Source organism: Rhododendron vialii, chromosome 9a (genome assembly GCF_030253575.1).
Source record: "Rhododendron vialii isolate Sample 1 chromosome 9a, ASM3025357v1".
NCBI classification, from domain to species: domain Eukaryota; kingdom Viridiplantae; phylum Streptophyta; class Magnoliopsida; order Ericales; family Ericaceae; genus Rhododendron; species Rhododendron vialii.
The window spans coordinates 22,567,614-22,639,702 of record NC_080565.1 but is presented as its reverse complement, the minus strand read 5'-3'; the positions used below and the strand labels follow the sequence as shown (position 1 = coordinate 22,639,702).

Here is a 72,089-nt window from a genome sequence, read left to right as displayed (position 1 = left end):
TGTAACCCAAACCAAAGTGGCCTTCGGTGAAGGGAAAGACAGGGAACTCAGCGATCCCTTGTTGGTTGATCCCGAGCCCTAGGCCAGGATGAATGACATTTTCCTCATCATCTCGAGAACAGCTGAACTTATGGTAAAATCATCATCCATGGCAATAGCGAGGACTGAGCCCGACGTGTCAAAAGAGAAGCCTCCAAAGTCTGAGTCTTCTTCTCCGTGCATGATCCCTAAAACAGGCGTTCCATCATCCGTGAGCGGGCAGATCCCAGAATCCCTGCAAATTGTTAAAGTTCCAGTAGGGAGTGCCAGCATAACCTTTTGGTGCAAAGTTGAAGGTATTGCCATGATATCAGCCCTATGAAGCCATGGCCTACCCAACACCAGATTGAAGGTAGCCGGGACATCGACTACATGGAATTCTACGTCCATTTCAAAACCCTCAGCATTGAGTTTCAGAATCAAAGTCCCTTCCACCACACGATGAGTGCTGTCATATGCTTTGACAGCTAGATTGGAAGGAGTTAGTAGGCAACCCTCATTGGGTAAACATTAATGGCAGAACCATTGTCGATTAGCACAGTCGGCACCCAATGTCCCCGGCACTTGACAGTGATGTGCAGCGAACGGTTATGAGCAGTTCCTCCGACAGGCAGGTCCTTCTCAGTAAACGTGACGGAGTGTTTAGAGAGAAGCGGTAGTACAAGAGCGATCATGGCTATGGGGGTAATGTTGGTTGGTACCGTGAGCCGGGCCAATGCTGAGGACAACTTTTCGCGATGCTCCTTTGATGACGATATCAAACCCCAAATAGACACTGCGGCAGGGATCCGTTCGAGCTGTTTCAGAATAGCGTCTTCTTCGGGAACCCCACTTGGAACAACTGGATCATTCCTCTGAGCGGCGGGAGCGGTGGTCTTCTGAGCCGGTGGGTTGGACGAGCTTCCAGCCTGCAGATTAGACAGCTGGAAAACTCGGCCACTCCTTGTGACGTTGGCAACATCCCACCAGGAAGACGAGTCGACAAAATCCCATAGATCAGCTGGCACATCCTCCAACTTGCGCTTTCCTTTGTCCATTGACGCAACTGTTGCGGTCGAGTGTGGTCCCAGAGCTGAGTCCCATTCCAAATCTTCCATCACTAATCCCTCCCAGAAGGTGGGATCTTGTGCAGCATCTTCTTCAAAGGGTGCCCCTGGATTGGTGACAAACAGAACGTCCCAAAATCCTCCATCGACAAGGGCGGTGTTGACAGCCCACACTTCGTTTCCCATGTTTAAATCGACAATGTTGTCCACATCCCAAATATCGGCAGGTGGCGGAGTTTTGACGTTCTCATTTGCGTCCCAAAGGTTAGCGGGAGGTGCATCCAAGACCATGATCGAGCAGTCATCGCCAGGAGCAGACACGATAGGGCGAGGTTGCTCCATGAAAACGATGTTGAGAGTAGGGTCAAACTCATGGATACGGCGGTCAACCGTGCCTGCAATTGAATTTACCAGAGGTAGCATGGCGCCGAGCAGGCGGCGGACATCGGACACGACTTCCCCTTCTTGATAGTATCCCCAATACTCTTCACTGATTTCATTTTGGTCCCAATCAGCCTTGAGACCTTGACCTATTTGCCATGCATCAGGCTGCGGGTCCCACACGTACTCTTCCGCTTCTGATTCGACTTGGTATAGTTCAGGTTGGTAGAAGAGTGCGAATAAAGAGAGATCATCCAAAGGATCAGCCTGCGCCGCATTCTATTCTCCTTCCCACTGGTTTTGCCACATCTGATTGACCTAAGGGTGTGCGGGAAATCCCATGTTGTATTGTTCGATCCAATCGGTACAAAGCTCCTCCCATTCCTTCGCCTTGTCCTCCATGGCCCATCCGGCTACCATCATGTTCACACTTGGCTCAGAGGGAAATGGTACGACTGGTCTAGGGTTGTTGGTTAAGGTAATATGGCCAGTGGGGTTGAATATGGTGGAGCTGAGAGTTATCTGGTTTACTTGAGGGTTGGAGTCGTGTTTAGGCAAGGAGTTGGTAATGACATTGGGCTTAGTAGGTGGAGTTGGAAGGGTACCATTGTCCACCAAATCTTGTATCGCATGACGAAGGCGATAACAAGAGTCAGTGTAATGGCCGGGCATCTGGTGGTATGCACAGATAGCGTTGGGGTTATGGCTAGGGGGCGGATTTTGAGGAAGTGGAGTCGGGGTTAGAGGCCTGAGATGACCGGTTTTGACTAACTTCTCCAATACCGAGGAAAGTGGTGCCTCGAAATTGGCAAAGTTACAGGGTTGGTTGCGGTTTCGGTGTCTTTGAGGGGTTTGAACTTGGTTGATATCGGCGATGTGATTGGAGCTTTGGGCAGAGGCGTTATTATCGACAGAAGTTGCGTTGGCATAATTGTTACCGCCAAACAGAGCAGTGCTATTTCCAATGTACGCACGGGACTTTGACTTTGAGGCCGAGGTGGAGGAGGAGGCGTCACTTCTGGGTAGAACACCCGTTTAGAGAGCCTCTTCGATGGCTAGGCCGAAATCATAGAAAGTCTCAAAATTCGCCCCTTAAACCAACACAAGGTTCTTAGCAAAGTCCGGCTGCAGGTTGCGGGAAATGATACGGATTTAGTCCTTTTCGCTCAAGCGATCGGTCATGAGAGCTGCCTTGGCCCTCCATCTCTGGATAAAGTCCGCAAAAGACTCCTTTGCGCTCATCTTAATTGATTCCAGTTCCCGGGTGGTCATCTTGAGCTGGGCATTGTAGCTATAATGATCGTTGAAGGCAGTGCCAATATCTTCCCACGTTCTTCTTTTGGCAATGTCGAGTGATAAGAACCATTGGAAAGCGGGACCGGCGAGAGTCTGCAGGAACAGTTGAGCCATCGCATCTTCCTCGACACCGTGTAGTTTCATTGCACCATGATAAGCCAACAAGTGAGTTTTCGGATCTCCAGTCCCGTCGAACTTTGCGAAGTTGGGCATCTTAAATTGCTCGGGCAACCTTGCATTCGGGAATGGGCAAAGGCGATCCATGTCCAGCCCTCCTGCTCTTTTCCTTTCGAATCTAGAGACTACTTCTTCCAGTTTTGCCATTTTGGCGATCAACTCAGCCATTTTTGGGCTCGGAGCAGGATTTTCGACCAATGGGACCTCTTCGGCAACGATTTCCCACTCTCGCCTTTCACCGCCTTCCCCTCCTGCTACAAGAGGAAGTCGCTCTTCAATTAAGGTGCGAAGATTGGCCATAGAGGCATCGATCTGGTCAGCCCTTTGCTGCATGATGGCTAGATTATGCTGGAGATCTGCCAACACAGTAGCGAGATTCGGGGGTGGAACATCAGCCATGGCTAAAGCTTCTATCTTAACAAGTGTCGACGATGCCAGCGGAGATGGAGTAGATGGAGGGGACTCGTGTGGAGTAGTCGGTGGCGAATCCTCCCTTGACAAAGTGCAGACCAGAGCTTCCGTTGTGACTGACTGCAAGATGAACCCCAAATCAAATCTTCAAACGGACCCGGCGGACGATCCCAAGTAGGTTTGGCTCTTGATTTCGGACCCTTGCTTTGGTATCGGCATGGCTAGACAGCAAAGTATAAGAGCTCAGTGATAGCCTGCAGCAATTTATCTCAAAAGAATTGGCGGAATGGAAAATGCACATGTCAACGTCGTCGGTGTCCTCCTAAACTCTATAGCTAAAGAGAGTCCATCTCATGACATTCTGACGGTGCCAAGAATCCTCGGATAATCTTTTCAACAATGTATCCTTATTTGAATCGACTCGTGCTAAGAGACATCAAAATAGACTAAGCCTTCGACTATTCCGCTTTCAAAGTTTCAACTCTTGGAATCGGAACAACTCGGTGTAGATGACGTGATACTTTTAACTGATGTGGCGTAAGCAGCACTGTGCCGGAGCCTGAGTGGTGTAAGTGATTAGCACTTTTAACATGGATGGTGTAAGTATCACGGCATTGTCTCCGCTATCCCTGGTTTTCTATTTGAAACTTCGATTGGGCTTTTAGACAAGGACCTAGAAAATATCGATTTTCCAAAGTCTAGCTGATCCAAGGACTTAGGAGAACGGTAACATGCAACATCGGGATGCATGACTCGTCATCGGGCCAAGGCAACGTCAAATGAACACGAGACAGACTCGACAATAGACATCCTAAAAGCCGCCCTAGCATGCTCCTACGCGAGACAGTATGAATGTATGTAAGGTATGCGATAGGGAAAGCAGTAACACATAGACAATATATGGGGGTCAGATGCAAATAATCCTACCCTATGGGTTCCTGTCCTATGTTGAAAGGTTCTAGTGCTTTATACGCGTGTAGAGGCCGGTTTTGGTTTTAGGGGGTTCCCCTTACTAGAGCCGCGATATACCTCCCATTGCAACGCGTAGAGCAAAGCAATGGTCGAACGGTAGTACGACTCATCATCGTCCAAGGTTGTTAGGTGTTTGAGAACCCCAGGCTCCAATAAATTGTGCCGGTTACCCAGAACACCTCAACGGGGCTGACTAATATCGATGCGAACGAAAGAATGCCAAAAGGATGATCGAAGGAGAGAGAAACGCAATGTTCGAACAAAAGCCTTTTGAAGTTTGGCTCACTTTTATTGATTAACACTTGGAGAAAAACTACATAGGTGAACAATAGTAAAAGCCCCAGTTTGGATTGGTCGGATACTGAGATCCTATTACGTTACCATTCCGTTCTTCAGCAGCACGGAGCGTACTGTTTTGACAGACTTTTGAAAAATTGTTCATTTATGTATTAATTGCCAAATGTTAATCAATGCAATGAGTCCTCAGCGGAGTCGCCACTGTGGGCACACGCCCCAAAATTTTCAATTTCTGTCTTAAAAATTGAGTGCGCCCTTTTTGGGAAGCGCGGCGAAACGCTTGCAATTCAGAGTTGCCACTCGAGTTTTGCGCTGAAATACCCAAGGAACTGAACTTGAAACGCTTGCCACGTTGTTTGATTTTGAAAAGGAGTAGATTGGTCCGTCGTCACCTTCGAAATCTGAGGTTCGGGAGTCAGGTTACGAGAGGGGAAGGCTTTTATGGCACCCCTCTTGCCCAATCCGAGGATCAGTCTCTACTCAGGCATTTTGTAAAACATTTGCGCTTTTCTCTCATTAATCATTTTCAGCCAGTTAGGGCGAGGGAACAGTTAAAGGGGATTAAAACTGTAACAAGTTGCATTTATGTGACAAAAGATGGTGAATGATGCTTGTTGAAACAGATAATAATAGATTGAGAACAAGCACCTGTGAGTGTTTCAAACAAACTGGAGCACGCTGTCCCAGAATGAGACACGCAAGAGGAAGCTGTATGCACTGGCCAGGCCACTGCATGCAGAGACGACTTGCGTGCGCCACCGGTATATTGGCGTGCGTCGGTAAATCTAAACTCACAGCTCCTGTTTCCCAATCCTCTGGGCTCTGGAAGGACCAGTGCACACCCAGGACAAACCACGCAGTCAATAGGGCAGAATAAATACGGTTACAGGCAGCAAAGATGATTTTTAGAGCAATGAAATGAATAGAACGCCCCATAAACAATGTGGGGAACATAAACAATGGCCAAGGCTTAACTGCCATGCAAGGGCCAGCCACTGGATCCGTTGAAACTGTCGTACGCCAGTCCATAAACCCCGTACGCTAGTTACACTACTTGGTCAGTACTTGGCTTTGCATGATCTGGGCTCTGGAACATGACTAGAAGGATCCCAGAGGCCTTAAAGTAGAAACAACAAATAAGCAGTTGCACAACTCTGAAATATAGAAAGCAATAAACTGGTTCTTAGCATGCATAAAGGTGATAAGATAGAAATAAAACAAGAACTGGATGATCGGTGGTCCCCACGCCAGTGGTGCACATACAGCCATGACTGGCGTACGGCTGAATAATACTGGCGTGCGCCATGCGCCATCTGACACGATCTTTGGATCTTGCTAGCTTTAGGGCCATGACTAGTATTGATTACTAGCCTTAACCCTGCTAGCACCCCTTAGGGATCAGAACGGGAAGTTTCACAAAGGTGGTATACCTTTGCTTTTGAGGTTGATGAGATGTTTTGAGCTTGAACTTGGAGTGAGAGGGATGGATGACGAGTGTATACGTGTGGATGGTGTAGAGAGGAGCTGCTTACTTTCTCTTGCAATGGAGGAAGAGAGAGGAAGCAATGAGACCAATAACAAAGGGGAAGTGAGGCTTTAAAGCTCTTAAAAAAAACTAACCCCTTGCAAATGAATGCAAGGGGTGTATATATAGCCAAAAGGTGACTGAGAAGGGGCTGAAACCAGATGGGTTAAGGGCTGGTTTGGTTAGTGAGTGAGCCTCCCATGCATTAAATGCATGGGACTAGGTGATGGGAGATGTAGGAGAGAGAGGGGAATGCCTCTGTAGAGTATAATCATCAGGGGACTGTAGCCTACGTCAGGGTGGCCACAAAAGTCTCGAGCACGTGGTTGAATAGTGATGTTTGACCGACTTTTGACTGGCATGCGCCTATAATAGACTGGCGTGCGCCGGTGTCAACTGAGTCAATGGCCGATGACTGACACGTGGCAGTTGACCGGCGCACGCCAGCATAATACTGGCGTAAGCAAGTATGGTTTTGCTGAGGCCATTTGGTTCTGGCTTGAAGGGTCTGGGCAGGGCTCGACAAAGGTTCGAACGAGGTTTAGGACGCTCAAAACTCAAACACACCATTAGCCTCGGGGTGTTCTTGACCATAATCATCAATGGGAAACAAAACCCGCAAGTAAGCTGGTCTGGACAGTCCGGGAATACGGTGTCTACATACTCCTCTTCAAGCTTTATCCAACGAACCACAAGCTTGAAATCACATCTAGAGAGTGGAATGGAGGTTGATTGCCAAGAATTTTGAGCTTACAGGATGGGTTTTGGTGTGTGGGAGTGAGTGAGAAAGAGACCAAGAAAGAAAGAGAGCCGGCTAGAGAGAGAAAGAGAGATGAGGTTGTGTTGTGTGGTTCTCATCCACACATAAACCAATTACACTCACACTCTCTCAAATAACAATCCTATCATTTAAGCCCCAAATCAAATAAACTCACAAATTTTTCATTTATGCAATACTTTAGCATTTATAAAACCTTTAATCATTTTCATAAAATACGGGTCTCTACATCCTCTCTTCTTGACAAGGCATCAACAGCCTTTTTCTCTTTCCCACTCCTATAGACAACATCATAATCATACCCAATGAGTTTAGTGATCCATTTTTGCTGAAAAGGGGTAGCAACCCTTTGCTCTAACAAGAACTTAAGGCTTTAGTGATCAGTTCTACTGAGGAAATGCCTTCCCAATAAGTAATGCCTCCATTTTAGGATTGCCAATACCACTGCCATCAATTCTTTCTCATAAGTAGACAGTGCTTAACTCTTCTCTAATAAGCCTTTGCTCCAAAAAGCAATTGGGTGGCCTTCTTGCATGAGCACAGCTCCCAGACCTTTGCTAAATACATCAGTTTCAACCACAAACAATTTAGTGTAATCAGGTAATGCCAATACTGGTAAAGAAGTCATAGCCCTTAACTCATAAAAAGCTGTAGTAGCTACACTAGTCCACTGTAATAAGTATTTTTTGAGCAAATGGTTCAAAGGAGTTGAGATCTTACCATAATTTTTAATAAACCTTCTATAATAGCCTATCAAACCTAAGAAACCCCTCAGTTCTTTGACTGTTTGTGGCACTGGCCAACTCATCATTGCTGATATTTTGGTAGTTTCTGCAGACACCCCTTTATCAGAAACCAAGTGCCCTAGGTACTCCACTTCTTGTTTGGCAAAAACACACTTTGATTTCTTAGCATAGAGTTGGTGTTTCTGTAATAGTAGTAAGGTTTGTTCTAAGTGTTTTAGATGGTCCTCCAAAGTTCTACTATATACCAATATATCATCAAAGAAAACCAAGATGAATTCCCTGAGGTATGCTTTGAAAACATCATTCATAAGACTTTGGAAGGTAGAAGGAGCATTAGTCAATCCAAAAGGCATTACTAGAAACTCATAATGTCCTTCATGTGTTCTTAAACCTGTCTTGGGAATGTCCAAGGGGTGAACTCTGATTTGGTGATAGCCAGCCCACTCTGATTTGGTGATAGCCAGCCCTAAGATCCAGTTTAGAAAAGTATTGGGCACCACATAATTCATCTAATAATTCATCTATAGCTGGAATAGGAAATTTGTCCTTGATAGTGACATTATTTAATGCACCATAATCCACACATAGCCTCCAAGTACCCTCTTTTTCTTAACCAATAACACAGGAGAAGAGTAGGGGCTCACACTGGTTTGTATTACCCCGGACTTAAGAATATCTCTGACCTGTTTTTCTATTTCAGTTATTTGGAAATAGGGATACCTGTAAGGTCTTGTGTTAGTTGGCTCCACTCCTGAATTTATTGGAATATGGTGATCATGTGCTCTTGAGGGGGGTAAATCCTTGGGCTCTTGGAACACTTCCTCAAATTTGGATAACAACTGTTGTATTTCAAGAGTATGAGGTTCTGGTTGTTCTTCAATTTGCAAGGAAAAAATCTATGACACCACCCCTTGTGGTTGTTTCTAGAGTAACTTGTGCATTTTCTCTGGCCCAACTACTTGCAATCCCTCTTTCTTTCCCCCTCTTAAGACATGTCTTCTCCCATTGAGAGCAAAATCCATACTCAAGTGCTTGAAATCCCATTTAACTAGCCCCAAAGTTGCTAGCCACTGAATGCCCAAACCATAACACAACCCTTAAGCTACAATACCCTCATGTTAGCTTGAAAAAAAGTCATTTGCGTCTCCCATTTGAACCCTAAAGAAACTGTTGTGCATATACTCAGTGCCATTAGTAACTGAAACAGGTAATGGATCTGTTTCTGTAATGTTCACTCCTACCCTCTTAACCACGTCCAAATTCAAGAAGTTATGGGTGCTACCTGAGTCAATCAAGATAATAATCAGCCTCTTTTTCACATTTCCCTGAATCCTCATAGTTCTAAAGGAAATTGGGCCAGTTAAAGCATTGATTGAAATCTGTAATTCCCCATTGGGTTCTTGAATATTTGGGTCCTCTTCCTATTCCTCTTGCAACTGCTCTTGTATTTGATCCTATTCCTTCCCATCCAAAGCATACAACTATCTCTTCTTGCACTGGTGCCCTTTAATTATATTTTTCATTACACTCGAAACATAGTCCTTTGGCTTTTCTCTCTTCCAATTCCTTGGGAAGCTCTCTCTTCACAGGATTAGGGTAAGAACTAGTTCTAAAATGGTTAGAGGAATTAGTTTCCCCCATTTGAACTCCTTGTTTGGCCTTTTTGGTGATAGCTGATATACTATACTCCTGTAATTTGGCCAAGCTAATGGCTTGAGTAGTAGTTGCAGGTCTGAACATCAACACGTTGGCCCTTATTTCCTCTTTGAGCCCACTGACAAAATTACTAGTAAAGAAAGATTCTGGCAGATTCAAGGTTTTGTTGGCCAATATCTCAAATTGTTCTTGATATTCTTTAATAGTGGAGTGCTGTCTAAGTTTGGTTAAAGCCCCCATGGCATCTTCATACTCATGAGGACCAAATCGTGCAAGAGTCCCTTGCTTAAAGGTTTCCCAATTCACCATACAATGGGTTTTCTCAAACCATTGGTACCACTGGATTGCCCTATCTTACAAATGTAGAATTTCCAATTTGACCTTATTACCATTATCTATCGAATTATATTCAAAGAATCGTTCACACTTATAAACCCACCTAGTCGGATCATCTCCAAAAAATTTAGGAAAATCAATCTTGGTATACCTTGTGCCAAAAGCTACAACAAAATGAGAAGACGTAGCAACTTCCAATTGATTTTCCGAAGTCCTGAATGATTCTTGATGATGTTTCCCATAAACATGGGCAGCCATTTGATCATACTTCATTGTAATTGCAGTAAACATCTCTTTAATGTCGCCCAAAGCTTGCAAAGAATGCTTGATTTCCCCCATTTCCGTACTTTGAGTCTTCAACGAATTCTTGATTTCCCCCATTTTGGAAGTATGCCCCTCGAACCCTTCTTTGAGTAGACGAATAGATTCATCCAATTTCTTGAACTCTTGGCCCCTAGTTCCATCGGCCATTGCAATGGTTTCTCACAGGCGAAGAATCGCTGGCTCTTGATACCAATGTAATGACTAGGAAGAAGAAGAACTGGACTTGAAATGGAAAAGAAAAACAGTTTCTTATTCCACCAAGAAGTTACAACTTCAGAAATTACATGCCTCTCCCCTCTTCCGTTCCTCTACTTATAGCTAGTTACAACAAATAGAATTAACCACTAAAGTAACAAAATTAACAAACTAACGTGCCAGCTCAGCTGGCTCCTAACAGACTCACTAACTCCCCTCTCAATCGAGAGAGTTAACCAACTAAAGAAAATAGAACTTCTTCTGTTCATAACAACTCTGATCTTGAAAACAAGTCAAAACGAAATACAATAAAAAGCTATTTATCTTTCAGAGCCTGAGATGAATTTATAGATACATACATTGTGTGTGTGTGTGTGTGTGTGTCATATATAATTCTTGTGGATCAAGTTGTGTATGTGTGTGTAAGTCAAAAGTTTTTAGATGTGAGAAAGTGGTGATTGTAGAGAGATGGTGATGTGTAGAGATGGTGTTCTTCTGATGGTTGCTGTCAGCGAGATCTAGTCGAGAGATGACGATGGAAGGATTGGGTGTGGCTTAGTCCATGGTTTTTTGTAATGTGGTGGACACGTGTAGTGTTTTTAGCACTTGGACAGGGAGCAGGAACATAAAGATGGAATATAGGATCCCAAGCCAAGGAAGTCGTGGGAGAGAAGAAGGAATTTGCTGAGTTGGCGAGTCTTGATTGGTGGGGCAAAAAAGGGAGTTTTCCAGCTAATTCGGATAGAATTTATTCTCTCTTTTTTTTTTAATCTCACATGTGCGGGCACACACACCCTACTGCCCTACATAGATAAAGACATACATAAAGGGTGCAAATGAGCTGAGCCAAGCTTTGTAGTACACTAGTGCTTGAGCTCGACTCGTTAACTAGACGAGCCTAAAACTCGAGATCGAGCTCAGCTCGTTGTAAATAAGCTGAGCCCTTAACCAGTCAAGCCTGGTTTATTTGCTGAAGGAGCCGAGCTTTAGCTTTAGCTTTAGAGGATTAAGCTCAACTCTTTTACTAAACGAAACTAAAACTTGAGTCCGAGCTATTCATCCTAAATGAGCCGAGCCGAGCCGAGCCGAGGTGAGGCTGAAGCTGCTCTCGCGCGCGCACGCGAGAGAGAGAGAGAGGTGGCTATTTAATTTTAGGTGTTTGATGGTTGTATTTTAAGTGATGAAAAAGTTCGGACGAAGGTGGTGGTGTGTGACTATGTGTTTTGAGTAATAACGGCCGAAATTGTAAAGTGATGCTTTTAGTTTAGGTAGTGGGGAAAGAAAAGGGTGTGAACAAAAAATTTCAAAATTCTTGATGGCCTTGAATATCTAAAGCTTTAAAACTAAGGGAGTAAAAGCAATTGGAACACTTGCCACAATTTGGCCAATTTTTCCAATTGTGCCCCTCGATTGGACAGCTGCCTATTTTGTTGTTGAGGGCAATTTCGTCTTTTCCCATTCATTGGTTGCTGACGTCGTCGTCCTTCTCTCTTCCTTTATTTCTTGGACGAATGTTTCTAGACGGTGAGAGAGCGAGGAAGTTTCCAGACCAAGACCAATCAAGCGATTGTCAGGAGATATTAGGGGTTCTTCACCGTGGATTTTTTGATCAGTTGCTGTACATTCGGTTCTTCGCGATGGATTTTCTAATTGTAGGAGATGTTGGCTTCTGCGACCTGAGATCTTTGGCCTGCTAATCGGTTTAGTTTCTTCCTGCATTCAGCGCTTGTATTACCGGTTTCTTCTTCGATTCGCGAGGTTTGGTTTTGATTTTTAAGTTTTTAAAACTTTGTGTTGTCCATTGTGGTTTGGGTGTTGTTGTGATCTACCTACGCGCTTGCGAAATCGTGCTTCGTGTGGTCGGGCGATGAACAATCGAATTTTTATAAACCTAAATATTGGCTTGAGATTTCATCGTATAGTTTTATAACCTAATAACGTACTATTCTTCTATACGTTATGTACAAGTTTGAATCTAAAACAGTTTGGTTCTTATATACGTGACCGCGTCGTTCCGTGTCAAAAATAAATTTATAAAAATCAAGAATTAACTACTACTCCGTAGAATAATGGTTAAGACCGAGTATCGTTCCAACGGGGACTGAATGGCTAAGTTACGACAAATTTGATTAGTTTGCAGATTAGTTCAAAAAAGTAAAGATTGATTGGTTGATTTGTTTTGAAGAGCTAATTAAACTAAAGAACAATTTAATTAAAAGATTTAGAAACGATGGAGGAAAATATCTAGGGTTTCGAATCCACCCCGACCGCATAACAACAATATGCATAGGTTAGGTTTATTTATTCGAATCAAAAGGGATTATCGCTAAGGCTTGCAAATCCTAACGATAATCGTCAAGAAAATAATCAGGTTGTTAAAAGGCATAGATTATCCCATAGCACGGACCGTCTCTCAATAGCACGATCTGGCCACCTAACGGCACGATCCGTCTTACGAGCATAATCTATCTCAGAACTCCAACCACAATAAGTGAAAACCATTGCAAAACTATGTATTTGAAATCTAGAGTACAAATACTTAATCGATATAAAGAATTAAAATCAATTCATTCAATTGAAACGAAAAGGATTCTGAGTTTTACAATCGATCCGAAAAACAAACTAAAACCCATGCATAAAAGAGGTTACCTGGCGCGAAGTTTCATCTTCCCCCTAGACAAGGGGTTTAGCCGGCCATGGGAATGGAAACCGTAGCAGTATGGATTGATGAAATCATAGTCAGAATGCTAGAAAATTCACTGATCCGGTTGAGAACCCACGTCCAATAACTATTCTCTTGATTACGTCGAAGAAGTCTGCCTGATGTCGTCCAGGAATATCCTTCCGCCCCCTATCAGTAGCATTATATTTTATAGTTTATATTGTAGGGTTAACTTTTAAGCCCTAAATTACATTAAGGCCCTTTGGACTTTGGGTAATAGTAGATTAATCATGCAACTTTTAGACAATCTGCACTATGATCCCAAGCTTCTTTTAATCTTCTTATTAATCAACCCAATTTGCACGTTTTCGCACCCATCAATCTTTGAGGCCTGCAAACACCATAAAACACTAAAACAAATCAAGTAATAAGGTAAACGGATAAACAATGCGTAAATTAGAGGGAGTAAATGGGTGCTTTTCAGCACCTATCAATACGTTATGTATTCAACTCCGTATATATAACATAATCGTTGGAGATGCAATATTTCTTGTTTTTTGTAATATATGCAAGGTGTTTCGGGCAAGTTTGTGCGCAATTTGAACCAATCCATATAGCCCATTCTATGTTTCACACGTTTAAGTGTTAGAGTGAGGTAGCCTCAAGATTTATGCGTTGGGGTGATCGAGGTGGCCTCAAGAATATATTATTGCCAAATTTGGAGAGACCTATTTTAATGGGGGATGACTAATGAAGATATATTTTTTTGCAGTTTTCTTGAATTTCTCTGACGCAATAGATATATGGTTATAATGAGAACTTGAAGATCAATTAGATAATTGAAAAGCCTTGGCAAGTCGTAGTCGAGTGTTATTTTCTTCGGCCATGCTCCTAAAAAGTGGGTGAAAATTACTCACCTTATTAACCATTGATCCCGTCCTGATTATTAGAACCATTCATTATGTCACTCTTGATTTGCATGTTTTTTGGTTAGTATTTGTGCATGTGTGGTTTTATTCAGGCTAGTTTGGCGGATTGTGTGTTGCATGTGTGGTTTTATTCAGGCTAATTTGGTGGATTGTGTGTTACATGTGTGGTTTTATTCAGGCTAATTTGGTGGATTGTGTCTTTTTTAATGGGGTTTTGCGGTCTTGGATTCAAGCTATTTTCCAGAAGTGGGGTAGTTCTGCACCTTTCTCTCTCAGTTTTTGTTTCTCTCTACATTGCGGAGTGAGTACAGTGTTTATATAAACTTCTATCTCCATGCTTCTCTTTCTATGTACGCGCGCGCGCGCACACATATAATGTATATATATTGGCGTAAACCTTTGTCCTCATAAATCTAATATTTATGCAACTGTAACACAATTTTGGCAATTTCTTATCTATTTTCATTTGTTGGCAATTTCTTATCCGTTTTCATTTGATGACGATTTCTTATCTATTTTCATTTCATGTGTGGACTATTATTTATTGCAGTTTGGAATCAAGTTGGCTATTTAAATGTTGAGCTGCCACAGAATTCTCGTTTACATATCCTCGAGATTTGCCATTTAAGGTGCAATAATTTCCATTGCTTCAGAATCTTGATCAAAATAATTAAGATGTGTTATCAACTCTTGGTTTACATTCTGATTCTACACTGGAAGTCAGGTACTTTTGTGCTAATTCTTTTGTTCCTTATGTCAGGAATTCAATGCCGGCCTTTTTGACTATTTGATAGCAACAGATGACAGCGAATTAAAGGAGACGGAACAAGCTGATGGAAAGAACCATGTAGAGAGGAAAAGATCGAGAAAGCATGCCAGGAAAAAGATGGACTCTAAATTTGGAGTAGTGGGAGGTATTGACTTCAAAAACGTCCAAACAATATGTTTATGTTTTCGGGGGATTAATGTTCCTTTGCGATTCTGCATTGCTGTTATTTTGCTGCTTCATCCAATTTGGGTCAACTTTGTAACCACTGAATTATTTAATTGCTAGGTTAGTTAATATTGGTTGGTTGTCAGTCCTTAAAATTATTGTGTTATTACTAGCTTATCTCCCATCCTGAAACAAAATGATGTTTTCTCTAGGCATTTGTTGGCTTGTTGCTTATCAGATTGGGATTGGGACCAAATTCTTAACCAAGCTCTATCATTCTACTTGTATTCAAAATTTTGGATGTAAGGTAGAATTCTATTGTAGGTGGATAAATTCAAGTAGTGCTTTAAACAGCACTGGAATGCAACGGCTTCTCGTGCCTCTTGAACGTAACCCTAATTTGTCAATGAAACCCCTGTCCTGCAAAACAGACAAGGAGTGAGTGCACCTTTGCCTCTCGTGGCAAAGGCCCTCCGATGCCTTTGTTAGTATCACGTACTAGCATTCAAACCCTAATTATCAATAGGAAAGCAAATAGAGTGCAATGTATTGCGTACCTTTTACCTCTAGGTTTACCTCATATTTATAGATATGCGTATGCTTGTTGCCCAAGCATTCCTGTTGCCATAGGATTCCTAACTCGTATAGGAAACCCATGACATCAAGGATTCTCGTTTCCTTTATCAGTTTATGGAAAAGAGTCCTTTTAGGATTCTTTTCCTTAAAGAGCCGAACATCCATTCTCATTGGGTATCTTTCTTAGATCCTATATTCTCGGGATCTTATTCCTTAACGGAATACCAACATTTCTGGATCTTTCCAGAATGTTCCTCAAACTCCAACAATCGATTTGGAGCTCTTTCCTTGTTCGGCCATCTCGTTGCCGAACAGAGGGTCTGGACCAGTTACTTCACATGTAACTGGTCTTTTATCAATTATTTGGACCATTCCTTTTTTTAGGGGGGGGGGGGGGGGGGTTCTCCTTTTGTTCGGCTCTCTCATAGCCGAACAAGGTACTTTGAACAGTGGCTTTACGTGTCACCGGTCAATCGCGTTGACCTTTCATAAGCTCCATGCTCGGGTGCTTCTTGGGCCTGCTCGGGAATACCTCCCTACAATTGCTCCCCAGCTTCACTTATTATTTTTTACTCAGATGATGTGTGAAGCTTCTCTTCCGAGCAAATTCATTCTGCTCCTGCACCTTATATATTGGAGCAACTTATCATCATTTTACCATGACGAAAATACCTTGTTAGGCCGTTTTCAGGCTTTCAGCCCTAATCTTTACACGTGTCAATGTTTATTTTGTTCACATTTAATGCGGACAGGCGTGTTTTTGGGGAACGGAACACTCAAACGCCGTCTGGGGTGACGTTTCACTTACGCCACCCTGGCTGTAGGGTATTTTTGGGTTTTCGTCCCATTTTTCAAAACACCCCAATCTTCCCCTTAGACTCCCTCTGCAGAAGAAAAAACTGTTCAAGCGTTCCCCCGCCATTGAAGCTCTGTTCATCGTCTCAAGACCTCTTCTTTTAAGGATTCCATCGACTATTCTCGTAAGTCATCATTTCTTCTTCTTACAACTCCATTTCTCTAGTGGATTGTTTTCAACCGCAGTTTAGGGTTTCATTGTCCCCATTGCTTTACACTTCGTAGAATTCCAAAATCCTATCTGGTAATGGGTAGATTTCGAAGGCACTGTAATACTCCTCAAGCCATGGCTAGTTTCAGATCTCGATATGGGATTCCTGACGATGTAGCCACTGTATTGGCTCCTGAGGATGCCCTTCGTGAGAGTTTCGATTTCGACACTCTTCACATTCCTGTAGTAGCCATTGTTGAGGGCGGGGTTAGATTCCCCTTGGCTCCTCTGCTTCGCCAAGTTTTGGCGTATTATAGACTTTCCCCAATGCAAGTCTCTGCCAACTTCTTCCGAGTAGTTATGGGCATCAACACCATAAATCAGATGTTAGGGACCTCTTTAGGTTTATACGACATTCATCACCTATACAGTATCTCTAGAACCGGGGATGCCCTCACATATTATTTAAAGAGTAGGGATTCTAGGAAGAAGCTTGTCCTTGAACTCCCTGACTCTGCTCGAGGGGATGACGACGACTTCCTGATTGTCACGGGCAACTTCAAACCCAGAGATGAGGACGGCCAAGTGATTGGTTTTCACGCTCCTCATGTATTCGGGAGCCCACGTTAGTGCTTTCCCCTAATTTCAAATCCTTGTCCTTTTTCATAGGAAAAGCTTTTTCGTGCTTTCTAATTATTTATGCTTTGCTCGGCTGCAGCTTCGAACATTAACCGGGGTTATAATATCATAACCCCTCAAGTGCACGTAGCTGATATCGAGCGAGCACTTGCTTTCAACGGCGAAGGGACTTACCTTGCTGGCCGAGCAAGAGCGGCTCAGGTTCTGCTGAGTTACAAAGCGTCATACGGGGGGTTTATTGATCGGCGTACCCGAGCAGCGGACAACCTTGCAGCGGCTGGTCCTTCAAGACCTGTTCCCGAAGAAAGGCGTTCTCGGACACCTCCAATCTCCGACGAACCAATTCCCCTTGCCGAAGAAGCCTCCAGTCCCACATCAAGTTCTTCTTCCAGCGGTTACACGCCTTCACCTCCAGCAATGAACCAGCCAATTGATTTAGGGAGTCTTCTCACCATACCTGGTCGAGGTCGTGGCGCTGCTCGGGGCCAAGGTGGCCAAGGTCGTGGCCGCCGTACTCAGACTCAGACTGATGCTCCTCCTGGCTTTTCCCCAGAAGAAATCGAGGCCATCCACAAAGAGAAACGTCAACGGGTGGAACAGCCTCAAGAAAGACCCCCACCTTCCTCCTCGTCTCCTGCTCCAATATGGGCTCCCTCCTTCTCTCATGGGAACCGAGCTATCACTGCTCGGGACATTGTCGAGACCGAAGGGACTGCCCTTGCATTGTCCCAGGCCTTTTTGTTGCCTGGGGACATGCAAAAAGAAGTTGCAATGTCTCCAGACAATCTTCTCAGTTCCTTCATGTCCCACAACGCCAAGGTAAAATTTCTTTTTGTGATCATAGTGTACACAGAACTTAACAGTTATGTTTATCACAATTGTTTTGAATGTTTCCAGGTGATGCAAAAAATGGTGGCCATGGCTCAAAAACTTAGCCAATCAGAGCCCCAACGAGCAAAACTTGTCAGTGAAAACTCCAAGCTCCAACGTACCATCATCAGGCTTGAGAGAGAAAGGAACCAGGCCCAGGGGGCTGCAGATGGCCTGAAAGGACAGTTGAAGGGGACTGAGGACAGTCTTGCCCAGACTTTGAAGGAGCTCGAGACGTCCCAGAATGAAGCCAAGGCTGCCTTTGAAAAGGGATATAACGAAGGAATCAAAGTTGCCACAGAGAGCTACACAAACCAGATGCCTGGAATTCAGGATCAAGTGTGGGTGGCGTCTTGGAGGGCCTGCCTTGAAAAAGCAGAGATTCCTGAGTCATCTCCACTTTGGACCAACATTGAGCTTCCAAGCGCAGCAGCTGGTGATCAGGAGGAAATTGTTGAAGAGGGAGATGAAGAACAGGTCTTGCAGACAGCGGAGCCTCCTGTTACCGAAGTGGAGCCTCAGAGTGATATGACCAACTCTGGCCAAAAGGAAGCCAGTGGTGGTCAACTTGAAGATGAGAATCTAACTGCAGCTGAAGCTCCTCCAACTGTTCCTACAATCGTTCAAGACCTGACTGAAGATGAGTGAATATGTCTTTGTATTGTGACAATATGTTTGGCTTTCTGTTTCTGGGCCTAGCCAAAGTGTTTAAAACATTCTAACAGTATTTCGTACTTGTCTTTAAGTATTTCGTACTTATGCATATATTTGAATGCTTCTAAGTCTGTGCACATTCATTGTATGATTTGAACAGTTTTGTGCATATTCTCGTATGCTTATGCATGTATTCATATGCTTTGCATAGTCTCGTAGAGTTTTAAGTTTCACGTACTTTAAACTTTTAAGTTTCACGTACTTAAATGTTTGAAATTTACACAAGTATTTCGAACTTGTGTTCAATTTACACAAGTATTTCGAACTTGTGTTCAAGTGTCACGTACTTTAAATGGATGTCAGATACCCTGCTCCCCAATACGAATGAGGGAATTTTACTTCGTAATTCGTATTTAAAACAAATACCAGAAACAACAATAGTTATAAAAAAAGGCGACTTTATTCATAAGCTATAGAGCTCAAGAGGGCGTTATTCGTACCCCGTGCAGCTAAAATAACAGAACTAGAACATAAGAGAGTTTTATTCGTAACTCTCACACAATCACGATGTGTACAAAGAAAAAGTATTTTTCATATAAAAAACTTCCTCAAATTATGGACATTCCAAGGCCTTGGCACCGGGTTCCCATCCAGGTCTGCCAGTCGATAAGCCCCAATGCCTACAATCTCAGTAACTCGATATGGGCCCTCCCAATTGGCCCCCAACTTTCCTTCATTAGCCACTTTAGTGTTGCCGAGCACCTTTCGTAGCACAAGGCCCCCAACACTAAATTCCCGTGGATGCACATGTTTGTTGTAGCCTTTGATTAACTGCTCTTGGTACGAGGCCAAGTGCACTAGGGCCCGTTCTCGTCTCTCCTCGGCAAGATCTAATTCAATCTCCAAAGCTCGATCGTTGCCTCCACTTTCAACCAAATTGGTCCTGTTGGTCGGCAGACCTACCTCCAATGGAATAATAGCCTCTGTTCCATACGCCAAAGAATAGGGGGTCTCTCCCGTAGACCTCCTAGGTGTTGTACGGTATGCCCATAGAACCAATGGCAATTCATCAGGCCATTTCCCCTTTGCTTTATCCAAACGTTTCTTAATCCCATCAAGAATGGTTTTGTTAGATGCCTCTGCTTGGCCATTACTTTGAGGGTAGGCCGGAGTTGAATAGTAATTTCTTATCCCATACTGGGTACAGAAAGTTTTGAACTTTTTCTGAAATTGAGACCCATTGTCTGTAATCAATGAGTACGGGACTCCAAAACGAGTAATGATGCTCTTCCATACGAACCTCTCTATCATAGGTTCGGTGATTTTAGCCAATGGTTCTGCCTCAATCCATTTGGTAAAATAATCTGTCGCAACTAGCAGAAATTTCCGATTTCCAGTTGCCTTGTGTAGTGGACCCACTATGTCCATTCCCCATTGAGCAAACGGCCAGGGACTCGTCAGCGGCACCAGGTCCTCGGCTGGTGTTCGAATCATTGGTGAAAATTTTTGACACTTCTCACAAATTTTTACGTACACCTTAGCATCTTCTTGCATGTACGGCCACCAATACCCTTGGGTGATTGCTCGGTGGGCTATGGACCGACCACCAACATGGCTTCCACAAGTTCCCTCGTGAATTTCGTGGAGGAACTTTTGCACCATCTCAGGATGCACACAAAGCAAGTAGGGTCCTGTAAAAGACTTCCTATATAGTTTTCCCTCTGGGGATAACCAGAACCGAGCAGATTTTGTCCTGATTTTATGTGCCTCCTTTTTGTCCAAAGGGAGTACTTCATCTCGTAAAAACTCCACTATTGGGTCCATCCAACTTGGTCCTTGGTTCACGTCCAAGACCATCTCTACACTTCTGCCAATGCTCGGCTCAGTTAAATACTCTACGGCTATTTTTCTTTTAAACTCAGATGGCACAGCTGCAGCTAACCATGCCAATGAATCTGCATGAGCATTCTTTCCAGAACTTATCTGTTCAATATACACCCTTTCGAAGGTATCGAGCAGATCTCTGGTCACCTGTACATATGCCGCCATCTTCTCGCTCCGAGTTTCATATTGCCCGGACAGTTGATGGACTACGAGCTGTGAATCAGAATACACCCTAACTCGTTCAGCTTTTAGGGTTTTTGCACTTCTCAAACCAGCTAAAAGCGCCTCATACTCTGCCACATTATTTGATGCATTGAACCCTAGCCGAACAGATAATTCTAACATTGACCCTTCAGGGGGTAAAAGCACAACTCCAATTCCCGAACCGGTGTTGCAAGCTGACCCATCAACAAACAGCTTCCATTCCAGGGGATCTTGTTCAGCTAATGCCTGTTTCTTCGTTACAGGAGACTTTGCTTCACACTCCTTTCTCGTAGGAGGCAGAGGTGCAACCGCAGGTGAGAATTCTGCCACAAAATCCGCCAACACCTGGCCTTTGATTGCTGTGCGCGGCTGATAGTCGATGTCATATTGGCTCAACTCAACGGACCAAGTTGAGATCCTTCCCGAGAAATCTGCCTTTCGGAGCAATGATTTTAATGGGAACTCAGTGTAAACCACAACTTTATGGCTCTGGAAATAATGTGGCAATTTTCTAGTTGCTGTCCTTAATACTAGGACCAATTTCTCGAGGGGCAAATACCTTGTTTCGGCATCTAACAAAGTTTTGCTCACATAATAGACTGGGATTTGCTCGGATCCCTTATCCCTTAAAAGTACTGCACTTACAGCATGCTCAGAAACAGCTAGATATAAAATCAGAGACTCACCTGTTTCTGGAGTCGAAAGAAGGGGAGGAGAGGCCAAATATCCCTTTAGATCCTGAAAGGCTTGTTTACATTCTGCTCCCCATTCGAACCCTTCCCTTTTCTTTAATAGCTGAAAGAAAGGTCTGCACTTGTCACTTGATCGGCTAATAAATCGATTAAGAGCTGCTGCCATCCCAGTTAATCGTTGGACTTCTTTCGTTGTCCGAGGACTTTCCAGATTTTGTAAGGCCTTTATCTGGTCGGGATTTGCCTCTATTCCCCTTAGAGTTACAAGATGGCCCAAAAACTTTCCAGAGCCGACTCCAAACGCACACTTCGAGGCGTTGAGTTTCAACTTGTACTTCCTCAAAATCTCGAAAGCTTCTCTTAAATCTGCAATATGGCCTTGCCCAGATTTACTCTTTACCACCATGTCATCTATGTAGACCTCCATAGTTTTGCCGAGCAATTTTCTAAACATGATGGTCGCCAGTCTCTGATACGTTGCCCCTGCATTCTTCAATCCAAAAGGCATGACATTATAACAGTACAACCCTCGTGGTGTAATAAAAGACGTCTTCTCCTGATCTGGTCCAAACATTGCAATTTGATGGTATCCTCGATATGCATCGAGAAAACTCATCCGTCCATATCCCGCTGTTGCATCAACCAACTGGTCAATCCTTGGAAGAGGAAAACTGTCTTTAGGACACGCCTTGTTTAAATCTGTGAAGTCAACACATACACGCCATTTTCCGTTCTTTTTCTTGACGACAACAGTATTTGATAGCCACTCTGGATAATAAACTTCCCTTATTGCCTTGGCTTCTAACAAGTGATCCACTTCTTCAATTACAGCGTCAACGTGTTGTACGGCCGCCCTTCGTTTCTTTTGAATGACCGGTTTATGCTGTGGATCTATATTCAAATGATGGCAGATAACATCTGCATTCACCCCAGGCATCTCCTCTGGTGTCCAAGCAAATACATCGACATAAGTTTTCAAAAACCTAATCAGTTCATTCTCTTCCTCTTCTGGCAGTGATTCCCCAATTAGAAAATACCTATCTGGATCAGTCTCGTTGATCAGTGTTTTCTTCAAATCCTCAACCACCCTTTCGGTTGGGTCTTTTCCGATATCCTCAATGGTCGGCAGATCCGGAGTTTCCACAGTATTAATATGGTGGGCATTATGGACTCTTTTAATGATGGATACCAAACATTGTTGAGCTATCTTTTGGTTACCTTTGATGTGCTCAATCCCATTAGACCCTGGGAACTTTACCATCTGATGGAAAGTTGAAGAGACTGCCCTCATCTTGTGCAACCATGTCCTTCCTATAATCACGTTATAGGAAGACGGTACATCCACCACTAAGAAGTCGGTTCGTAGCACCACTGTCCCAGCCCGAACAGGCAGAGTTACCTTGCCTAACGGCCAAACTGCTCCTGCTCCAAATCCGACCAGTGGAGTTGCTGATTGTACCAAATCTTCTTGTGTGAGCCCCAGTTTCTTGAACGCATCGTAGTATAGCACTTCGGTGCAACTCCCTGAATCTACCAGGATTCTCTCCATATCATATTCCCCAACTCGTAGGGTTATGACCAAAGCATCATTGTGAGGTACCTGGACTCCTCCCAGATCTTCATCAGTAAAAACTATGCCCTCGTTGCTTGCCCCTTCGTTGCGACCTCTTTTCTTCCCCAACTGCATTACATGCTGGTCATGTTTCACTCGTCTCTGAAGCAATCTCACCTCATTTCTCGTATAAGGTTCGGCCAATCCATGTATCATATGGATTATCCCTTTTGGATTTTGTTCGTAATCCAATTCCATTGCCTTGTCTTTATCCTTGGAATCCTCTTGGATAAATTCTTTGAGGTAACCTCGTGAGACCAAATCATCAAGATGTCGTTTAAACATCTCACAGTCCTCTGTCATGTGACCCCAATCCTTATGGTAACTGCAGTGTTGGTTCGTAGCACGTTTTGCATTTTTATTCCCACCAAGAGTTGGGGGCCATTTGAAGTATGGTTGATTCTTTATTCGATAAAGAATCCTGTAAATGGGCTCTTTCCAAACCGTGTTTATTGAAAAGAATGACTTGGGATCCGGGGCTTGTTTATCCTTGTACTGCTCTTTCTTCGCCTGCCCATAATCTTTCCTTTCATGATAGGTTTTGGGCTCTGGCTTGTCAGCTTTCTTTGTAGGCCCCTTTACTTGCTCGGCGGCCAACTTTCCATCCTCTCGTAGGATGTCATCCTCGTTCCTGGCATGCTGCTCAATCCTCTCCATTAATTTTGCCAATGTCTGCACGGGACTCATGTTTAGAGACTTACGCAGTTCCCCCCGAACAGGTAAACCCGTTTTGAACGTGGCTATTGCGTACTCTTCACTACATCCTTCAATTTCGTTGAAGGTCTCCCAGTACTTCTTTGCATAAGTCCTGATCGGCTCGTCCTCTCCTTGTTTCATAAAAGAAAGACTCTCAAAGGTTTTGGGAGCTTTCCTGCTCGTCAAGAACCGTGCAGTGAATTCCTCGGCCAATTGCACCCATGTTCGGATGGAGCGTGAGCCCAATTTGTGGAACCAGGACAGAGCAACCTTCCCCAAACTCGACGGGAACATCTTGCACATAATTGCATCATCCCCTTCATGCATAAACATTGCTTGCTAATAATGTTGTATATGGGCCACGGGATCAGTATCTGTCTCATAGAGGATGAATGTCCCGTGCTTTACCCTGGTCGGCAATCTAGCCTCCTGTAACTTTTTTGTAAAAGGGGAGGATGCTATATTCTGCAGTGCTCTCCGTGCTGCTTCCCGTGCAGTCATGGCTTCATCCTCTGGTCCTTTCTTGGATCTAGTTCGTTCCCAATCGGAATCAGGTCTCTCGTACCTGTCCCTATGATGTTTTCTACTCCCTTCTTCTTCGGGGGTAGAACTCCGACCTCTGCTTCTCCTCTTTCTTGGAGATACCCTCCTTCGCTCGGGTGTTCGGATCCTGCTCCTCCCTTTTCGTGGAGAAGTTTTACGTCGCCTCGGGGTCAGACTTCTGCTTCTGCTCCTCCTTCCTCGTGAAGGAGCCTTTTGGTACTGTACCAAAGCGTATTCACTGCCTCTAGAATTTCTTCGAGATAGTCCAGAGTCCTCCGGATGTTCTCTGATTCTCTCTAGTTCTCTGATTTCATGTTCTCGTTTTTTGATCAAACGAGCATACTCCTCAATTTCTCGTCTCTTTTTATCAAGAACGTCTTCGCTACGGAATTCACTTCTGGAGTGTGCAATCGATTCATCCCCTCGATGGGATTTAGTCCTTCTCGTGGACTTTGATGCCGTCTCTCCATCTCTATTTCTGGAGTTGCCGTGGATAGTAAGAGGGTGGCCCTTACTCGTGGTCCTTTTGTGTCCTCCATCGGGCTTTCTCGGAGCCCCGGGTGGAGACTCATCCCCTCCTCCAATTAACACATCCTTTGGGTCGTGTGGCGTTGCTGGCTCTACTTCCACCATGGTCGTATTTCAAAGGGAACTCTTTCGTTTCCCACAGACGGCGCCAATTGTAGGTGGATAAATTCAAGTAGTGCTTTAAACAGCACTGGAATGCAACGGCTTCTCGTGCCTCTTGAACGTAACCCTAATTTGTCAATGAAACCCCTGTCTTGCAAAACAGACAAGGAGTGAGTGCACCTTTGCCTCTCGTGGCAAAGGCCCTCCGATGCCTTTGTTAGTATCACGTACTAGCATTCAAACCCTAATTATCAATAGGAAAGCAAATAGAGTGCAATGTATTGCGTACCTTTTACCTCTAGGTTTACCTCATATTTATAGATATGCGTATGCTTGTTGCCCAAGCATTCCTGTTGCCATAGGATTCCTAACTCGTATAGGAAACCCATGACATCAAGGATTCTCGTTTCCTTTATCAGTTTATGGAAAAGAGTCCTTTTAGGATTCTTTTCCTTAAAGAGCCGAACATCCATTCTCATTGGGTATCTTTCTTAGATCCTATATTCTCGGGATCTTATTCCTTAACGGAATACCAACATTTCTGGATCTTTCCAGAATGTTCCTCAAACTCCAACAATCGATTTGGAGCTCTTTCCTTGTTCGGCCATCTCGTTGCCGAACAGAGGGTCTGGACCAGTTACTTCACATGTAACTGGTCTTTTATCAATTATTTGGACCATTCCTTTTTTTAGGGGGGGGGGGGTTCTCCTTTTGTTCGGCTCTCTCATAGCCGAACAAGGTACTTTGAACAGTGGCTTTACGTGTCACCGGTCAATCGCGTTGACCTTTCATAAGCTCCATGCTCGGGTGCTTCTTGGGCCTGCTCGGGAATACCTCCCTACATCTATTGTATGAATATTATACGCAAATCACTGAATATTTACTTGCTCCTATTTGTGCAGGCATGACACCTCCTATCAATAATAGGCATGAGACATCTCGTGCTAGCACGAGCCGCTCACCTAGTAGGTCTCTAGCTGGGAAACATTAGCCAAATGCAAGCTGGTCCATCAGCCAAATGCAAGCTGGTACATCAGCCAAATATTTATCCGGTGGATGGGCTTCCCCACCAAGTGTTGTCGCTATCCAAATTTTAATAACCCTATAAATAGTATATAAATAAGTCTTCGATTTTCAACAATTACAACTACTGGGCCTCTATTTCTTACTGTATTTATTTACGATAACCGCTCTTACAGTCTAATGATTAGCACTGAAATACCATACTCTAACATAAGTATAGGAGTATGAGATGCATCAATTTTTTAACTTGATTAAAATAAAGAAAGAAATTCAACACTTGAAAGATAGCATCATATGTGATTTTAAATGGTGAATCCAGCATGATTTGAGCACGCGCTAACAAGGAACCCAAACCCAAAAGGGTTGGAATGAGTATTAAAACTGAGATTCTCCCACCCTATAACCATAACCAGCAACAGAAGATTAGCACAGAATTCGGAGAGGGTGACACCAGAATGAACTCATCAACATACTTGCAGCAGGCTTCGGAATCACAACTAAGATCCCAATCTCTAACAAGAATAATCTCACTGTTTAGCGTAACCATGCAAAATTCTCATGCATGTGTCGCTGGCAAACAAGAGATGATCCTACGACTTCATTTCATAAAATATACTATTGCAGACATACCACATAGGTCAAACAACGTATAGTTGCAATATCCAAGTGTTTAAAAATCGACAAAGTTCAGCCTCCAGCCAACAAACACCACCCTTCCACCAGTTTGTTGATCTGGGAACAAAATAAATTAAAACTTGCCACCATTCCTTTCAAATTTAAAATAGAACCTACACTTATAAATTTCTATTTCTAGGATCAGTCAGTTGGATGTAACACACCATTCCAACAGGCTACAGGTACTACAACTGGAATATTTTCTTCTGGCTAAGTGACTATCTGGATATTACCTTAGTGAAATCCTCTTAATCACCTGCAGGAAACCAAAATGTGTAATGTCCACAAAAACAAAAGGCACCTAAAGAAACCACTGGTTCACCAATCTTTTCCGGGCAGCGAAAAACTTTTTATTTATCTCAAAAATAACAAAGCACAATTAAAGCGGGGCTCTGAACAATTGCATCACCGAAATGAATCTCCCAACAAGGTTCGCACATACACCTTGGACAACCATGCATTTACGAAGACACACCACCAAAAATAGGTTAGCAAGGTGCCACATAGAAACACCAGAAACATGCCAGTGTTGATTACGCCAAACTCTCTTCCGGTTATTCAGTACATGTGATCAAATCAAACAAATGTTAGCGTACTTGCAACCTGAACTCTCGCTCACTTATTGGTTCCGTCCACACTTTTAACAAGCTAGTTACTACTACTAGTTTAATACTGTTCAAAAAGAAAGCTAACATCCTTCTAGACCCTTTCGAAATACAGCTAGAGCCTAGAGACTACAGCTGCTCAAGTCTAAACTTGTCTCAGAATAACAATTTGTGATAAATCCTTCAGCATCAACTCAAGATATTGTTTAAGATTTACCGATCAATTTTTTTTTGAAACAGGACGATCACTTAATATAATTCTTTCTGTTCTTTGAAACCATAACCTTGGACAAGACCACAAATAACAGAAACTTTAAGAACACATAAAAACAACGGTCACTAAATAGGTATTCATGGATTAAGCATCCATGACAATCTTGATCTTGGCCAAGCTTTTAATTTGTGCTCTGACCTTCTCATGTGTCCTTAGCGTCTCCACAAAAACAACTATTACTAAATACGTAATGATGGATTAAGCATCTGTGGCAATGTTGACCTTGGCCAACTTCTTGAAGTTGGGTTCTGACTTTCTAATTCCTCTTGGGTGTCTCTATGGGCTCGGTCCAAAAAGTTGGGGGGGGGGGGGGGGTGGCGGGGAACGGATCAAACCGAACCGAACCAATTTCAGCCTTATTCTTTGTCATATTTCATCCCAACGAATATAAAAATAGTACCATTCTTCCCATGTTCAACCGAGTCAAGTTGAGTACACGACAGTTCTCCACATTGTATATACTGACACATCCATCAGTACAAAAAGAATGAAAATGAACACAACATACTCAAAGTAGTTTCTTCTGCGTTCAAACTATTTCTTCTTTTAATTTCCAATATCAGCTCAAGATGTTGTTCAAGCTCTACTGTTCATTTACTATGTGCTTCGATAGGTTTACAGTATACCCGGTTAAGAACATTAAAACTTCAAGTACCAGGCTTTGAAGAAAAGGAGAAACACATGACATTCATGGGAAAATGCATCATCAACCTTGAAGAGCTAAACTTAAATACAAGTCTTGTTTGTCAGTGACTCGTAAATTGTTTCATCTAACACCTTCCTACAGACGTTTCTGTCAAAGTCCTAATGTGATGTATTTTTCTCCATCTTTTTGGATGCATATAAAATCAGAAAACCAATGTTTGATTCTTGTATCAATTAACACCACAGCCAAATGCAAAACTTGAAAAGTTTCAACAGATCTCAGCACTACTGAAACAGATATAAAAGGTAAAAAGACAAGGAACTTGAAGTCGTAATGAACATTAAAATGGGACACAGTAATAAGGTGATACATTTGATAAAAGAGTAATGCTGAGAACCAACATGAATGCCGCAATTATGATGTCTGTGAAATGATATATATTAGAAATAAGGAAAGAAAATATTATTACTACAAAAGAGTAAAAACTAATGGTCAATGCAACACTATGAACTATGAAGAACGCATATGGGATGTGGATGCAGTAAGATACAGATTCTCTGATGTGGCAACACTAAAAAAAATTGATATCGGTACAGCGAGGTACATTTATAGAAACTAATTATTTTCATTATTCTAATATGCTAAAGTATAGGATACGACTGGCATTTCTTTCTTGATAAGTAATTCCCCTTATATATGGAAGAAGAAAAAGTCTATCACAGATCAAATCGAAACAAGAAATTCCATCCTTTCTACTTCTTTTCTCCATATTTCTCTGAGAGAGAGAGAGAGAGAGAGAGAGCAGCTAGGCCTTGTCTTCCTTCTAGTGAAGAGATGGTATGTTTCTCTTACTCTTAAGTACGTGCTATTTACGTTACAGCTTAGTAGCACGGACACTTTGTTGGAGGTCACGTGACACTTGCCATACACCGACACTCTCCGGACACATGGCGGACTCTCAAATAGAAAGGGCTGCTTTCCGGAACAGCAGATCAAGCTCGGAGACCCTACTTACAGCTTGCCATAATTCATCTCAACCAAATTCGGCAGACGCTCAGCGTTTTTAGTTTGGACACTCAAAGGACACTTTAAAAAGTTCTCCAGGCATTCTCAGAACACTTGCAAAACAAGTCGGAGGTGTTAAACAAATAGTAGACTCTAATTAAAATTTAGAGAAGTCATAGTTTTTATGTGTCGGATGATAGTTAATTGACTATAAAGACACAATAAATGAAGAAAAGCTTTTCGTTTGAGTACTTTTATGAAAGATAAATATGATTTAAGGTAGTTAACTTATGCGTAGCATCTTTACAATAAGAGCCTTATTCATATAATAGAATACACAAATATTTTCTAAAGCGTGTCCCCCAACGTGTCATGCCATCCCAGTTTTCAAATTTACATGTCACAGAGTCCATGTCGTGTATGTGTGTTTATCCGTGTGGACCGTGTCAGTAATGGTAACTTATGCGTAGCATCTTTACAATTAGAGCCTTATTCATATAATAGAATACACAAATATTTTCTAAAGCGTGTCCCCAAACATGTCATGCCATCCCAATTTTCAAATTTACATGTCACAGAGTCCATGTCTTGTATGTGTGTTTATCTGTGCGGACCGTGTCGGTGCTACATAGCATAACAGTTTGACCCCAATTGAATCCCTTTGAAAGTCACCAGAAAAGGGTGGACCGTACCCCAAAGTACCACTGCCGTATCAAAAAATGATAGAAGAAGAAAAAATAAGAAGGATCCTTACTTTTGGCATAACAGGTATGAATAGGGACGTACAGGTGCTTAACCATATCCGAAAGTATAAGATACTCTTAAGGCAGCATTTTCTGGTTATCCATGCCTCGTCAATGCAAAGCCAACACGCTACCATTACGAGATAAATATAGGGACATGTTACAAATAAATCAACAATACATACAACTCAGCTCTACTATAATAAATTACTAATACATTATCCAAACTATCTAGAAGCATAGATAAGACTAAAAATCATAAATACATTTGCACAGTCTATGTCCAACAATATGAATCCTCAACAGTCAAGTCCAGTATCAGCCATACCCAATTCAGTCATGTATCAAATAAACAAAAGGGAACGAGGCAAAGAGCGTTAAAAGGGCCATAGCAACAGCTAGAATCTTAAGTTTTTCAATTGGGTTATTCGGTGGTAACATTAAATCTACGGTGGCATATGGTCTTCCATTTTACGTGGACTCTTGTAGGCCAAGTCCCAACTGCTCCCATGAAATAAAGTACTCCTATTTATTTTTCTAATGGTTTCTCGTACCCTTGAGGATAAAATCAAAACATGCAGAAGGGAACAATAAAAAGAGAATTCAAAGGAGGAAATAGAGTACAAGAGTTTAGGTCTCTAATCAAGTATATGGTGGGTCCTGAAACCATCATTTGAGAGCTGCATAGATAATCGATAAAGCTAGCTAGAAATATCATTGCCAGTGGAACACCATCATCAGCTTGGTCGCATAACATGTTTTACCAACAACTTAGGTCAATTGTGTGTGCCGTCAAAGAATCAAAAGGGAATTTCAGACTTCGTCTATAACGTGATTTGCAAAGCCATCATGAATATTACATACGTACACTGAGATTTCTGTTTATATAGGTAGTTTAAATCACTCCATGCACCCTCGATACCATTAATCCAGTCCTTGAAACTAAGTAACTTACTCAAAAGCAAAGCATTTAAAAATGAAGCAAACAAAATCATTTGACTCAATACATGGAACAGACTCAATATTTCGAAATACTCAGCTAACCCACTATCAGACCATAACGGAACAACTCATAAACATAGTCTGATTCCCAATCAAGAAAACCCTACACAATGCAAATATCAAGTGCTCAGAACCAAGATGCCAAAAAAAAATAAGTGAAAGAAAACAACAAAGTTTGACTGAATAGATGGAGCAGACCATGTGTAACCAAACATTGACCTTGTGGAGTAGTAGGCGTTGGGTTATAGCGCAAGGATCTTAACCTTGTGGTCGTCAGTTCGAGCCCCACGGTGGGCGAATGGCGATCACTAAATATTTTTGAAGTTGCGTCCTAACTCATTTGGTTGAGCAGGTAATGTACCTTCATTTGGTGAGAGTAAACAAAATATTGACTACGCCCATCGAATATTAAACAGTAACGGGGGAAAAACAGAAGCACATTCAACAATCTCCCATCAATTACATAGATTGCGCATATCAAGTAAAGGAACCGAAGATACAAAAAAGTTGAAAATTAAAATAAAGCATAAAAGACAATATATTGACCGCTTGTGTACAACATACAAGAGATTACCAGACATTGCGTTAAACCCATCAAATTTCTGACCATAACAAAACTCAGAAACACAGTCAACAATTCGCAATCCAGAACATAGCACAAGAAACAACATACTAGGACTGAATATAGCACAAGAAACACAGCGTTGTCTGTGCTTGGGTCCTTGATTCATGCTTTGAGGGTGGTTCCAGCTCTGGAGGTCGCGATCTGGGTCTGTGGCGGTGGAGGCGCTGCTGTTTTTCTCACTGTTTTTTCTTTTTTGCAGGTATTGCTTTGGTGTTGCTGTGGTTCTCGGCGGCGGTTCTCTGCTGCGGGCTTCCTTTGACCGTTTTTGGGATCTGAATCGGCAGGTTCATGGTGGTCTTCTGGGAGATCAGGCTTGTTTCGCGACAGCGAGGGCCGCTGGCAGGCTTCTCCTCTCCCTAGCTGTTCTGCCTCCATCCTCGTCGCTACGATCTCTGTCGTTCTTCTCTCTCCACGGTTTTGCTTCCCTCCTGCTCTGCGGTCGACCGCTGGTATTTCTGTTGGGATTATCGGTTGGCTTAACGGCAAGGTTTGTTCGCGGCGGTTGGTGGTGGCGTGCCACGTGTCTCCTGCCGGTTTTTCTGTTGGGTTTAACTGGTTCTTTGCCTAACGACGTTTGCGGAGTCACGCGGAGATCTTTCTGCTCTGGTGTGGTGGTCGGCGGCAGGGGGTGGTTCTGGTAGTGCTTGGTGGTAGAAGAGTTAGGGTTTGGTTTGGGGGTGTTGGGCTTGGCCTGTGTTTTTGGGCTTTGACCCATGTTTTTTATGTGTTTTATCTGTATTGATCTGAGTATTTTAGACTCACTTAGGATGTTGGGCTTGTATGTGCTGAATTTGTATATCTGGGTTTTAGACCCATACAGGGTTTTGGGCTTCGGCCTATTTAGATGGGCTATGTCCCATATGGGTGTCCTTTGATTGGTTTCTTGCCAATCCTAGGCTTTGGTTCTCGGATTGGGCAAATGTGTTCTTTAGAACACAGATGCTATTTCTTTGTCCTATTAGTCTTGTAACAACTTCAAGATTAATGAAATTTTTTTGCCTTTCAAAAAAAAAACATACTAGAACTGAATAGGTAGAACACCACATAGATTTCCACACATCAATTAAACCCATCAATTATCATACATTACAACCTATGAAGCACTGATGATACCTCTAGAGGTCGAAGTATCGCAATGTCGGACACGGGGACACGGCGGGGATACCTCAGGGACACGTATGGGACACACCACGTGGCGTGTCCCATAATTTAATATAAATTTTTTAGGGGGACACTGATGGGGACACAGCAGGGGCCAAACTATATTTTTTGAGGGGCCAAACTGTAATTTAAAAAAAATTGGGGGTCAAACTACAATTTTTTTAAAAAAATTTGGGGCCAATTGTAAATTATTTAAAATTTCTGGATATCAAAATATTATTATTTATTTATTTCAATATATATACACACACACACAAGTGGCATGTCCCCCGCCATGTCCGTGTCCCCATTTTTTTAGAATTCCCGTGTCCCCGTGTCGGTGTCGGTGTCGGTATCCATGTCCGTGCATCATAGATTACAACAGTACCAAACAGCCAACAAACACAATCAACACCCCATTAAAACCCCTACAAACCATTATTGCAGTCCTCGAAACTAATATACCATTACTCAAACCCCAATAAAAAGAACAAAAGGCAACAAAGTTTTACTCAACAAGTAGAGCAGATTAGAGATTACCAAGTTAAAACCTGTCAAATATCAGAGCACAACACAAAACCCACAAACCAATGAGATACTAGAAGGCACTCATATCTGTAATGTACCATTATCAGATACTCATGTCGTGGCTATGTACCTGACATATGTAAGTATCATAGCGTATCCACTATCCATACTTGATAGTATCATTAAGTGCTCTACAGACTTAAAAAATTGGGCGGCGTTGATTACATACAAAGACCTTGCCGAGTCTGTGCTTAAGCGCGCACTTCATGGGGCTTGCAATTAGCACCGTTTGCGCCTCAATTGTGATTTGCCACCCTCTCCTTGCTTCAACTAGTTGAAGCCCAGTTCGCACTTGATACTTCAAGTAAACAATGTAAAGTTGATATTGAGATGGAACTTCTACAAAAGCTACTAACGTTTAGCCTATCAAAAAGGGAAAAAAAAGGTACTAAAAGTTTAAATTAAAACACACACCATAATTCATGACCTTTTGTGTCCGTCAGTATTTAAAAACATACTCTACAAAATAACATCATTAGTAAATGTATCATACCCCTACTCGCTTGAGGTTTTTCAGTATCATCATATCCAATAATCCATATCTTATAGTGTCTGTATCCACATTCGTATCTATGCTTCTTACCCAAAAAACAGTGAAAATCCCCAGCAAGAAGCCCAAGATTGTGTGTATCAAGTACTTGAAACAAAGATATCATCGTTGTAAAACAAAAACAAAGAAGCATAAAAAACAACATAGTTAACTGAATAGGTATAACACAACAAAGGTTTCACAATAGACCAAAGGTCAACATTCCCCAATCAAGAACCCCAATTTGTGCTTGAAACAAACAAACCCATTATTGAAACCCCAAAGATACAGCATAAGAAACAACATTAATAAGAGTGACCAGAGATTTCCGAAATTTGACCCAAGCAAAACACAGTAAATACCCAATCAGGAAACCCTAGATTGTATTTGAAACATAGATACGCATTATTCAAATTATCCAATAATAAAGCACTAAAAACATCACCGTCTAACAGAATCGGAAATCAAGCATTGGCGGTCTTGGGGATGAGAGGAATGGCGTTGGTGCCCTGTTTCTGTAACTGCTTCGACTTGGCCTCCTCTTGTTCACGGATCTTCTGCATTTGGAGCATCCGCTCCATGACGAGCTCGTACTCGCACTTCTCGTAGGAGTGGCGCTCCCCCTCGCACTTCCAAGGGAGGTAGAACTCCGATTGACGGCACTTGTTGAGGGGTATGAGGAGGTGGGCGCACTGGTCTCTGTAGGCGAGTGGGACCCTCGCCTCCACCATCTCCGCCTGCGTCGCGATCATCTTCTTCGACGACCCTGGAACCTCCATCTGCGATCAGATTTTCCTCTCTCTCTGGAACTCTCTCTAACCAGTATCGCTCCTCTCTCTCTAACCAAGTCGACGATCACCCACCAGAGGTTCAGTCGATCCTAGGGGTGTCAAATGGGCGGGTTTGGATCAAAATGGGCAAGTTATAAGTTGTTGGGTCTTTAATGGGTCATTGACCCATTTAGACCCATTAATTATGAGTTCAATTATCCATACCCAACCTGACCCATTTATTTAAAATCAAACCCGACCCGCCCATTAACCCAATTACTCACCACCACCACAACGCCGCCGCCGCCACCACGCCACCTCCACCACCACCACGCCGCCGCCGCCACCGCGCCGCCGCCGCCACCACGGCCGCCGCCACCGCGCCACCCTCACCACCCCCACCACCACTGCGCCACCACCCTCACCGCGGTCACCACCATTGCTACCACCACCACCACAATGCCGCCGCCGCCACCACCGTTGCCACCACCACGCCACCCTCACCGCCGCCACCACCACCACCACCACCACTACGGCCGCCGCCGCCATGCCACCCTCACCACCCCCACCACCATCGCCACCACCACGACCACCGCCGCCGCCGCTGCCACCACCGCGCCACCACCACCATGGTGGCGGCGTGGTGGTGGTCGTCGTGGCGGTGGTGGTCGTCGCGGCGGTGGCGGTGGCGGCGTGGTAGGGGTGGTGGTGGCGGCGGCGGCGGCGATGGTGGCCGTAGGGGCGGTGGTGGTGGCGGCGGTGAGGGTGGCGCGGTGGTGGTGGTGGTGGCGGTGGCGGCGGTGTTGTGGTGGGGGTGGTGAGGGTGGCGTGTTGGTGGTGGTGGTGGCGGCGGCGGCGGTGTTGTGGTGGGGGTGGTGAGGGTGGGGTGTTGGTGGTGGTGGTGGCGGGGGCGGCGGTGTTGTGGTGGGGGTGGTGAGGGTAGCGTGGTGGTGGTGGCGGCAGCGGTGGCATTGTGGTGGGGGTGGCGTGGTAGTGGTGGCGGTGTCGTGGTGGTGGTGGCGGCGCGGTGGTGGTGGTGGTGGCGGCAATGGCCGTGGCGGCGTGGCGATGGTGGCGTGGTAGGGGTGGTGGTGGTGGCGGTGGGTGTGGCGCAGTGGTTGAGGTGGTGGCGGCGGCGGCGACATTATGGTGGTGGTGGCATAGTGGTGGTGGTAACGGAGACGGCGGTGGCGGCAGCGGTGGTGGTGGTGAGGGTGGCGTGGTAGGGGGTGGGCTACATTCATTGGGAATCTGGTAAAGGATGAAAAAATTTCATGGGTTACTTTCATGCCCATTGGGTCATTTTAGTTGACCCAATTAATGCCCAATTAAGACCCAACTAATAATGGGTTAGTTGGATTTGGACCCATTCTTACCCAACTAATAAATGGGTTGGGTTTGTTCTGTTTTTTAGTTGATGGGTCTAGGTTCAATTTGCCACCAGCCCCACCAAAACTTGTTAAACTTTGGGCAAGTTTCACACGGCACCCCAGGATTTAATTTCTTAACATTTACGCCACTTGTACTGTCAAACTGGGGGTGAGCAGTGCCATATCATGTCATGTCGTGTCAATCCAATCTGCTTACACTATGTCATATTAGAGTGTCTCCAATAACATAATCAAAATAAAAAGATTTTTAAAGTTAGCAATATTAATATGGCTTATAATGGAATAATCAAATTTATCGACCCCTTAAAACATAGGGTAAACTATAGTTAACCCCTTCTAACTAAGCCTCGCGTGCACTTTGCCTCCTCTAACTTTTTTTTTTAGCACTCAACCCCCTCTAACTAACTGAAATTCCAACGGTCATAATTTCAAATGGTCATAACTTTTTCGTCCAAAATCGAAAACATGCAAATTATATATCGATTTCGAGGTCTTGAAGTCAGCTTTCTAATGACACCAAAATCACATCACGATTCAAAGCACACAGAAAGTTATGATCAAAAGAGTAAGGGCTAGTAGACAGAAAAACCGTATTGATCATAACTTTCTGTGTGCTTTGAATCGTGATGTGATTTGGTTTCATTAGAAAGCTGACTTCAAGACCTCGAAATCGATATATAATTTGCATGTTTTCGATTTTAGACGAAGAAGTTATGACCATTTGAAATTATGACCGTTTGAATTTCAGTTAGTTAGATGGGGTTAAGTGCCAAAAAAAAAGTTAGATGGAGCAAAGTGCACGCGAGACTTAGTTAGAGGGGGTTAACTATAGTTTACCCTATGGGCTTTGTTCGGATCCCAAACTTTTAAAAAATAGAAACGGGCGTTCGGAACCCAGTTTGGGAAAAATTATCCCCTACGACTCACTACCCTCATTTACTCCCCTCCCTCATTAACGTTAACCTGCCCTCCCTACCTCCCTGTCCTCTCCATTTTTTCTCTTTTTATATAGAGTTACAGTAGAGATTCCCGATTCTCCTTTACCTCTCTCTCTCCGTGAAGAGGTGGACGATTCCCCATCTCTAGAATCAGATTTGCCCTAGCCCTCTCTCGCTCTATCTCTCTTTGTCTCTCTCTAGCCGTGTTCTTCGAGAAATCTCAAAGGACAACGATATCTCCATAGCATCGGCGGATACAGCTGGTATTTGACTGATTCCTGTTCATTACAAGACCTTTGGTGTATAAAAATGGGTAAGGGGCATCCAACGCATTCGTCTCCCTCTTTACTTACCTCCTACTCCAACAGAACAGAAGGCCCAAGTACAGACGAAATTTGGTGCAGTAGATGACTTCTCCAATCAACCTACATTCGAAGACGTAGAGGTATGGTTCAATTTTGTTCATGGGTTCTGAGTTCAATTTTTCCTAATATACGATTTGATTTTGTTCATGGGTTCTGGGTTCTGAGTTCGATTTTTCGTTGGGTTATGTGTGTTCTAGATCTGTCCAAATCTATTTCAATACATGTGTGTTTTAGATAAGTACGAAATTGGGTGGTTGTTGTTAGATTAATTATTTAAGTTGTCATTATAGTGATTTATCCAACGTGTTTATATATGAATGGGCATTTGATAGGGCTAGGGCAAACGATTCTCGTCATCACTTGATTTTCGTCACAGATGTGTTAATAATGATGCTCGTTGTCAAGGTAGAGTCGGTAGACAAGTTATCATCTTACTCTTTAGTGATCTTTCTAGCTCTGAGAATTTCAACCTCTTTGATAGAAGCAAACTATTGCGTACAAGTACAAAGAGTTTTTGACGGGGAGGGTGGGGGTGAGAGATTATGCCTCCGAGAAAAGTACCCTGCAGAAATTTCAAGCGTGGAAGGTAATAGTTGCTACCCATTAAACCGGCACAAAACACCTAATTCCATTTTTTTTGCCTTGTTTGTGAGAAAAGACATTAGGGTTTCCTACCGACAATGAAGGAAGAGTATATTGGCCCCCCCCCCCCCCCCCCCCCCCCCCCCCCCCCCCCTCTTCTTTTTTGGGGTTGGAAATTTGCAGAAAATATATTGCCTTTACTGCAACTATAGGAGTTCCAGTTGAACTGCAATGTTATGGTCGAAGCTTCATATTCCAATTGAAAGCTGGTGTACTGTAAAATGTACTATCAAAATGTTACTTTTTTTTGTGGTCTATGTTATGCATTATTTTAGTGTACATCAGCTTTTTTTGCATATTTTCAGATCAAAACAAAGTACTTTTTTTTTGGCATATTGTTTAAATTTTGTTTGTTTTCATTCCTGTGAATTACTTAAAGCAAATACGATTCCAAAAGTTCATATTCAAACAAATATTTTATAAGAAACTTGAATATTGTATCGAATGTCCTAGATTATACCTTGGATTGGGGGGGGTGTGATGGAGCAGTAACTTTTATGAAATTTTTTTCCCCCCAGAAGTGCTTAGCTCTGTACCTTTCCACAACATAGCCCTAACAACTCTTAATCACAGTCACAATCTTCCTTGGGAGAATGAAATACCACTCCTAGAGATTTGAATATAAACAACACAGAACTCATACATTGGTCCCTACCCCCACACAAAAGTGACTTATTAGACAAAGTTTGGGTCCTTGAAATGATCCTTTCCTTTAGCAAAATGTAGTCTTGAGTATTGCATGCTAGTGGTAGTTAGGGGAACCCCCTAGTACTTGACGGGAAGGGAAGCTTCAAGAATAGCAATTATACTGCCCAAGATCAGAGAGTATACCTTGTAATCTGTTAGCTAGGACTTTACTCACACACTTTTAGGTCACCTTGCAACTTGCAATGGGCCTATAGTCCTTGACTGTAGAAGGGCATTAGACTTAGGGACAAAAGAAAAAGCTGCAGCCCATTCCCCTAGCCTAGTGCATTTTCAAAGTAATAACTAACTGCTTAAATGAAGTTCTCACCAACAAACTCCTAGTTCGCATGAAAAGCAGAGTTGAAACCATCAGCCTTTTGTATGTTTATAGATTTGTTACTTTTAATTTGCTACCAATTAGCTACTGAGGTGTACACTAGCGTTATTGAACTTCCCAGTCATCTGCATTTTGTCATTGTTGTTCATGAAGAGTGTCGAGGATTGGAAAAGGAAAAACAAGAGATATGCTCAGGTGTCCTAAAAAGATACCATAATCTGCATATTTTTTTGGAAGTTTTTGTTGTAGTCAATTAGGAAGTACTTATCGGATTTCCGTTTGACCCAAAATAAAATTAGGAAGTACTTACCATCCTGGAAGAAGCAGCTAGGAACCTTACTCAGCTACCAGGTATTGAAACACAAGTTTTGAATGGACTGTCATTCTTCTCTGTGTTCTTGTTATAGAATGGATTGTTCCAAATGATACCATTTGCAAAGTGATGTTTCTGGTTGGAAGCTTACTTTACTGATGTTTTGTTCCTTCATTTACTCTGCTATGACCTTGTCTCTATTTTGATGAACCCTGCTGGAGATTGCTTGTAAGTGCTGAAACTATAGCCTATAAGTGCTGAAACTGGAATTATGTTGTTGAAACTGGAAATAGCTGCAGGAAATATAATATAGAGATGCTGAATTTGTTAATTGGTTGCTGAAAACTGCTGTTTGCATGCCGAAATTGCTTGTCATTGCTAGAAATCACTAATATGTGCAGGAATTATGAGCTAAATGCAGGAAAATGAGATTTGTCTTAAGCATCGATTTGTTTTGAGGATGTGAAACTATTTTTGGTATTTTCATTATAAACTGGTCCAGGGCTGTTTTTTTTTAGAACTTCATACAACTGACTGTAAAATCCTTTCCAGCTATTTTTTTTTTATAGTTGGTTCACAGTCTGTAATTTCTTTCAACTATTTGGGGGGTAATTTGTTTGATCTTGTTTGTTGCTGTTAGGCCAACCACTATCACTGAAATTTGAACCCTCAACTCCAACTTCAAAGAGGAAAAGACATGACACTTCTTCTCCTACGCCCTTGGCAAACTCATTCACCGGCGAGAATAGTGTCCAAGTGGTACTCCTCTTACTCCTTAGTAATGTTGATTTCATTAGGCATGACATGAATTTGCATATTTCATCTCACTGTAGTAATGTGTAACATGCGTTAATTGTTTCCCACATGGTAGCCTATGATGAGTCGTAAAAAACTCAATTCCGACAACCGGAGTTATGAGAACACTGAAATTTTCCTCCAAATTATGCTAGAAGAGGCGAGGAAAGACCATGGAACAAACTCAAACAAACGTCGCACGTTTAATTCCCTACAATGGGCGGCAATCCTAGAGGAGTTAAAGAAGAGGACCAATAAGACTGACTAGACACCTATTAAGATCCACCAAAAATTTGACCGTCTAAAAAAATACTACAGGCTATTCAAAGACCTGACCGAGCGCAGTGGGCTGGGTTGGGACCCGGTTAGTCAAACAGTCACTGCATCGGCAGACGTGTGGGTAACCTATTTGTAGGTATATAAACCTTAGAGAACCATGATTTGACTTATACCAACACCATTCCACCTTTTAGGATTGCTAATTTCCAATTTTCCTATTTGTTGTAGGCAAATAAGGATGCTGAAAAATTTATCGGTAAAGGGCTCGACCATTATGACCTTTTGCACGAGCTTGTGGATAGCTCGTTGGCCACAGGCATCTTTAGCCAACCCAGCCCCCTAGGGGCCCCCTCGTTGGAGCAGGATCAAGCATTGAGGAATCAAGGAAAGGCCATAAAGTTTAGTGATAGCACATTCTCTGATGGAAGAAAGCGAATGTCTGATGGAAGTGGTGGACCAAGCAGTAAGTCAATGTGATGTGAGCAAAAAGAGGAGTATGATAGAGTGGCTTTCGTAAACCAAAAAAAGGGAGAGTATTTTGAGACCTTGACACAACAATGTCTTGAGGCCAAAAATTACTCTATTGAGGCTTGTCTAGAAGCAATGAACCCACTGAAGCCCTTTGTTAGTGACACTGTGTGGTGTACGATGAATTTGTGATCCTTCCGTGCTACAAATTTGAAATCATTGTGAGAAGTTTATTGATGTTTTGTGGGTTTTTTTATAAGGTTTGGATTGGCATGACTGATATGGGTTTTAGTTTTATGCCTAACTGCGAATTTGGCTTGATTTTCCATTGATAACAAATTAGTGTGCTAAGTGGAAGAATATCATAACGTCACACATGACTGATATTTAGTAGAAGAATGAATATGATTCTCCAAAGTTGCTTGTTATGTCTTTGAGGCACTTAGTCAATGAAACTTCTGGGTTTTTGTATGTCCTTGTGTGTTGTTCATTTTGAAGCAAACTAACTGCACTTGACCTCATTTATTTTTGCGATAAAGCTGTAGGGCCTAGACTGATTCAGTTGGTACAGAGTTCTATTCAATGGACATGTTAGTTGTTGACTCTATAAATATAGTTTGGAAACTGAAAAATACATATTATGAATTAAAAGATGTTTGTATGCTGCAAAGCCCCAATTTTAAACCATTTCCTAATGTGATTAATTGACCTGGTTCTGAGCAAACACAGTAAATCGACCTCATTTGTGTGGACTGCCATGATTATTGAACTACATCTTCGACACGTTTAATGCGTATTTAAGAAAAGAATGTTTGATGACACCGTTCACTACCATATTAAGAATTTGTTGTCCATACATAGCAGCCACCAGCTCCAACCTTTTCGCCTACTCTTGGACTCTACCTCCAACTAGCTCCAACATTGTTCATACGTACGTTATACACAGGTACTCTACGACTCTAGTTGATATCTTACTTTCTGTACCACTATTCTGCATTGCATTTGTATCCTTACTCGTTTACTTGGGTTTTTTTGCAACAAGTTCTTCTGTCCCGAATAGCAACTTTGGTTCATGTGGTTCGTGGATCTTTTCCGATTGTTTAATCATGTAGATTTTAATAGTTAAGGACTAATTCAGGATTTTGATCTTAGTTTACAAACAATTGTAGTTTGGGTGTGCTAGCCCTTAATTGTTTCGCTTTTATCATAGGTTTTTAGAGAAGGAATACGAAAACCTGGTTAGTTGAGCTTTTTTAAAGTGTCAGTACATTTTTCTAACAAAAAGGCAACGGTTAGCAAATCACCATGTCATCAAGTGGAATTTTGCCTTACCAACTCGAGGTCGATTTTAATGATGATGATGATGACTTGCTGGAACTCAAAACACTCGCTATGATGGAACGAGATGGGAAACAAAAAATTTCACAAAGAACATGTCCTTTATCAGGACAAGAATATACCACTTTTCTTTTGAACTCCAATCCACAAAACATAAAGGATATTTTACGTGTCGACAAACATACGTTCAAAGCGTTGGCGGTCAAGCTAGTTCGACGAGGACTACTTGAATGGGATCATAAGAATCTCTCAGTCAAGGAGTCTTTGGCTGTATTCTTGTACATTTGCGGACAAAATGCACGGGATAGAGTTGTTGCTGACCGCTTCCAACGTTCTTTGGATACTATAAGCACGCATTTCAACATCATGCGTCGTGCTATTTGCAATCTCGCTCCCTTTATCATTCGACCACCAAATCTTCAAGAAACGCCTCCTGGAATTCTCCATGATGGAAGATACTATCCATGGTTCCAAGCAAGCATGTATTACATACGATACTGTACACATCACAACGAAAAATATATATACTTACACTAATGGCTATTTTTCAAAATATCCATAGGATTGTGTTGGCGCGATAGATGGAACCCACGTAGATGCTTGGGTACCGGCTTCTAGAGAATTAGCATTTCGCTGCAGAAAATCCACCAAAACACAGAATGTAATGGCCGTGTATTCCTTCGACATGAAGTTTACATTTGTGTACCCGGGTTGGGAGGGTAGCGCCCACGATGGACATGTTTTCTTTGCTGCAGTATCGAATCCGGACTTTTACTTCCCACATCCACCAATTAGTAAGTTCAAATTTGAAGAAGATTTTTCTCATATTTATTTTTGGATCTATTCTAGTAGGAACCACACTATACTGACCAGAGTAATGTATGATTTAGATAAGTACTATTTGGTCGATTCTGGATACACCAATATGCTGGGTTATCTTGCTCCGTACCGAGGACAACGATATCACAGGGACTAATGGGATGGGGTGAACACAATATTCCGCACACCGTACAAACTATTCAACTACAAGCACTCATCCTTGAGAAATATTGAGAGATGCTTTGGGGTTTTGAAAAAGAGGTTTCCAATACTAAAGGGTATGCCTAATTATGACAACGCCCGTCAACCAACAATTGTTACGACTTCTTGTGTTATCCACAACTTTATCTTAATGCATCATGGGAGAGATGAATATTTTGACGGTTACAATGAAGATGTCGAATGGGAAGGAGAAACTGATGAAGAGGTCGATGATAATATGGGTGAAGTAGAGCCTTTGAACACATCTCGTGTGGGTTTGGAATTGATGGCGCATAAACGAGACCAAATGGCTATTGAAATGTGGGATGCATATTGACTTTTATTGCATTGTACTAGTTTCGTTGCATACAAATTGGCCACTTAACTTAGCTTTTTGTTCATGGGTTGTACTACTGGACTAATTGTAAGTGTTGTTGCATTCGGATTGTCCTTGGATGTTGGGATGAGTTAATGTTGGTTTTGATTTTCCTGATGTCAATGGACAAATGGGTTTCGTACATTAAACTCTAAGTGCAATTTCTGAATTGGGGTCTGTATTCTTTTGGCCATAGTGAACCTGCTGGAATGATGCCCTGTTGTTCGGTGTTATTCAGTTTTTTCCAGTACTATTATGGGTTCCTACTTTTGTACTTTACCTAAAAATTGCTTCATGCGATTAGACTCCTTCTTTTATGCAGTATCACACAATAAGTATGGGAGGCCAAAAATTCTATGTCGTGTTCGTGGGGAAGAAGCCAGGCATCTACAATGACTGGCCAGCTTGTAGTGAGCAGGTTAATAGGTTTCCAGGCGCTGTGCATAAAAAATACGCCTCAATGCTTGGGTGACTTTCACCAAACAATTTGAGGAAACGGCGCAACCTTCTCTTCTCCCATTGGCAGCTGATCTAAGAGGATCCTCAACGGATTACACACATCCGGCTATAGATTGGTTTGGACTCGGCCTTATTCTCGCTATGGTTTTTTTCTTGGGTGTGGTGGTAGCTATTATAATAATAATGGTACTTTGATATTCTTGTGTGATTGTAGGAGTTATTTTCGATGAATTTGTTCGTATGTCTTTCAACGGAGTATTGTGTACTATTTTGTTTATAGTTTGAAACTTTAATTAATTAGATGTAGAGTTTGGCGTAATCCACCGCAGTTTGTGTTCAACTAACCAGAGATGAGTAAATGAATGGTTTGATACAGACATGTTCATTTGTGGTATGATTGCAACGGTGAAGCACCAATTTATCAAGATGGATTTGATTATTAATCATGGTTTTTTACTTACCATTTTGATGTGCACAAGTTGGCTCTTTTCTGAAGAAAAAAATAATTGAGAAGAAGTGCAAGAAACTGCATACACTGTAGGATGATTTGTTTACAGGATTATAGAGATGATTAAACGGGGGGAGGGGAGAGAGAGAGTGCATGGGCGTGCAAGAGAGGGGTACAAATGTATCAAATTTGCAATGTAGGGAATCAAGCTTTAAAGAGTGGGTTCAAAAGGACAAAAAGGCATCTCAAAACAGGATTGGAAAAAGCACCAAAACTGGGAGCTTCAAACAAAACTGGGAATCGAACATGGTGCAAATTTTTATCTTTGGATAAGTAAAATTAACAATTTTTTATTTTTAGATAACCAAATTTAATGGTACTACACTTTCACACTTTCTTTTCTTTCTCGTTTTCTCTTCTCTCACTTACATTTATTCCCTCTCTCTATCTCTCCACTAAAAATGAGTTTTTTTTTTATTATGGACTAAAAAAATAAATGGCTATTATGGGACTTCATATTGTTAATCTTAGCAACCCTTTAGATAGATAAACAAAAGAGAAGGTGACAAATTTTGATTATCCAATTTTGCCATTGGAGATACCCTTATAACACTGTTGAGACATTTATATATATTTTTAGTATCTACACAAAACTATTCACCTAAGAACGTTGTGTATAAACTATAAACAACTTATTTGATCAAATAACAACAACAACAACAACAACAAAAGTTTTTTATTTTCAATATCATCAAAGTCACAGAAATGATATACATCATCGTATTCACATAAATGATATATCAACAGAAAAAAATAGTCAAGACTCAACCATAACCATAAGCCACCACTAAACATAGGCCTCAAAATTAAATACTACATTTTTCCGATTCTTAGTTCAAATAAATAAAAGCACCAATAACTACAGAATAAATCACGATATAAATTTTAAACTAAAATACTAGGCCTAAATAATGGGATTAGGAAATTCAATATTAAGTTGGTTTTCATCTCGGGAAAAAACTCTATAATGGATGGGTTGTAGAGTAGTAGAGGTGAGCATGAATCGAATTAGTGCGGTTCCATAAGGAAAAAGAACCAAATCATAGTTCAAGGTTATTAGAATTTGAGAACCAAACCGATCTATAAAAATTGTGGAAACCAAATCAAACCGAGCCATTTAACCACGGTCCGGTTTCGGTTCGAACCACAGTTCCATTGTAGCCAATTTAAGTTTCAAATTTGTACACCAGATTAAGAAATTATAACGTCTTTAAATTTAATCAAATCAGAGTTATTGTATGGTAACTATGAAATCACCAAAAGTCACTAGATTTATTGAAACTCATAAAAGCTAAGATTTTATTAGGGGTGATATCGGTCCGGTTTCGACCGGTTTGGGTGTATTTTTCGATCGAAACCAATTATTCGGTTTGAGATTTTTAGAAACCGGAATCGGTTGAGATAAATCGGTCCTGTTTTGACCGGCTCAACCGGTTTCGGTCTGGTTTATCCGGTTTTCATTCATGGGCCATATTTTGGGCCCAACACATCAAAAAATTCACAATTCAACCCACAAAATGTCAACCAAAAATCCATAATTCAACCCCCCACCCCCCCCCCCCCCCCCCTTTTTTTTGGCCCAACAAAAAAGGATCAATTTTGAGCCCAATACATTTTAAAAAAACACATAAAAACATAATTAAGCCCATAAAAATAATTTTAATATATATATATATATATATATATATATGATTGATTTTATATAATAAATATATTTATTAGACCAATATATACCACAAAATATCAACCAAAAACCCATAATTCAACCCTCCCCTATGTTTATATATATAACCGGTCCGGTTTCGACCGGTTTTTAAAACACATAAACCGGATCGAAATTATTTTCCCAGTTTATAAAACTTTATAAACCGGAATCGGTTCGAAATTATTCGACCGGTTTAAAAAATTCGATCTGGTCCGATTTTTTCGATTTCGATTGATTTTCCGGTCTCGACTAACAGCCTTAGATTTTATGATAGTTTTTCAATCATATAAAAAAGATTTAACAACCACTAATAAATGTTACTACCAATTAGCAAGTAATTTAATATACCTCGATATATAGTTGTTTACACTAGTTGTGGTATGTATCTATTTTCTTTGGGTTATAATATTTCCACCTATATATAGGTCCGCATTTTAAGAGGTCATCGAAATATTTCGTGTGTGTACACACACACAATTCACTTCCTATGAGGACCTTAAGTGAGGACCTTATTTTTCCGATCGACTTTTGATGATCCAAACCGTTCAATGTGTACAGATGTGTTTTTAAGGGTCTCCGTGAAAAATCAGCAAAAAATATGACCGAAAAGTACATGTTTTGAGCAGTTTTTTATTTAATCGTTCAATAAAAACTGCTCGGATGAAGCACTTTCCAGTCATATTTTTTTGTTAATTTCTCGAAAGAACCCTTAAAATCACATTCTGACACATTGAACAGTTTCAGATCATCAAAATTCGATCGGGATCTATGAGGTCCGCACTTAAACTAAGGGATCCCTCATAAGAAGGGATTGATATATATATATATATATATATATATATATATATATATATATATATATATATATATATAAAGGGTGGCGCCGCTAATGCCACGATGAAATTTTATAGTGCCACGACACTACATTACGTTTGGACTGTTCTAACCCCTTTGTCTCTCAGTTATTCATCCGGTTCTCTCTTCTCCGTCTACAATGTCTACAATCCACCTTTTCTTCTGTTTTCATCTTTTCTTTCTCTCTTCTCTTATTCAAGCCCCTTTTTCATAAGACCGTGGAGAGCACCTGAAGGTTGAAGGTTATGGATTTGAGATTGCCCATCTGCCGAATCCTAACCCAATCTGTAATGGATTGGCAAGTGGTAACACCACAAAAAGCGAAGGGGGAGAGAGAATTGCAAAATTGGGCTCCGTTTTAGTTTGTCTCTGGTCTTTGATCCTCATCTACCTGTTAATTGGGGAAGAGGTTTTCGGTTTCCTTCTAAAATAATTATTGCTTTTTATTAGGTTTCGTATAAAAATTGTTATCACTCTCTGTGCATGTATATATTGGTGTTGAGTCTTGAGACAAGTGGTTTATCTGTATAGATGGTGGAGGGAGGGAGGGAGATACGTACAAAGGGCATCGTGGACTTGTGGTAGCTCGGATCCAGTGAGAAAGACGTGGGGTTTGTGCCTTGTGGCGGATAGCAATGGAGAAGAAAGGAAGAAAGAAAGAGGGGATGAGATGGATTCGAAGAGGTTGCCATTCTCAACTATGGGTGTAATCAAGGGGAGGAGGGATGATGGAAAGAGAGAGAAAGTGGGTTTGTTTTTGGTGAAAAGTAAGAAAAGAGAAGAACAGCAGACGGGGAAAAACTAATGAGGATATAACAGTCATTGTACAGAAATTATCATGGCACTATAAAATTTCATCGTGGCATTAGCGCCACCCTAAATAAATAATATATATATATATATATATAGTTCATTTCACATGAGGAGGTCTGCATTTTAACTAATGCGGACCTCCTCATTTTTCCTATTTTTCGATTGAAATTCGATGATCCGAGCAGCTCAATATGATCAGAACGTGATTTTAAAAATACTCGTGAGAAATTGTAAAAAAAATGACCGTGAAGGGCTTGATTTGAGCAATTTTTATTTGAACCGTTCAATAAAAAAACTGTTCGAAATTATTTAGATGAAGCCCTTTCTAGTCATTTTTTTTTTGCCGATTTCTCGCAAGTACCCTTAAAATTATGTTCTGAACAAATTGAGCGGCTCAAATCATTGAATTTTGATGGGGAAGGGGGGTCCGCATTTTAACTAAAATGAGGACCCCCCCTCATTTGAAACAACCATATATACATATATACATACACACACACAAATACACACACACACACACACCAAGCTTCTACTAAGGGCGTCTAGGCCTTCCTCTTTTCCGATCGAATTTTGATAATCCGAACTGTTCAATGTGTGCAAAACATGATTTTAAGGATACACGTTAGAAATCAGCTAAAAATATGGCCAGAAAATGCTTGATCTGAATAGTTTGTCATAAAACGCTAAATGCATTTTTATGAAAAACTGTTCTGATCAAGCCTTTTCCGATCATATTTTTTGCCGATTTCTTGCATGTACCCTTAAAATCATGTTTTAAACATATTGAACGGTTCGGATTATAAAAAATTGATCGAAAATAATGTCAAACTCATAAGGTCCTTAACTTAGCAAGTTAAGGGCGCCTTTAGTAGAATAGAAATATATATATACAGTCCGGATCCAATGAGGGATCCCTTACGGTGCGGGACTCCCCTTTTCCGATCGAATTGCGACGATCCGAGCCGCTCAAAGTGATCAGAACATGATTTTAAGGGTACTCGCGAGAAATCAGCAAAAAAAATGATCGGGAAGGGCTTGATCCGAACAGTTTTTTATTGAACGGTTCAGTAAAAAACTGCTCGAATCAAGCCCTTCCCGATCATTTTTTTTGCTGATTTCTCGCAAGTACCCTTAAAATCACGTTCTGCACACTTTGAGCGGCTCGGATTGTCGCAATTCGATCGAAAAAGGGGAATCCCGCACCGTAAGGAATCCCTCATTGGATCCGGACTGTATATATATATATATATATATATATATATATATATATATATATATATATATATCAGGGATCCTTGATTTTTCTTACAATCCAAACCCCGTGCAGAAGTCCACTTTTTCGATCAAAATTCGATGATCCGAACCGTTCAATATGTTTAAAACGTGGTTTTAAGGGTATTTTTTGCCCATTTTGATGATCTAAACCATTCATAAAAACACATTTTTTGAAAAACTGCTCAAATCAAGCCCTTTTTGATCGTATTTTTTGTCGATTTTTCACGGGTATCCATAAAAACACATTGAAAGGGTTCGCATCATCGGAAACAATGAGGTCCGGACCGTAAGAAAATAGTGGATCCCTGACTTGAAAATTTATATATATACATAGCCAGTCTTAAATGAGGGAGTCCTTATTTTAGTTAAAATGCGGACCTCCTCATTTCTCCCATTTTCCGATCGAATTTCAATGATCCGAGCCGCTCAATGTGTTCAGAACGTGATTTTAAGGGTACCCGCAAGAAATCGGCAAAAAAAATGACCGGGAAGGGCTTCATCCAAGCAGTTTTTGTTTGAACCGTTTGATAAAAAACAAACAAAAACTGCTCGGATGAAGCCCTTCCCGGTCATTTTTTTTGCTGATTTCTCGCGGGTACCCTTAAAATTACGTTCTGAACACATTGAGCGGCTCAGATCATCGAAATTCAATCGGGAAAGGGAGGTCTGCATTTTATTAAAATGAGGTGGTCCTTACGGGAGACGGACTGTGTATATATATATACACACACACACATAGTCCCCTTCTAATGAGGGATCCCTCATTTTGTTAAAATGTAGACCTCTTTTTTTGATCAAATTTCGATGATCCGAGCCATTCAATATGTTCAAAACGTGATTTTAAGGATCTCCGCAAGAAATCGATCAGCAAAACATATGCCCGGGAAATGCTTGATTTGAGCAATTTTTATTGAAATGGAAAGAGCTTGATTTGAGCAGTTTTTTCAATCGAATTTCAATAATCCGAGCCGCTCAATGTGTTTTCAAAACGTGATTTTAAGGATACCTTCGGGTAATCAGCAAAAAAAATAATCGGGAAGAGCTTGATTTGAGCAGTTTTTTATTGAATGGGAAGGGCTCAATGTGTTCAAAAGCCCTTTCCGGTCATTTTTTTTGCCAATTTCTCGCGGATACCCTTAAAATCACATTCTAAACACATTGAACTGCTCGGATTATCAAACCCGTAAACCAATGTAAATAAGTAAAGGGAGTCTGCATTTTAAGAGGTTCTCATTTGAAACTTTCCATACATATATAACACAATTTTTGACACAAGATCTCAGCTGTTAAAATCAATGGCTGAGATTAAAACACGCTATCCCCTCACTCTCCATCACCTCATATGATCCCTCCCTCTCTCCTTCCCCAACGCTATCCCCCTGTTTCTCAGAACCACTTTGGGAGTTTTTGGCCGATTTGTCCAAATTTTGTAAACGAATACCTACTTTCTGAAACGTTTTGTAAAAATATGCCATGTCAATTTACGAAGCTTGCGTGACAACAAATTCCACGCAAGCAAATAACGCATTCTGAAAATGAGTTTTGAAAAAAAAAAGGAAAAGAAAAGGCAACACCCTTATTGAAGATGCGTTATACAGCTGCCTAGAAAACCACGGAGTACTCCAAGCGGAGAATACCCGGAATCGCAGAGTTTCCAAGTCTCCATTCTAGAGTTGACACGTCATCTAATTAGAGAACTACCGTGTGCAACACTTGGACCTATAATGGGCGGAGATTATCTATACGGGCGTGTTTGATTTGAGGGATTGGAGATGGGATTGTACTCTGTAATGCCTCACATGTTTTGTTCTAATTCAATTTTTTTTCGTGTTTATTAATTTTGCGTCAAACTAGAGAATTGATTCGAGACGAATAAAAAAAGTAATTTTTTTTTTCTTTTACCAAAATATTTTGAAAAATAACCACTTTAAAAAAGAACAAAAAAAGTAAACTTTTTTTTGGCTTAGAACTAATTAGTTCTCAAAATATATGGGTAAAAGTAAAAAAAATTTACTTTTTCGATTCGTCTTGTCAAAACGAATCAATAATTCACAAATATTTGGGGCAAAATTAACAAACTCAAAAAAAAAAATGAATAAGGACAAAACATGCATTTTTTTCTAAAATTAAAAAAAAGTGTTAGCAAAATGGGGCAACTTTTATAAAAATGATACACACCCCAATAATTTTATAATCACACACAAATACTTAAACACGCACACTCATTAAAAGAGTGGGTCCACACACACTGCATACCTCCAGTGTGTGGGGCCCACCCCCTTTGTGTTGTGAATATGTGTATAAGTATTTGTGTGTGGTTGTAGCATTTTGTACACACCCACACAAGTGTGTGGACTCAACACACACTGAACATATTTAGTGTGTAAAATGGGTGTAGTTGTAGCATTATTGTATACTTTTATGGATCCCATGTTTTGAATAAGGACAAATCATGTGAGGCATTACAAAATGCTCCATCTGTTCCATATTGAGAGTCCACTACGAAAAGTCATGTCATTTTTAAAATAAAAAAATCAACTGCTTTCATGTATAATTTTTTTAAATTTTTTCGTACCAAATTAAAGTACTAATCGAGATCTTTAATACAGTGTGAAAAAATTCAAAAAATTATACACGAAAGTAGTTGATTTTTAAAATAAAAAAAAATAGTAAGAGAGAAAGTACGTGACTCTCAATATGGAACAGATTATGGGTCCAAGCGTTGCACACGCTACTTCTCTTATTAGATGACGCGTTAACTCTAGAATGGAGAAGTGGAAACTCTGGGATGTCCAGAAGTAAAACTTTATTCTGAAAACTAGGATAGTTTTCTAGGCAGCTATATAACGCATCTTCAGGGTGCGCGTTGGGTTTTTTTTTCCTTTCCAACACACGATTTCAAAATGATTTAGTTGTTTGCGTGGATTTTGTTGCCACGCAAGCTTCGTAAATTGACATCACGCATTTTGGTAATGCGCGATGGCATATTTTTACAAAACATTTTAGAAAGTGGGTATTCGTCCAATTCGTTTACAAAATTTAAATAAATCGGCCAAAAACTCCTCTCGCGACCACTTCAGCGATCACTTCTTCGGTCCCTCTCTCTCTCTCTCTCTCTCTCTCTCTCTCCCTCCTACCAGGCCCATATTTCTCCTATCCGGTTTTTATTTGGACAGTTTGTTGTACCTCATCGTTGCAATTGTTGCTTGAGTCAAGCTATGAATCAAACTCAGATTATTAGGGATTTGAACATCGTTCATCACTTTGTCGGTGGTTTTTTTTTTTTTTGGACCGTAAAAAATGGTTTCATTTATATGGTTTATTCTCAAGTACCGTTTGATGATGATCAAACCTCCCACCTGTAAAATGTAATGAGAATCGAGAACAGTAGGGGTTGGAACTGAATATTCATCCTTTTTGTCTTCTCCTTTATGATAATGACAACTAGAACCATTTCCATTAGGCTACAAAATAAAAAATTGGGCATCCAGAAATATGGGGCGGGTAGGAGAGATTTTGCCAGAAATTGGATTGCCGAAGATGGGTCTAGCTAGAAAAATGAGGTGTAGGTCAGAGTGGTTCTGACTTCTGAGAAACAGGGTGATGAATCAATTTTGTCTTCAGCTCTGACCTGGTCCTGCAACACATAGCAAGAACTCGAGTCACCGGTGTGGTGGCGTGCCAACCACCCTCCGATGCCTAAGTCAGTAGAATACTTGCTATGTGGTGAGAGAATTGAGATTCTCGATTAGGGGTTGCGTACCTTTTGTTTGAGTTCTACCGTTGTATTTATAGGCATTTTGATTGGAGGTTGAGTCCTTGTGGGACTGTATCTTGTAGACTCCGGATTACCTCTTTGAGAAATGTTGAGTCCTGCCTTAGCTAGGAATGAATGTGCGTCCCGCCTTAGCGGGGAATCCTTATCCGTCTTTGATTATGCATATCACTAGAGCTTTATGCTTATCCAATCGACGTCTTTCTTTTATCCCTTAGGACTTGGGTTTTTATTGAGAAATCTTTTAGTGAGATAAGTATATTCCGTGAACATTACTCATCTCATCTTAGCTTGGGACTAGAGCTGATCCTTAGACCTTGTGCCAGCTCCTTTTGAAGAGCGGAGCTGGCATACCCTGGGATTTTACTAGGAATACCTCATAGGGCATGTATAGCCAAAGCTAACTTCTACTCCCCAGGTCCGTGTTTCTTGTAGTGCTGACTTACTTAGGTCTACCATATTTATCAGAACTCCCCTGTTCCCAAGCTCCAGTTTTTTCCTGGAGGTCGGGAACATTGGTAAGACCTAAATGGTGGTTACCGCTCCTTTTTTTTTTTGAGAGAGCTTCAAATGTGAATGTGACTTCGTGGGACAGGTGTCAAAGTTCTTGCTATCCTAGTGTGATGAGGATTGAAGAGTGTTTCTCGGGATTAGTGCTCAGCGTTTAGGCTTCCCCGCATTCTAATTGATTCATTGCAAAGAAGCACTCGAATTTCTCCAGGCGATTCCTTTCGTACGATCTTTCTTCGTCGTCTGGTTTAGAGCCCGTCCCTTTTAGGTACGTTCTTCTTCCTCGGCTATTGTTTTTACCTTTTTAAACTGGATTCTCCTTCTAGTGTAGAGGTTTCAAGCCCTAGATGGGTTGTTCCAGGAGAGTTCATCTGTGCTAGGTTGATCGGTTTCGTTTGTATCAACCTACACTCCCCCATTATAGAAGACTTCGCTCCCTATTCCCTCGTTCTTTAAAACAGGGTTTTTCGGGACCTTTTCTATTTGTCCGTCTGTTTATACCCTATATTCTTCGTTGGTACCTTAATGTCGGAGGGTTTCGTAAATTTTTCCCCCATTTTGCACACAGAGGAGTCAACTGAGGAGGAGGAAATTTCTCTACACCGTAGGAGAGATGTTAGGGTTTTGGCTGACAAAGGCCAGTCGAGTAAAGTTAAACCCTTGTCGCCGCCTGCTTCTTAGTCGAGGGATTCCCGTAGGGCTCCCATGTTTTCTGCTTCCAACATCCCTTCTATGATCACGAATGAAGAACTAGCCATTCTTAGAGTTAGATATTCTATTCCATCATCAGTTTCCCTTAGGAAACCTTCTGAGTCTGAGAAGGCTTGTTCTACTATTGAAAATGAGACTTGTCTCTATGTTGGTGCCCTAGAAGGAGGCTTGCGCCTACCCTTCCCCACCATGGTGACGGATATCTTGAGTTTTCTTGGTCTGGCACCTGGCCAGATTGTACCCAATTCTTGGCGTCTCTTGATAGGTTGTGCAGCACTGTGGGGGGCGATGTCGGATGGGCAGAATTCTTTGACGAAAGGGCCTTTCTTGAACCAATTTTCTGTTAAGGAAACCCCAGATGGTGTTGGGTGGTATTACTTCTCAAAGAGGCCTGGTGAGGGGGAGCTAGTCGTAGAGCTCCCTACAGTGAATAAAAATTGGAAAGATAAGTTCTTCTTTGTTAGTGGTGATGGTTGGGAGTTTCCTGATTGGGAGGTTGGGACATATGTTCCTCGGATCACAAGTAGGTGGGGGGTCCCCCCATCACAAATTGTAAGCTACTTTTCTTTCAATTTTGTAATATGATATACCCAATTCATATATTTATGGATCTTTCCTTATTTTTGTAGCTAGAGCTCCTTTTCCTCTCAGTCCTGCCTCGGAAGCAGAGCTTCATCAAGCTATAAGCTACGTAGTTCATAGCTGGGAGTTACTTGTAACTCTAGAGTCGTTGGCCACCTATTTGTTGGGCCCAGAGACCACTCGTGAGGCCTTAGCACTCTCTAAAAGTAGTTTCTGTTTTTTATTTGGCATTATGCTTTTTAGCTGACTTTTATATTGCTTTCATTTCTTTCCTTTTCAGAGGAGGAAAGTGAGGACAAAGTTATGGCACCAAAAATGGACAAAACCTTGTTGGCCCAATTGAAAGCTGAGAGAGCAAAGCAATCATCTGGGGCCGTAGCTCCCAAAAGGAATAGCTCCCGTCTTCAGAAGTAGCTGAGTGTTGATAGCTTCCTGGATGCCTAACCTTTCTATCGCCCCTTCTGCTGACTTAGTGGTTGAGCTGTTTGTTGAGGAGGAAGCTGAGAAATCAAAAAGGAAGGCGAGGAGTGCAGTTGTGGGGGGTAGCTCTTCTGCCAAGAAGATGAAGGCTTCTGTTGGCCCCTGCGTGTTGGGTGACTATCAAGAGGCTCTTGAGCGTGCTTCCGGGCTGCTGAGTGCAGCTGATAAAGATTTGATGGCGGAGATGTCTCTCCAAGCCGTTGGGGAGCAAATGTTGGTTAAGTTGGCCATGGTATACCCTTTTTATCAATTTGTTGATTGATGATTTTTGTGCCTCCTTTGTTGACTTTTCCTTCTTCTTTTTTTGTAGGCCGTGGCTCGTGGCCGTCATCTTGCCTCCCAAAGCCATAGCCTGGGGAAACAGATAATCACTCTCACTGATGCCAACATGAGACTCACAAAGCAGGGTGCTCTTATGAATGAGGAACTCAAGAAGGTGACTAAAGAGCGATGCTGCCCTTAAATCGAAGAGAGGCTTGGAGGAGGAGAGGGACGTTTCCATGGCCACTGCTCGGAGTTTGGAGCAGAAGATTTCCGAATGGGACGTGGAGATGGAGAAGTATAGGACCATGAACCTGGGGATGCTAGAAAAGGTGAAGAATGCTCGCAGGGAAGCCACTGGGCTCTTCCTAAAGTCCCCTGAGTATCGTCAGGACATCACCCAGCAGTATTTTGATGGGTTTGAAGCTATGAGGAGCCGGGCAGCCTTAGCTTTTCCGAATTTGAATTTTTCCAAATTTGAAGTTGATGATGAAGAGGGGCCCTTTGGTCTTAACTGGGGACAGAAAGAGGAGGAAGAAGGCGTTGACGCGGTGTCCAAAGACATATCTATCCCGAACTCTTCAATAGTATCCCTTCTCCAAACTCCAAAAAAAGTCTCCCTTTCTCTCGAAACTCCTTCTCCAGCTGCAACACCTCCTGGCCCATCATTTGGCAATGGGCAGGCAACTGAAGTTCCAACTCCTGGCCTTTAGGTGGCCTTTTTAGAAACTTTTAACTCGATTCGGGTCTGTAACTAAACATGTTTTAGTACTTTCGCACTTTTAACTGTGTTTCTTTAGGAGTGGCTGTTTGGTTTGGCCTCGACTCCTGCTTGATTAGATGACTTTAAAACTTTTCTTGATAGTTGATGTGGATGATCTCAATGAGATCATGTTTTGGGGCCTTTTTAAGGCTGTCTCTTTTTGGATAACATGATAGGTACAGGTGCAATTTCGAATGAAATGATGCTTTCACTTTATGCTATGGCAGTTTTGTTATGCATATAAACTTTTGCCATTTCCTGTCTTTCTTTATGGTACCAAGTTTGGAAGCTAGGAATTTTATCCAGAACTTCTTGTTCTTTTTTATTGCATAATTATACTACGTCTTACTTCCCTAAGTGTGTACTTTGCTTGCGTCCAAACAAAGGGGACACTTATTTAAGCTTGGATATTTTTTCTAAGCTCCTTTTTAAATGCATAGCAGTGCTACGTCTGTGAACTTGGAAATTTTTCCTAAACTTCATTTAGTGCATAGCTGTGCCATGTCTGTGAGCTCGAATGTTTTTCCTAAGCTCCATTCTAAATGCATAGCTGTGCTATGTCTGTGAGCTTGGAAATTGGAGACACTTATTAAATTTTCCCTTTTGGATATCTGTGAGTTATGATTCCGTAGAATTGTGCCTTTGTTTTTCAAAATATGCAAGTTTGAACCGAAGGGTTCAAATCTTTGGCATTAAGTAAAACAATCGTTTCAACTGCTTGAGGTACGTGGGTAAGTAACTTCCCATTAATCTAAGCAGTTGGGGTGGCGGTTTTAACTACAACTTTGATTGTGATTATGCTAATTGGCTCAGCAAACGGTTAATGAACCGTCTAATTTGTGCTATAAATACTAATAGTTTTTAGAGATTACTCCCCATTCCATAATCAATTCTCATATTGTGATGGCGAACAACGAGCGGATCTCAAAATTGTGCCAAAAGCTGCAGCATCTGAAGGCAGCCATTGATGGGCTGTCTTCGAAGATGGAGGCCATGGCAGAATCTCTTTCTGTCATGGAGAAGATGGTCCGCATGGTGCTGATAGCCAATTGGGACCAGTTGGAGGCTTTCCGAGGGCAACCGGCTCCGCCAATTCCTTCCCCTCCAAGGGAGGGAGGTAGTAGTTAGGTTGCAACTTTATGGGTTCTACCCACAAAGTTTTTATGTAAAAAGTTGTCCACGCCCCTTAGGGTGTGGATTTATTAATAAAATTTGAATAATTTTAGTCTTCTGTTTGTCTTTTCCATATCATGCATACAGGAAAACTAAACGATCATCCTTCGTGGGGAGTTTTATTGGCCACAGGGGCTAACAACGGGAACACGTGGTTCTAATAACTTTGATGCTAGAGTTTTATTGAAAAACAAAAAGCTTCCTAAAAACAGAAATAAATTTCCTAAAGACAGAAATAAACTTTCACTACAAGCACCTACTTGTAATACTTCTTGAGGTGCTCCGCATTTCATGAATTTAGCAATTCTTTTTCCCTTAGGGTTGCGAGCCTATATGCACCAGCCTTGACGTGGTGTAAGACCTGATAAGGTCCTTCCCAATTTGGTCCAAGCTTGCCCACCTTCTTTCCAATGGGATCTACTTTCCTTAGAACTAGATCACCAGCTCGAAAATCTCTTGGCCTAATCTGTGCTTCATGGTACTTGACCATTCTTTGCTGGTAAATGGCCAATTTGGTCATTGCTGTTTCCCTTGTTTCTTCTAAGAGGTCTAGCTCAGCCCTGAGATCTTCCCGGTTTTCTTGGTGGTCAATGCTTGCGGTCTTGTAATTGAGGAGTTCAATTTCAATGGGGACTACTGCTTCAGCCCCAAATGCAAGGGAGTATGGAGTTTCTCCAGTTGCAGTTCGGGGCATTGTTCAATATGCCCATAGCACATTATAAAGCTCGTCTAGCCACACTCCTTTGGCCTCTCACAGTCTCTTCTTAATCCCCTTTTCAATGGTTCGATTAGTGACTTCCACTTGTCCATTAGCTTTTGGGTAAGCTTTGGATGCATAATGTACGTGTATTCCCTTAGAACTACAGTATGATTTAAACTGAGTATTGTCAAACTGCTTTCCATGGTCTGTTACTATCACTCGTGGTAACCAAAACGGCTAATGATTATCTTCCATAAGAAATCAATTGTAACCTCTGCTGTGATTGTGGCCAGTGCCTTAGCTTCGACCCACTTTGTAAAATAATCCACAGCTATAATGGCATGCTGGACTTGGCCTGCTGCTTTAAGGAGTGGGCCAATTAGGTCTACTCCCCATTGGGCAAACGGCCAAGGTCCCTTCATTGGAGTTAAGGTCGTGGGGGATCCATGAATGATGTTTACAAAGCGTTGGCATTTCTCACATTTTTGGACCATAGAGTTGCAATCTTTTTGCATGCTTCGCCAGTAGTATCCCAACCTAAGGAGTTTGTAGGCTAACATGCGGCTACCTTGGTGGTCCCCATATACCCCTTGGTTGACCTCTTCCATAGCCCGTATAGATTCTGCCGTGGTCAGACATCTAAGGTATGGTAATGAGAAGCTCCTTCTATACAGCATATCTCCCATCATTAGGTATTTTGCAGCCTTGATCTTGAGCTGCCTAGCTTTGTCCTTGTCGTCTGGTAAGGTCCCATTTGTTATGTACTCAACTATGGGGCCTGCCCATGAACTGTTGTAGTCAATAGCTTGAACTTGTACGTTTGGGGCAAAGATACTTGATAATTCCAAGTATCGTACTGGGGTATTCCCTGGAATAGCATCCTCCTTAGCCGTGGCCAGTTTTGCCAAATAATCAGCTTCAATGTTCTCCTCCCTTGGGATCCTGACAATACTGAAGCTTTGTAGCTTAGCAACTTGGGCCTTTACTTTATCCAAGTACTTCTGCATTACCTCTTCTTTCACAGTGTATTCTCCTAGGACTTGTCCTACAACCAACTGTGAATCACTTTTGGCTAACACATGGTTGGCACCAATGGCCTTAGCCAGTTCCAATCCAACGACAAGAGCTTCATATTCTGCCTCATTGTTAGTTGCTTTGAACTCGAACTTAAGCGCGTAGCTCAGGCGTTATCCTTTTGGGGATGTTAAGATCAGACCAGCTCCGCTTGCTTCTCTGGTTGTTGATCCATCAACCTGAAGGACCCAAGGTTTTGGTTCCTCTTTGGGTAACTCATCTGGTTCTGGATAAGTGTATTCCGCAAGGAAATCTGCAAGGACTTGTGCTTTGATGGCAATCCTCATTTGTACTCTATATCAAACTCGCCAAGCTCTATTGACCATTGAATCAAGCGGCCCGAAGTTTCTGGACAATGGAGAATCTTCCGAAGAGGTTGATCTGATAGCACCTTTATCGAATGAGCTTGAAAATACGGTCGTAGCCGTCTAGCTGCTATTACCATTGCAAAGGCTACTTTTTCAACTCTGGGATATCTCAGCTCAGCTCCTCGCAATTGCCTACTTGTATAATACACCGGTAGCTGTGTCCCTTGCTCCTCCCTGATTAGAACCGCACTAACAGCGTGGGAGGAGACAGCAAGGTACAAGTATAGGGCTTCTCCTTCTCGAGTCCTGCTAAGCAATGGCGGGGATGTCAAATATTCCTTGAGCTGGTTGAAAGCGGCTTCCTCCGTGATAGTCCATTCAAAGGCTTTTTTCAAAATCTTGAAGAATGTTTGGCACTTATCGGTTGCTCGTGAGATGAACCTGCTTAATGCTGCGACATGCCCTGTTAGTTTCTAGACCTCCTTGATATTTTGGGGTGAGCGCATGGTGAGTATAGCCTGGATTTTTTCTGGGTTTGCTTTAATGCCTCTTTGAGATACCATGAAGCCTAGAAATTTGCCTGAGGAGATTCCGAAAGCACACTTTATTGAGTTGAGCTTCATTCGGTACTTTCTGAGGACTTGAAAGGTTTCTCCCAAATCTGCTACATGGTTTTGTGCCTTGGCACTTTTAACTAGCATATCATCCACGTATACTTCTACGTTGCGCACAATCTGTTGCTTGAACATCTTGTTGATCAGCCTTTGGTATGTAGCCCCTGCGTTCTTAGGACCAAAGGGCATTACTTTGTAGCAATATAATCCCCTATCGGTTATGAACGAAGTTTTCTCTTGATCTCCTTCATGCATTCGGATTTGGTTATACCCTGAGAATGCATCCATGAAGCTGAGGAGTTCGTGGCCTGCAGTAGAATCTACTAAGGAATCAATCCTTGGTAGAGAAAAACTATCCTTTGGACATGCTTTATTTAGGTCGGTGAAATCGACACACATTCTCCATTTGCCATTGGCTTTCTTTACCATCACCACATTAGCTAACCAATCAGGGTAGAGAACTTCATGGATGGATTCCGCTTGTATGAGTGTGTCCACCTCTTTGGCTACAGCTTCGTTTCGTTCTGGAGCAAAGGTTCTTTTCTTCTGTTTAACAGGGCGCACTGTGGGATCTACGTTTAGTTTATGGGGTATGACCCTTGGGTCAATTCCCGGGATGTCCTCGTGGGACCATGCAAAGACATCTTTGTTTTTTCTTAGGAATTGCAGCAGCTCTACTTTTGTTGCTGTGCTTAATCCTGTTCCAATCCTTACTATCTTTCCCTGTTGCCCTGGCTCCAGGAGCTCTTCTACGAGCTCTTCCACATGTTCTCCGTGTTGGAGCTTCTCTTCATCTCACGTGTCGAGACTTTCTATGTTCATCGTAATGTTTGCCCCTCTAAGAGAGGTAACATAACATTCCCGTGCTGCTTTTGGGTCTCCTCCTATGCATGCAAGTCCTTCTGGTGTTGGAAACTTTATCATCAAATGATACGTGAAGATTATTGCCCCGATTTTATTCAAAGTTGTTCTCCCCGGTATTGCATTATATGCTGAAGGACAATCGACTACTATGAAGTCTATCATGCGTGTAATCTGAGCTCCTTCTTCCCCCATTGTGATTGGCAAGGCTATTTGACCAGCCGGGGTTAACAGGCGTACCTGCAAACCCAACTAGTGATGAGGTCATGGGCTTTAGCCTTTCTCGTCCAACTTTTAGTTGATCGTATGCTTGGAGGTAGAGGATGTCGGTTCAAGATGTTTAACATCCACTCATCATTTACAATATTTCCATACGTCTACACGGTTCAGAACAATTAAATTGCAAGTACCTAAGTATCTTTGAAGAAAATGAAACTTAACCTCAATGGAAGTGAGTGTTCCATGTCTGACTTTTAAAAGTTGGTCATTTTAACACCTTCCTAATCAGTGTAACAACATTGCAATTTTGGGTTTTTTATACTATAGCAAGCCAAAAAAATGACTTTGACAATGCCATTTTGACACCAGACACCAGCCCGTACTTGGTGGATTTGCTCTAACATAGTTAACAGCACACTAATGAATGATCCAAAAGGCCTAAAGGCTGAAACTTTGAAAATCAGAACCAATAGCAACCCTTTATTATCTAGTCCCTCTGTCCCAATTTTGTTATGTCTATATTAACATTTCCAAAATTTAAGAGAACATATCCTAATTACATTGACTTTTTGTCAATTTTACCATTTTACCCCTTTGACAAAATATTATAATTTTGTAAAAAAATAAAAATAATTGAACGCAAATTATGGTATTGGAGCCACATTCACGAGTCAGATAAATTGCAGTCATGGCGATTTCAAATTCAGAAACATTTTCTTCGATATCTGCTGTCTACGCAGGAAATAACCTTGAAAATTTCCATATCCATAAATATCAGAAAAGGGTGGATTAACGCATACTGATCACAAGATCTAACTAATAACACAGTTTTTTCCCATTAATATGTAGGGGTGGAAAGAATTCCGATAGTACATCCTACTATTTAAAGCCATAGATTAAATACAAAACTCAACCAGAGCAAAATAGGGATGAAATCACCCGATTAAACATATATAAACTTGTACAGTATACTTAGCTACCGCATAAAGCAATAGAGAGATCCAAGTTAATGGGGCGCTTTTCCGAGGAGGAACCAACAGAGCAGTCATTGATATAAGACCTGGAGTAAGACGAGATTGCCTCACCGATCTCACTCGTCGAATTAGAACCATTACTTATCTGGGCAGAGGGTTGGTGCAATGAGAGTGACAGTGACAATCTGCCACCACCGGCCTCTTCATCCTTCGCATGATGATTTCCAGAGTTGTTGAATTTCAAGCGCTTTGAAGATGCATGTTGTTGGCCTTCTTGCATGGCCATCTGTTATAGAAGAACATAGGAGTATGTATTATCCCGAAGACAAACTATTGCATGAAAAAAATCAACAAAAATAGCTAGAAATGAAAGCGATCCCCTTGCATTTGTTTGGGCCTTCGTTTATATTCTGTTTCTTCATCCTCCCAACAAGAACTTCTACAACATGAACTTCTAGAACCCATCTTAGTGACGCAACTTCGGCTCGTCCTATTAACTCGGCGTATCTGAAATAAGCTTCTTCCTAATTTGTTTTAACTTTGCAGATCTGGTATTCATTGAAGGACAAACCTTTGATTGTTTTAAAAGTAAACCAATTAGAAACCTAATAAAATTGTGAGCAGTTACGCAATTGGTTTTAAACCTATTACATTTGGAAATGTACATGTTTTCGTGAATACCTCAAGTAATTGTGAGTTGTGACCCAATTCATTAACCAGAAACCGAAAAACAAAAGATTGTACCTGCAGTACTCTTATACGTACCAAACTCGTAATGCACCAAAAAAACACAATGAATGACACAGGTATGTGAAAGTCGAACCAGTATCAGAACCCTTCGTATGGATTATGAAAAGAAAAATCCAAGAAATCAAATAAAAGTAGAAGATGAAGAAAAACATGTAAGAGTATTAACTTTCAGTGTATGCTCTGCAATTTGAACCAAGATCCTCTCATGTGATGATCTCTCATATAATCCCCCATATGACACAGGACTTATCACAATCCCAATTCATGATCCAAACTGTTCATTTAGTAGGTCTCATTGTTTTTAATGTATATGCAAACAAAAAAACAAAGTTGATCATAGAACGCTAAAAGCTTAATTGAATGATTTTTGACACGAGAAATACACAATCAGACTCTTCGACCATCAATTTCACTTGTGACAAAAATGATTCATTCAACTAGACACCAATGTCCAATGAAATTAATTTTTTGCAACGAAGTTAAAACACATCGAAAGTTACAAAATGATCTGTTGAGATTGTCAAATGGACCCGTAATTGGTTCCGTTTTGTGTCATGTGAGAAACTACAGGAGCGACCGTCACATGAGAGGATCTAAACCCTTGAAATTTGATGGACCTTCGGCTGCATTTGGTCGCACACTAGGCATGTGATGTTCTTAACAGAAAAGGTCATTTTTGCTAAGTGATGATAGTAGTAATTTTGAGCAAGGACAAGGGGGTGCTGCATGATGAGCCTGCTACTCTTAAATAAGGCACACTGAGGGTTACGGTATAGACGTACTGTACGGCTCTAGTAATAGCATTAAAGGCGGCCACTTTGAACTCCGAATTTCGGGATCACAAAATGAAGGGTCCCCCTCTCATCATTTATCAAATTTAAAGGACAGGACCACACAGCCTCTGAATAAGGCATACCAGTCAAACCGTAATCTCCAGTTTCCCACATGAACATGACCAGAGGATACATTTGAGCATTACAGATATGGTAGGGGGTAAATACTACAAGGGTCAAATGGAATTGGGTAAGTATCTTTCCGTCTAAATAAATGGGTTGGGCCAAGTATGGGAAGTTGGGTTTTATATAACTTTATATAAGGACTACTGATCAATTAGCTTGGGAGACAAGGTTAAGACTTACCCATCCCATTTGGGGATTCGTATTATAATGTTTTATGTTTGGATTGCGGGTACGGCTTTTGGGCCTGCGATCTGGGCTGGCTCCCTCATCAGGAGTTTGGATTGAGTGTGCGTACATGTATTTAAGAGGATACTCATATTCCTCCCTAGTCAATGTGGCAAGTGGAATTACTCTCTTACCCCTCCTTGTTTAAAAAAATGTTAACTCAAACCCGGAAACCAATGTAAATAAGTAAATTCATTTATTCTGTGTTCACCCAAAACCCAACCCACTTTATGAGATGAGTTGCTAACCTAATTTGGTAATCGCAAATCTGTCCTTAGTGGGTGGATTAAAAGAGTCCAATGAGTCATTCATTACCAGCACACCTGATTTAGTACCGCCACACCAAAATCTAGTACAAGCACACAAAAATCACTAACATGGTAACACCGGACCAGATTGTGTTAACGCTTTAACTGCACCCCAAATTTACTAACGCTACTCTCAAATTCACTAACATCACACCAAATTAACTGACATCAGACAAGCCTTTTTCATATATAAACATTTATTTGGTATGTAATTGTAAGTATAGATACATAATTGGATTAATGGACGGGTTGAGTTTCACTATAAATAAATGGGCCGGGTTTGGTATCAGTAATGATTATCCTGTAATTGCCAACCAAAAAAATGATTATCCTGTAATTAGGTTGTAAATAGGTTTAATGACCAATTAAAAAGCCCAAGCCAATTACAATCTGCCCAAGTCCATGAGATGTGTTTGGAAGCGGCATTGAGGTAGTATAGTCCTCATTTACCCAAAAAATAAAACACTAGAAGGTGTCCTCTGACGGAACAATATGCATGTATGTTTACCTGCCCAACCCAAAAAATTCAGGGAGGGGGAAGAATATAGTACAACGTTACAAAGGATAGGGGAAAAAAGGAATTTCCCTTTCTACTTACCAATCATGAGTATATATATCCACAGGTCCAAAGAGTAATATCCTACCAAATATAACCAATTTAAAAACAAACAAATAATGCCAAACAAGTTCGAATTTCAGAACATATCTCTACAAATATAATAATGCACATTTAAAGACATAAAATCACTTTTCTCAGATATCGGTGCACATTTTACTTAATAATGTTAGGATTTTCCTAAAAAAACAAAACCAGCAACCAGAAGTTTGAACTTTGTAAAACCAACAATGAATCAAGCACGATCACAAAAGCTAATAACAAGAATCTAAATAGGCCCGGCCAGCGGATGGTTGATAGAACTTCTAAGATCGCCCGACGTGTGAGTAAGCTGACTCGGATAATCGGTTATTAAAAATAAAAAAAACTGCTAACAAGAAATGGGAGGGAGGTTTTATAATTTTACCTTGAGGAAATCAGATTGTTCCACAGAACTTGCATAGCCAAAAGAATTGTTGAGGTTGTAAAAAAGATGATGGGGAATATGGGCCTGCCATCTGTAACCACCACCCTCCTCATCTCTCTCCACAGCCTCCTCCTCCTTTATTCCACTTTGCTCAGCTATAGCCTGCCTATAATCATCCAAAGAGTACGGATTTGTCACTTTCCCACTTGCCACTCTTTTGTTGCAGTATTCCACACTCTCTGATTCTTCTACTAAACCCATCTCCTTCTCGATTCGAGCTCTGAGGAAAACAAAAAGAACATCAATGCCTTTTTTGTAAATGCAAAATCCGTTTTGTATCTTGCCAAAACCTTTATTGAGATTTGGGTCTCTAAGAATATCTACAAAAGTAAATGTCTAAGGCTAAAGGGCTAAAGCCTAAACAACTACTACTACATCAATGCATGTGTAAATGCAAACCCCTTTTCGTAGGAGTAAGTCTTATTAAAAAAAAAAGACGTTTCTTGATAGTATTTGGGTTAGAGAAGAGAGAAACAAAGGATTAAAGGCCTCTCAAATCCTATGTATCGGAAATTTGGTGTACCCATATTTCAATGTGTTTTTTGCCGTTGGATTATTAAAACTTTTAAATGAGTAAAAATTTTAACTTGATCTAACGGCAGAAATGCACAAGAATAGAGGGTTTGAGCTGAGCTTGGTTAGAGGTGTAAAAAAGCTAACCTTTTAGTAGGAAGAGGACAGTTGATCATCAAGTAAGAATCCGGTTCTTCAATGTGATTTAAAGAGGGAGAGAAACCCAAACCATTTCCTTGATCCAAACACCCATCATCACTATGATCTTCATAAGATTGTTTTCTTTCTTGGCTGGAAATCCTACCTGTTGTTTGAAAGAAACCAAGGCAAAATATGAAAAATTACAAACCAAAATATGTTATTAGCAAAGAGATATGGGAGGGACTTCTCAAAAAAAAAAAATTATATATATATATATATATATATGGGAGGAGTAAATAAATATTAGGGTTGTGGGGTTCTTAAGAAATGCTAATATTAGAAGATTTATAAGGATAGTGGGGCTTCATTCTGTGCTCATCTATTTTGGCTAAGGAAACAACTTTACAGGGAATCAGACAATAAATGAAGTTGAGGAACCCAAGCTCATTTCCAAAAACATGGCAAATGAGTGATTGTATGAAACCTGTGATTTGGGTCAAGAACCAATACCAAAGAGGAAACAAAGGTTCCTAGAAGAATATTTGGTGCAATAAATACTTGTTTCTTCCTAGTGCAAACTACCAAGTAGAATTTTAATACAAAAGCAACAAAAATAAATAGTACTCCTACTACAATCCTACTACAAAAATGAACAACGTATATGGATAGGATTTAAGTTTGGATACCTTTGCTCAAATCACTCTTCATGCTCCTGTACATCTGGTTAGAGAAAACAGAACCCAAATGAGGAAATTAAAACAATTCCCACGGTTAGTATTGAAGCCCAAAGCCATATTCTTTTCTTTTTTTTGGAAAAGCGCCCAAAGCCACATTCAAAGCAAGGAATTTGAAAGAGAGAGCAGAAATTACCGGAAGGAAAAAAACAAGAGAGAGAGAGAGAGAGAGAACCTGGAGATGGCTTTTGACATGTGAAATGGTGAGTCCTCTCACATCCATCATCTGAAGAACCATCTTTGGCGTTGCTTCTACAAAATGATTAAAAAAAATATTTTTGAGATACAGAAGAATAAGATGGTAAAAGAACCATGGTCAAAGAACACAAAGGAAAGGAAATCGAGAGAGAGAGAGAGACTCACTCTCTTGGCCACCAAGCCTGTCAATGGCATCAACGAAACAGTGATGAAGATCAGGAGTCCATCTCAAACGAGGCACCTTCGATCTTACGTACTGCCTCACACTTCCATTCCTCCCACAACTACCCATCTCTCTAAACACAAGAAAATCTCCCGAAATGACCAAATGGGTACCTATTTTTAACTCTTCTCTCCAAAATACCTCTTTCTTTCCACTTTCTTCGGTTCTTGATCAAGTTTTTTCTATACCCCAAAAACCCACCTGGGGAAAATGAAAACCTTTCTATATCAGCCTCAACAACAGCCTCTTTGTTGGTTAAAGCTGCCTAGAGGGAGAGAGAGAGAGAGAGGAATAAAGATGAGTAGAAAAGGAAGAGACCAAGGGGAGGAAGCTGAAGAAGGGGGCCTGTAAATTCCTTTGGGGACTCTGATCGTCTGCGACTGGTCTACCCTCTGCAAAGAAAAATTCTCATCACGAGCTTCTGATCTTTCTCTCTCTTCTCTCTCTACGAAATCATTACAAATACTGCTGCTGCTGCTTCTGCCGCGCTGGTAGCTGCTGCTTTGACCCTTCTCTCTCTATCTTGTTTCTCTCTCTAGAATCGTAATACGCCAACGTCGTCATGATGATCACAAAATCCCATGAAGGGGTATACACTTGTAATTTTGTATACATATAAACTATTGTACAAGTATAAAGCATTGAATTCTAGTACTATTACCTTTTTTTTATTTCGTCCTTTTGTATGTCACAGTATTTTGTAATCTTTGCTTTTATGCGTAAGAAATTGCACGTATTTTATTTTTATTAGAAATAAGAAGTGATTTTCATGCTCTAGTTTTTACCTAATTAGGCGTGTAAATGATTTTTTTTCACTTGATGAAAGGGTTATGTTGTAAATAACCCGACTACGGCCACCAACCAAAGGTGTATAGACAGTGAACCGACGGTCACACGAGACTCATTTCGAGTCCCGAAAGGATGATCGCAGCAGTTCAAGAAATTTAAAAAAAAATTGAGTGGGTCTAGAAAAAATCGGCTTAATTGGATATATGTAAGTGCTCTATCTAATATTACAATTTTTCAATCAGGTTACAGGAACCTGAATCTGAATGGAAAAATTAAAAGATTGAATCGAGCACCTGCACATCCATTTAAGCTAATTTTTCACAGACTCCTTCAAAATTTTTTTAAAATTATTGAACGGCTTGGATCATCCGTGCTGGACCCGAAATAAGTCAACTATGACGGTCGGTGCACCTTGGTTGGTTCCATAGCATTTTCGAATTGTAAATGCTCGTTACAATATTACAAAAAGAGGAATGCAATCATAATAGAAACAGTGTGAAAATTAACTACCCCATAAATTCATATGAAAATTAACAAAACTAAACGTGACGGTGAACCAAAAAAATGTAAAAATTACTTGCCTACATGTATTTAGGATTGAAATAGTAACGATCACACATGACTGTAGCTAGCTAGTATATGAGAGTACGCACCCTTAGAGCAACCATACCGGTTGCTTTTTTTTGAAAAAAAATTGTTAGAAATGACAAAAGAAATGACAAGTAGCACTCCACATCCACAAACTTAAATATGACAAAAGCCATTTTATTCGTCGAATTTGAGAAAAATATATGGCAAAAGTTGCCATTTTTTTTATTGAGAGAGGAGAAAATGAGAATGACAAAATGACACATACGAGTGTAGCACCATTGCCAATTTTTGGCAAAATAACACTATTCATCAGCCAAAAAATGATATTGACAAAAATTAGTGTGGATGCTCTGACAAATTGACAATTCTACCATCTGAGGGTATGTGAGTAATAATATATCGAAGGCCAAGATGGCTTTGGATTGCCTAACTTGCTTCGACCCTCATTTGATTCAAGTCTTGCCTTCGACCACTTCACCCGAATCCTCCCACGATCAACAAACAAGTGTTTTTCTTCATGGTGCAATATCGAACTTGTTACCCGTTCCGTTAAGATTTTTATTTTTGAAGTACTTATTTTCTGCATTACGAGACATGTCATTTTCTCTCAATACATCACCTTTAATTCAAAAATAAGTACTAATTTTATTTAGCGGAACAGGCCTAATTACGAGGGGGGAAAAAGGTGTTATTTTGGATAAAAATACAGCATTTTCGTGCACAATTTGTTACTCCCTATATTCTTTCACAGCAATTGGAAGATCTCGGTTAGTTTTTTAAATAGTTGAAAAAATTCAAAAAACCATGCACCAAAATTATTTATCTTTTAGAGAAAAAATATTGCTGCACTCATAAAATTCTAATATATACAACATTGTTCATAGGCTTAACAAAACAAAAAACTTAGATAACCAAAAACTAAGCAAAAATCAAGAAGTATATACATTGTTCTCGGTCCCACGTTGTAGTTTCTAATAGATTTATTAATTGCTTATTCTATCGTTTTACTCTATACACAACTGAAATCTATCCGAACTACATATTATTAAAAAGAATCCAAATTAAGAATTTTAAAAAAAGAGTAAGTCAAGACTACAATTCAAACTCATCTCAGTCTTCACTTCGAATATGTAAAGTATAATATGGAGGGTGCGTTTTTGCTAAATTAATTGGGCTACAAGCTAATGGCAATAGTCAAGTTATTTTCATTAAATGTTATTTGGGTTGATGTATGTGAGAATAATGACATGCCTAGATATTCGTAAAAACATTAGTTTGTGTGTGTTTTTTTTTTTTTTTGCTAGGCAGTAGTTTGTGTTGTTCTCCTTAGCTTTTATGAGAATATTTTGGGCTTTTTGAGTTTTATCGTCTTTATTCAATTTTTTTTTTTTGTTAGAATTGTATCAAACTTTTGTGAATTATTGCTTCGAGATGAATCGGAAAAATAAATCATTATGACTTTTATTCAAATATTTTTAGAAATATCAAAGATAAAGCACAAAAGGCCAAAATATTTAGGTAAAAGTCAAATTTTTGTATTTTTTTGATCCCTCTTGTCGAGACAAATCAATAATCCACAAAAGTTTAGCGAAAAACTAATAAATGCAATTTTTTTAACAAGTATACAAAACACCCAAAAAGCCTAAAAAGCTAAGAGGAACAAGAACGACCAAGCACAAAAGTCATAATAGAGGCACGCTGGTTCTAAGGACTCGGAGTAGCTTTTCAATAGTCCGAAAATTTGTGACTTGGCTTTTTTTCCTCACTCTTTTTCGCCGAGCCTCGCAGGATATCTCTTGGTTTTATAAGAGGCGTTCATCCATTGCTCGATCGATGGTAGAAAATTACTTGATTGTGTTTTTTTGCAAACAAGATCCCATTTATATTAAAATAAAAGATTACAACAACAACAACGGAAAATACAACAAAGGTTCCAAAACAACGGAAAATACAACAAAGGTTCCAAAAAATCCGAACAAAAAAAAAAAAAAAAACCTACGGAAAACAACAACAAAATATAAAGATCACGCCAAAATTGATAGCCACGTTGATGGAGAACACGGTCTATTCGTAGATGTGGCTGGAGGAAGATGGAAAATTCTACTGGTAGCTAAAGCTCAACGTCCCTTCGTACGTACCACCGTAGTCGCAGTTGTTAGGCGCCATCACCACTGCTGCATAAGAACCCACGGACCCGTTGCCTAGGCTAACCGGATTTGAGGGCTAAAAACCCAGACCTGAAAACCAGATCTGGGCCACCAATGTACAAAAATGATGTGGTTGTCAGGGAACATCTCTCCTAATTAACGATGAGAGTTTCGACCACCACTCAACCATAGCGGGGAGAGAGGAGAAGAGGGAGTCTGGGTGGGCGACTGAGAGGGAAGGAGGAAGGAAGAGATCAGTAGAAGGGAAAAATAAGCGGAAAAATCCAATTACTAGAGCCGTAACAACTTAACAACTGGTACATAGGGCGACCTTTCTCTCTCTCTAAAAATTCTTCACCTTATTTCCTCTCTTCTCAGAATAGGGTTCCCCAAGGGGGGAAGGCGGCGCTGCCACCTTGCCAAACCCCCCCTCCCCCCACCTCCTCTTCCTCTCTCTCTTCTCTCCCTCATTTCTCTCTCTCCCCTTACTCCATTTTCTTCCCTATTTTCTCTGCTCCTTTTTTCTTCTCTCTTTCTCTCGTTTCATCTGTTGTCTTGGTGATGCTGCCATTTCTCCCTCCGACTCTTCCTCCCCCCATCTCGTCTTCTTTCACCTCCTTCTTCCTCCATCTCTCTCTCTCTTTTTTCTTCTCCCACTTTCATTATGATCTCTCCTTCTCCCCTCTTTCCTTTTCGGTTTTGTTTATCGTTTCCATTTTGGCGATTTCCCGTCAGTCTTCATTGCTGGATGTTGTCGATTTCAAGCCTAATGGCGTTGCAGTTCTCGTTTGGGTGGACGTGCTATGATTGCCGATTTGTGTTTTTGTTTTCGTCTTCTTCCATCCACTTGGTGCTTGCTGGTCTTGCTCGCTCCCCGTCTTTTTGTTCTGCTGTTTCTGCTCCTTTGTCGCGAGTTTTTCGTGGGACGTGCGGTGGCAGTTTGGAATGGGTGTGGGAGCCCAAGGGATAATTCAAGGGGGTTTGGGTTCGTGTGTTTTAGTGCGGAGCTCCCACCAATTTCTCTCCTGGGGGTTATCAGCTTTGACTTAATGGCGTAGCAGAGTTCCGACGATGGTTGCAATCAATGGAGGCATTGGTGTGGTGGTTAGACAGTGGCTACCGAGCTTGGTAGGAGGGCTAGGGTTTGTTTTGTTGTTGATAGAGTTAGGGTTTCTTTTTTGGGTTGAGCTTGTCCCATTAGGTGTGGGCTTGTCCCATTGAGTTTATTGCCCATCGAGGGATTGGATCTCAGACTAAGTATAGAATTGTTCCTAACTTTGTTAGGAATTTGATGTTGGTCTCCTTGTTCCTATATGTGTTTGTAACAATTTCAAAGAGTAATAAAATCTTTTTTCCATTCAAAAAAAAATAGAGGGAGAAAGCAAGAAGGGGAGGCGAAAGGGTGGGGGTGAAAACACACACTCTCTCTCTCTCTCTCTCTCTCTCTCTCTCTCTCTCTCTCTCTTGCTTACTGTCACAGCCTTGCCTTCTAGTAAGGTTGAAAACCCTAAGGGTAGGGCTAGAT

At 41.3% G+C, this 72,089-nt stretch overlaps 4 protein-coding genes across 4 annotated transcripts; 1 reads left to right on the top strand and 3 right to left on the bottom strand.

Annotated features, from left to right (window-relative positions):
• The first annotated feature begins 17,074 nt into the window (after positions 1–17,074).
• Positions 17,075–18,443, top strand: LOC131299703 (uncharacterized). The gene is made up of 3 exons (XM_058325283.1): positions 17,075–17,744; positions 17,823–18,000; positions 18,175–18,443. The coding sequence occupies exons 1-3, from the start codon at positions 17,343–17,345 to the stop codon at positions 18,441–18,443; spliced, it is 849 nt and encodes a 282-aa protein (XP_058181266.1). The 5' UTR covers positions 17,075–17,342.
• A 15,319-nt stretch (positions 18,444–33,762) lies between these two features.
• LOC131301331 (NADH dehydrogenase [ubiquinone] 1 beta subcomplex subunit 7) lies at positions 33,763–34,542 on the bottom strand. Its single transcript, XM_058327554.1, has one exon. The coding sequence runs from the start codon at positions 34,342–34,344 to the stop codon at positions 34,030–34,032; it is 315 nt and encodes a 104-aa protein (XP_058183537.1). The 5' UTR covers positions 34,345–34,542; the 3' UTR covers positions 33,763–34,029.
• A 23,527-nt stretch (positions 34,543–58,069) lies between these two features.
• On the bottom strand, positions 58,070–59,215 carry LOC131299702 (uncharacterized). Its single transcript, XM_058325282.1, has 2 exons — positions 59,071–59,215; positions 58,070–58,989 (listed from the first exon to the last, which is right to left on the bottom strand). Exons 1-2 carry the CDS (start codon positions 59,213–59,215, stop codon positions 58,070–58,072), a joined length of 1,065 nt encoding a protein of 354 aa, XP_058181265.1.
• Positions 59,216–61,743: 2,528 nt separating this feature from the next.
• LOC131300854 (myb family transcription factor MOF1-like) lies at positions 61,744–67,613 on the bottom strand. Its single transcript, XM_058326862.1, has 7 exons — positions 67,356–67,613; positions 66,980–67,238; positions 66,792–66,868; positions 66,569–66,602; positions 65,889–66,045; positions 65,169–65,448; positions 61,744–62,190 (listed from the first exon to the last, which is right to left on the bottom strand). Exons 2-7 carry the CDS (start codon positions 67,104–67,106, stop codon positions 61,903–61,905), a joined length of 963 nt encoding a protein of 320 aa, XP_058182845.1. The 5' UTR covers positions 67,107–67,238; positions 67,356–67,613; the 3' UTR covers positions 61,744–61,902.
• Positions 67,614–72,089: the final 4,476 nt, after the last annotated feature.

Bases quoted from the DNA above. Each gene is read 5' to 3' on its own strand.
- LOC131299703 (XM_058325283.1), top strand. From the start codon at position 17,343: ATGAACCAGCCAATTGATTTAGGGAGTCTTCTCACCATACCTGGTCGA. The intron at 17,745-17,822 runs GTAAAATTTCTT...GAATGTTTCCAG, and splicing joins TCATGTCCCACAACGCCAAG to GTGATGCAAAAAATGGTGGC. The intron at 18,001-18,174 runs GTCTTGCCCAGA...TTGAAAAAGCAG, and splicing joins GTTGAAGGGGACTGAGGACA to AGATTCCTGAGTCATCTCCA.
- LOC131301331 (XM_058327554.1), bottom strand. From the start codon at position 34,344: ATGGAGGTTCCAGGGTCGTCGAAGAAGATGATCGCGACGCAGGCGGAG.
- LOC131299702 (XM_058325282.1), bottom strand. From the start codon at position 59,215: ATGAGGATTGCCATCAAAGCACAAGTCCTTGCAGATTTCCTTGCGGAA. The intron at 58,990-59,070 runs GTCTGATCTTAA...ACAATGAGGCAG, and splicing joins CAGAGAAGCAAGCGGAGCTG to AATATGAAGCTCTTGTCGTT.
- LOC131300854 (XM_058326862.1), bottom strand. From the start codon at position 67,106: ATGGGTAGTTGTGGGAGGAATGGAAGTGTGAGGCAGTACGTAAGATCG. The intron at 66,603-66,791 runs GTTCTCTCTCTC...TTCTCTAACCAG, and splicing joins ATGTCAAAAGCCATCTCCAG to ATGTACAGGAGCATGAAGAG. The intron at 62,191-65,168 runs GTAAAATTATAA...CTTCTATAACAG, and splicing joins AACAATCTGATTTCCTCAAG to ATGGCCATGCAAGAAGGCCA.